Consider the following 60,948-nt stretch of genomic DNA (forward strand, 5'->3'; position numbering starts at 1 on the left):
GAGCTTGCAGAGAATAAAAGTACCAACTATTTATATACAGCAGAACATAATACCAACCTGAGACTGCAAGTAGTCCACACCTTTGGTCTCAGTGCCCTGACCATCATACATTGAGAAGGTCTGATTCATAGAGCGCTCAAGGTCTCCGCTGATCTGGACACACACAAGACATAATGAAAGAAATGATGTGTGCCAGAACAGATTTAAAGTAATAAAGATGAAATGTAGCAGCAGACATTGTGTGATAGAGAAAACGTTTGTGACTCACCTTGCCCTGGTAGATGAAGCTAAACACCAAGGCAGCAACCTCAGCCGCAAACATCATCATGATGACCAGAAAGAACTGGAGAGGAGGAAACAGAGGAAATAAGATGTCAAGAAAAAAAGGATGAACAGACGCTAAGGACAAATAAATAAGCACCAAAAAATGAAAGATAATAAACTGAGCTGACAAATGTGTATAGTTGCACTTTCACTTTCAGACTCTACAGTTGAGGAAACAGATGTCAAGCAAATTAGATGACCAGTAGAGCGTGAACTATCTCTCCTGTGTCACACATACTTACAAAGCTGAGGCCGAACTTGGACTCCCGTAGCGTGGAGCAGCATCCCAGCAGACCGAACACGAACATCACCACGCTGATGCCGATGGTGATGGCTGCTGGGACCAGCGCATACTTGTCCTGAATGAAATTGTCGAAGTTGTTGTAGCTGTGGATCACGTAGGACCCGATGTAGGCCAACGCCGCTCCTGCAGCCTGCAATAAACATGTGTTACACACATATATTACATTACATGTCATTTAGCAACTTAAATTTTTAGAACACTCATTTATGAGGGGCCATTTTTAGGGGTTCAGTATCTTGCCAATGACACTTAGGCATGCAGATGGGAAAGAGTGGGATTCAAACCGGCAACCTTCTTGTTGTAGAACACCCACTCTATCCACTTGGCCACGCCACAGATGAGAATGCTTGTATTGAAGGTACAACATATATAGAATATTACAAAAGCTGTGATTTCGAGGTAATAAAAGCAAATGATTTTGACGAGAAGACAGTTTTCAAATTTTTCTGTATGTTTGTCATATTTCTAATTCTGGAGATAAATAGCTCTTGTTATTTAACCTGTGCTAAAATGTGTCAATAATCCCAAATCATGGATCTTCAGCATTTCCAGAACCACTGAGTACTTAGATGCTGGATTTAACCAAGCAAACTTCTGCAGAAACACACACACATTGATAGAATTACAGGGATCTGTCACATGAGCTGTGCTTTTCTCTCTTTGCTCAAGAGGAAACAGGCCGTTTTTACCCTTTCGCTAATAAATACAAATAAATTAGTCTTTTGTTTCTAAACTTGACGTAGTTAAAACACTGAAAGTTGAATAGCTACACGGAAGAACGATGACATTTCTGCTTCTTTTTCCAAGGTACAGAGAGGAGAGAGCATCATGCAGTAGCATCATGAACACAATCAATATAAAGTGAAGCGCTTTAAGACCGAGCACAAAGGGGTTTGTTGTGATGTAGTTATCAGATGTGACCTCATGTGAGGCTGTAAAATCACTGATGGTCGGTCTCCATGGATCAAAATGCTGATCGGCCATCGAGTCACACCATCATCATGACTTCTCTAGAAATCATGCTTTAGGAGTGAACTCATCGGTCATAAGACTGCACGCACAAGCGGGTCATGTTTCAGACTGAAAGCTAATCACCTTCAAAATGCTGTATAGTAAAACGACGGCTTTGTTTATTCTGATTTCTATATCTGTTTGAGTAACGATCTGTTTGAGTAACGATCAATGTACAAGAGACTTACAGGTCAGACACAACTGTTAAGAAATCAATGGTAATTCTATGTGTATCTTATCATCAGCTCTCCTGACTTCCTTTTGCCCTTTGAGACTACCAGTATCAGACTTGAGTCAAACTCCACTCGCAGAATAGTGTGGGGCAAAAGCACAACACATGTGCTAACTGTTGAGAGCTGAGTAAATAATAAACCTGAATGAGATTTTACTCAAAAATCTCTCTCTGTGTCAATCCATATTCTGGCACTACAGTGGGATTATAAATATATTATCAGCTAAATTTGCCTTTGCTTCAAACACAAAAAGACATTTTAATTTTCAGGATGACTTCTCCTCTGATGACACGAGCTGAGCATTGTTTCGAATGCAAGAATGTGTGTTTTTGTGAGGCCTCCCAATCATTCATCCCTCAGTTGAGCCTCATGACTCACTCCTCCTAATCACTCCCCAGTCACGGGTTCCCTCTGGAGTACTAAGTCTACCTCCCTCCCCAACAAATCGCTCACCCCCTAATCTTTCTAGAAACTCTGATCTTGTGCCTAAGAAGCAGCACAAAGAGGCTTACACAATATACAGCGCCCCGTGTGCATGCAGGGCCACCTCTCAGGAATGTGAGAAGCCTCTGGGGCGATGTGTCTTGATCTCATGGGTATGATTTTAATGGGTCCATTCACGACAAATGTCCCAGTACTGTATCTCAGATCAGGCTTTTTTTGGAGGGGGGCAGGCATTATTTAAGAAGAGCCGACTGGGAAAGAAAGCAGCCGTGACGTGACGTTAGAGCTCATGTGATCCCATACGACCTTATATTTGAGTTTCACCTCAAATTGCACAATTTGTTCAAGAACACAACATTTATTACACAATTAGATGCAGATGTTGATAACATTTTATAAAAGAAAGAAATCACTTTTTATCACCAGACCACAACACGAGTTGTCCAGTGAATCATATTAGACACATTTACTTAACGCACAACAAAATATAACTTTTGTAATTCTCAAAAGATTTCAATAAACCTTTGAATTATATGATTCTCTACAGACCCAGCGGTGGGCCAGGCAGAGTTTAAAAATATAAGGTGATAAAAAATTACTTTAAACAAGTTTTTAATCTGTGCTTTTTCGTAGTTCCAGCTAGTCTTGGTCAAGATGCGGAAATTTGTCATGATCGAACTCACACAGCTGATGAATAACTGGAAAAATGTAAGACAGATGTTCATGTTATAATGAACAGACTACTTTTCCCACATTCTTGATTTATGGCCAACGAGCGTGACAAACTACACAACAGGTCTGTGTACAAAACAAACCTTGATGTTGGTCTTTAGCGTTATGAAGTTAATAAATGAGCATTGATCACATTGAATTGTTGCTGCTTCACAAACAGAAACCTGCAGTTTATATAAAATATGTTTGGAATATGGCAGGAATAGTGTAATTGCTGGTTGGATATAAAGTAAAGGTTTTAAAACATTTTGAAAAACACGGGATGCAATAACCCCTGAACATTGGAAATCCCTAAAGAGACTCTTTGCACAACCAAAGATGACAACAAGTTCAGTGTGAACTGCAAAGAGGATGAAAGCTAATTTAATTGGAGCAAACTGTGGATGTAGGAATGAAAAATGATAAACCACCATATCTGTGGTTTGTTTTTGGAAACAAACACAGGCCAATTTGATCTCTGAGTAATCGAATTAGACAAACATGAGCCACAGGCAGATAGAGGACTTCACTGGGTCCCTGAGGGAAAGAGAACCTACAACTGTTTTCTTGTGGAACTAAATGAAGGAGAGTCAAGGTGAATTCATCCACTTCATGGTAACAATATACATATCAGAAGTATTATGAATTGATACAAAGCTAAATATAAACTCCAGTCAGTCAGAGTGGCTGGGTGACAAATCACTGTTGCCCCTGAAGTCAGTTACATTTAAATTATTGAGAAAGGTAACTTGTGGCCTCTAACTTTTTATCACATTGTGCTTTTAAGCGCAGATATGTGATAAATTGCGCGACTGAGCAAAAAGTCAAAATGAGGAACTGCGGAGTAGAGACAAGAGCAGTAAGACACCGACGTATTTATCAGGTCACAGCTCTGATTTGCGTAATGCATCCGCGCACATCTGGCTTATAGATAACTAATACAGCTGTAAAAGAACACAACACATATCCGATTTACTCAAAAACAAATCTTAGGAGGTGGAGAAATGACTCATCGACTCACACAAAACACCAAGCTGAGGAAGAGGAGCACGGTCTTGGAGGTGAAGATGCCGCAGTCCATGTTGGGTGGCGGAGGTGCACAGATGGATGAAGGAGTGAGGAGACGTCCGGGTCCAGTTTTTATCTCTCGGAGAACTGAGCTGACGCCGCCAGCACCACAGCTGCTTCGGTCACAAGTTCTCCTCCGGTTGTCTGACTGTGCAGAGACTGTGTGATCACATGGTCACATGATTCGGGGAGGAAGGCCAAGAACAGAGGCAGAACAGGTCTGACAGCCAGCCCCTCTCTGGGAAGCTGCCACACACACAGACACACACGCACACACACACGCTTTCTCGCGCATAAACTCATGCACGTCTCTCTATAGTTGCGAGGACACTCCTTCCCTAACCCTTATCATCGCAACTAAACCTAAAACCAAGTCTTAACCCTCAAACAGCCCTTTGAATATCTGAGAACCATCCAAACTGTCCTTACAATTATAGCATTGAATCAAAATTGGCCCTCATAACTACAGATAGACACGCACACACACATGTTTGCTTCTGTTGTGAGGACACTCATTGAAATAAGACATTGCGTAGCCTCGTACCCTTACCTTAACCATCCAAACTAACCTAAACCTAATTCTAACCCTAAAACTAGATCGTAATCTTCAGACAGGCCTTTGAAGAAGTGAGGAACAGTTCAAATGTCCTCACTCTGTAGGGTCTATTCCAGGGGTGTCCAAACTTTAAATAAGGCCTAGATGTCTCGTCCAGTCAACGGAGCCGGACGTCCACACATGGCGGCCATCTTGCCACAGGCGGCTCACCCAACCATAACATTGTTTTGGTAGTGATACATTAACTTTTTAAATAAAAAAAATTGTTAAAATTCCTGATGTATATTTGTTAAGGGAAATCTTGTACCTATATAGAACATTATTCTATTTTTTGGAAAATAAAATAAATTATTCATAAGTATAAGCAGTGTCATACCTACATCTCTGACGTTTAAAAAACCGAGCCTTTTAAAAATCGGTTGAAAATGTAGCAAGTTATGGTTATTTAAAAAGTACGTACCACCAGGGGCGTTTCTAGGATTGAAAGAAAGGGGGGGCTTAGCCCCTGAGGATGCTGAATGTTTGCGCTCGCGATTTTTTTGGGGGGGCTCATTTGGGGCTGCGGATATCCATTGTTTCAGACAGTTCATAGATTGGTTCAATCAGAAAGAGTATGATGTTTTTCTGTATCTTTGCTTGCAGTCATTCAGGATAAGATAACAGAAGAGACAGAATTTCAGGGTCATTGTGAAATTTGACAACACAAATATGAACTTTTCTCAAATAGAGAGAAATTATTTTTCCTGCTTGTAAAGGAAAGACGGATATACTAGTTTTCATATCCACTCCCAAATCCTAATTCTTAAAGGGACCACACACAATGGATGGGGAATGGACCTGCCAGTGTCGACTTCTGAGTTGTTTATTTGTTGTAATTTGAGCAGAAGGGAATAATAGGCACTGATATTATTGTTTTAAAATACTAGACATAGATATTAATGCAAAGAATAGAGAGCTGTCGATATTTATTTCCTATATTTAAAATTTGCTCGTTCACACTCTTTCTCACTGGAGACATTTTCTAACAAAACAGCAAGCTAGCTAGCTTAGTGTTAACATAGATCATTACAATATTTCCTTTCATTTGCCTCAAGTAAACCTAAATTTAAGAAGGTAACAATCATTAACAACTACAGATTCTGTAACTACCTGTAATTACAATTTCACTCCGTGCATCATTTACTATGAGCTAAACTCCTTGGCTGTAATCCTGCTGTCTTGATGAGAGATGTTACTCGGCATGGTGGCAAGATGGCCGCAATGTGCCATATAGCCTTATATATATCTATAGGCGGGCGTGGCGGCGTTCTTAGGGACAGCTTGCAGGTCATGGGTGAGTTGGGCGTCACCTAGTGTCTAAACTTAGAAGTACAATAAAGTGGGCCATAGTCCATTACATTTCATTTAGCTGACGCTTTTATCCAAAGCGATTTACAATCATTGCATTCAAGGGTACTCGAGGGTACAAACCCAGAACAACAAGAATCAAGAAAGTAAAATTTTTCCAAAAATAGAGCAATACTACAAAGTGCTATGAGTAAGTCCCATTTAAGTGCTACTAAATTGTAAGTTTAAAAAAAATATAATTATAATTTTTTTTTTTTATTGAGGCGGGACAATTTAAAATGGATGGCGGTCCGCAGATGGCCCGCGGGCCGTAGTTTGGACATCCCTGGTCTATGCTTAAACTGTCGGCACAAAGGTATAAGTACAGGAAAACACACACAGAGATAAGAGGGAAGATCCCACAGAACAACACAAAAGACTCCAACTCCAATAACAAAGAAATCCCATTGATCTTGTTTTATAATGACCTATGACCATTTCGGAACTAAATATAACCAATATATTTTAAAAGTTTGAAAAAACTACAATTGCAGAACATCCAGCACTTCCCCCTCTTTTCTCTTTTTTACAAGTTGTTTTGACAGAATTGAGCCCAACCGATATGTATACAGTCTACATCGATATAATGTATATACACTCATAGGTATCAGGGATTTAAGTGGATATGTATCAACAAGACAACTTTAAGTTTATAGAAAAGATTTGCATTTTTCTTAACACATACTTAACACATACAATTTTAAACTTCGAGCTGCCTGTATTTGGTTGTGTTTCTCTTTTCTAGAAATTTCTATAAAATTGATGGTTAAACTTATAAATATCAAGTCTGCTAATGTCACCCTGGTTATGTCCTAGGGTTAGGGCTAGAGTTATGGATGAGAAGGATGTAGAGACTTGCAAGTAGGCTCTATCCCCACTAATGCGGGCACACCCGATCGTTTGGTCCCACCCTTGAGATTTTATGACCTTCGGAAAGGGTAAAACCCAATTTATGAATTGTTCTGGTTAGGGTTGCAATTAGGGTTAGGGCTAGGGTTAGGGTTATGGATAAGAAGGTAGTAGAGACTTGCGAGAAACACAAACAAATTAACAAAATATTGAATATATGATATTTATTCATAAATTCACTCAAAAAGGTTATGATAATAGATGAATATTGATAATGTCTGTCAATTATGGGTAAGGGTTAGGGTTAGGATTAGCGTTATGTAACATAAGAGATATTTCTGTGTTTGACTTTGATATCCTTGAGTTGCAGGATGCTCTTTGATCAGACCTTCAGTATACACACTATATACCCCATCCTTTGAAGGAAAGGATTCAGAAAAGGAATGCCGATGATCTCAATTGCTAATTACATATCAGATAGTGTTTAAGCTATTGTCTGCTGCATCTGAAACAGAATCTTAGCCTGGTAAATGCTGCTTAATTTCTTCGACTGCCTCATTAGATGAAATATTGCTTGAAAAGACAGAAAAGACTTGATAACTAAATAATTATTGTGATAGGTTTTCAGTTTCTCAGAAAACACAAAAAGACAAGCTCTTAAGGAGGTACAGAGAGGACCAAAATCTGAGCTGAAGAAAATGGACAGGCTGTTGATCATGAAGGAGGATGTTGAGAAGTAATCGCTACACTCAAAAGGCAAAAGACCGCTGGTCAATAAGAATGATGAGCTCATGGCCAAACAGAAGATCGCAGAGGCTCAGATCCACAATAAGTTTATAGGCAATCTCACTATCATGGATCTGAGTAAGCTATGGAGCGGGAATTCTGAGAATGTCGTCTGCTCTGAAAGAATCAAGAAGCTGGAGAGCCTGGTAGAAACCTTGAACCTTAAAGTCAACGCTCTGGAGGATCAGCTCAGGAGTGAGCAGGTGGAGAAAGAGACCTGCCTTCAAATAATAAAAGGGCTGAAGAGTCGGGTTAAAACCACAGAGAAAATGTGAAGCAGGAGAGCAAAGCCTCAGAGGAAGAAATCGGGCTTCACAGTGTCCAACCTGATAATGAAGGCTGTTTCCGCTTCCAAAGAGCGCCACGGCATGTTCACTTCAATTACACTTTCAGCGTCATTACAGATTGCTAAACTCTATGACACTAGAGTTTGTGACTTGTGAATATTGGTTATATTAATTAAATTCGATTTGTTAAACAGATTTTTCTTTTAAAATCAGATAAAGGTTTATCCAGCGAAACTGAAGATATATTTTTTATTCCATCTTCATCCTTGTCAAAACATGACATTATCCACAAAGAAAGTCAACCACTAATCGTTCACCAGACATTCAGATTTATTATTGTAATATTTAATAAATCATCCCCCCTTTCAATAAGAAACGATAAGATAAGATAGCCAAGATAAAAATTGGAAATTCCTCACAAAATCCTCTGCATTTTTTTTTGTGTTGTAACGTATCAGTAATTCAATCTGCAACAGCTCTTGTGATACTAACTTTACTGGGTTCTGTTATAGCAGCTGTGCAGTGGCAACAAGGCCCCTTCACAAATTGTCCCTCTGAATTTCTCTTCATATCGATTTGTTTGCTCTGTCTGTCTCTTTGTCTGTCTGTCTGTCTGTCTGTTGATCTGTCTGTTGATCTGTATGTCAGTCTGTCTGACTGTTGTGAATACTCAAGTAATTTGAGTATCCCCACTAATGCGGGTACGCCCAATCGATTGGTACCATCCCAGAGCTTCTACAATCTTCGGAAGGGAAAAACCCAATTTGTGAAGGGTAACAGTTTCAATTATGGTTAGGGTTAGGATTATGGGCTAGGGTTAGGGCTAGGGTTATGGATTAGAAGGTCTTGCGAGTATATTCTACCCCCACTAATGCGGGCACACCCTACCGATTGGTCTCATCCTTGACCTTCTACGACCTGCGGAAGTTGTGAAGTGTAAAGGCCGGCGCATGCTTCTGCGTTTTCACGGGCCCGCAAGCGCAAGAGCCCTTCCATGCCCCTTACGTGCTTATGTATCTCTTCTTACGTGCGTCGGACAACTTTTTTAACTATACGGCAAAGCTCTGCGAGCCTTACACAGCCCGCAAGGGATGTGATAGGTCTGCTAACTACATCCCGTCCGGAGTCTAGTTTCCGGTTTCATGCCCCATAATACCGGCAGAAATCACGGAAGATTTAGAAGAACGAATATGGACCAAATAGAGAGCACTTGGCAGAAGAGATCCGAAGTATAACCTGTCACTGACTGGCAGATTTGTCCGCCAGAAAAAGGCTACGAGGAGCCGCAGTGGTTATGTAAATTAACAATCGACGAAGAAGAAAGAAGGCGTCTCTAAGGTCGTCTTCGACAAAACACGTTACTCCACCTAGTGTTCTTGCGGGGAATTGCTTTGTAACACGTGCAACGGTTTGAGAAGCATGAATGACAACGAGTCCTTCGACACAGCTGCGTGAAAAGCCACAGACTCATTTGCAGAAGCATGCGCCGGACTTTAGGGTTGCAATTAGGGTTAGGGTTAGGGTTAGGCATTTCGTTTTGGTGATTAGAGCTAGGTTAAGGGGCTAGGGAATGCTTTATGCCAATGAGTGTCCTCAATAAAATAGGAATACAAACGTCTGTTTGTGTGTGTGTGTGTTTGTGTGTGTGTGTGTGTGTCTTTGTGTGTTTAGAGTTGGCACAGTCCTTGTCTACGCCTCCCATCTGTTTACATTGTCATCTGCTTGATGAGGCGAGACCACTCATTTGTCAAACATCATGTGGGGTAGTGGAGGTGGGGTCGGGGTAGAGGAGTGGGGGGTTAGCAGCTGAGATTTGTGTGTGTGTGTGTGTGTGTCTGTGTGTGTGGTAACAGGGGGATAATTAGATAATGGAACTGTGTAGCAGAGAGGATAATGACAGTAATGAATATATTAGAGTAGAGAGACAAAGTTCTCTGGTCTGTTTCACATCTGCAGTATCAGGAAAGGTAGAAGAGCACAAAACCTTCCTGTAAATTAAAATTCTTCGTTGTGTTGATACTCAGCAGACAAAAACATAGACATTTTCAAGCTGGTAAAGCTGAATTTGTAATGTTTTCTGGAACTAGAGGGTATTTGAATCCGATCAGGTTTAAGTTTAATTTAAAAAATAAAATGTGTGTTTGGTACAATATAATAATGATATAATATAGGGTTAGTTTGTTTTTGTCTTCTCCAAGGCTGTTTATAGGTTTATACTTTGACTCTGCTTTATGTTCGTGTTTTTATAAAGTGCATTACATTCAGTGTGTAGTGATACAGTCAACTTTTGATGTTTAAATTATTCTTGAATATAAGTTTAATAGTTGTAAAGCTCTATTGATTTGAAAGTGGAGAGAAAAAGATTTCCAAACATTTTGAAATTAGACAATTTAAGTGTAAGTTCTAATTAATTTAACACTTGTGGCACAAAATCCAAACCTCATCTGTCAGTTTTTAAAATTTAAACAGACCCATAAACACACACACACACACACACACACACACACACACACACACACACACAAACACACACAAACAGACACACACACACACAGTAGGAGGGGTGTATGATTGAGGGAGTGTGGAGGAGTAGGGTGTCACCATCTGGGAAGGTCAGAGGTCAGACAATGGGACCACTGGTCACTCTGATGACATCTGGGATGGCAGACTGTCTGTATTAATCCACCTCCATGTCAGACACACGCAAGTGCCAGGCCAAACAAACACACACACACACAGACAAACACACACAGTGTCTGGTGCACCCACAGGATAACTGTTTGTCAAGTCTGGTTTTGACAATGTCATCATATGCGTCCAGAAATGTCTGGTTTTCTGGCACATGCTATTTGCTGTGTGTGTGTGTGTGTGGGTGTGTGTGAGTGTGTGTCTGTGTGTTTGTATTGGGGTCATCGTTCCTAATCTTTTTGATGATATATAGCTCTTTAAGCACAGGGACCATTGCTGAACAATGAAAACATTAGTTTTACAGTCTCCGTGTTCATGTTATTACACATTATAACAACACTGCTGTTCCACTATTGCAGGCAAGAGGGCAGCAGCCTCCTATAATAAAATATTGGCTTGTTGTACCTTGTCTGTTATATGTAGTAATATGTAGTGCTATAGGATTTCAAAAAGGAGTTAATGCTGTTATTTAACTTTGACTCATTAAGGGTGTCACATGAATTGAAATTGCATTTATGTTAATTGTTTTATTGTTTAAATTGAATCCTGCCTAAACTCAACTTTAAATAGAATGCTCAAAAGTAACTGGAGATGGCAAAACTACAAGTTCAGCTTAGATTAGTTTTATTCCACATGTTGATGATATATCACATACAAAAATATACAAAGAGTATTTACTGTTGAATCAGCCAACATGTTTGAGGACTTATTCAGAGGGAAATTATAACATAAAATTATAGATGGACAAGTTTGCAGGCTTGAATCTGCCACAAAATTGTGACCAGTACATTTTACTTTAAATTTTTCTATGTCATGATTTTATAGAAAGAAAATTGTGAGAAATGCTTGTACGATGTTGCAGATGTCCAATACTTTCAAAATAAATCTATGTTAGGAGACGGCCCCATTTCTCTTCATGCTTAGGATCAATGTGCTACCCAACCAAAACATTGTTATAATATATAGACTTTATGTGCAGTAGACTGATGACAGAGGAGATCCTGCTCCTGTGTTTATCTCAGCGACGGCTCAGTTTGCTCAGTAGAAGGACGGACAGGGATTAGTGACCATTTTATAACGTGTGTTAATCTGACAGATTAGCCTGATTAGGTTAACCTGAGAACTCCTTTGCATGTGTGAGTGTGTATAAACTGAATCACCTTTAGAGACCATACATCAGTATTCCTCTCTGAGCCGACAATCCCCTCTGGAATTTAAACACAACTCTCTAACTGCTCAGAATCTGATTTAATGTGGATTATCTATGTCACAGCGTTAAAAAAAAACTGATTGTGTGCATTTACATTTATCTATTAAATCCACAGGCAGTCCTTTGACACGTGCATATGTGTGTGTGTGTGTGTGTGTGTATGTCTGCACATGATTCAGGCACCCACTGACATAATGACCTCTCCCTGCCCACACAAAAATATAGAGATCTCGTCTAGAAGCTGCATTGACATATTGATGAGCCTCATCACACTCGACAGCATCTGATATCGACATGTGGTTCACATAGCAACGTAACCTACATTTGGTTTGGAGCACCTGCCATCGAGTTTATCACAAACAACAAAGATACAGAGACATACAGTATGCTTTATGAACATATGTGTAAATACAGTTTCAACTCAAGTACAGTATTTACATTACGTATCATATTTTGTTGTATTCTTAAAATGATTTCCCAAGCAAAAAATAAAACAGACATTCTCTCTCTCTGTCTCTCACATACACACACACACACACACACACACACACACACACACAAACACACACGCACAAACAAACATACACACACTGTGTTACTGCAATCTTGTCTGGTGGTTTGGTGGCCTGCTGTTTTTCTGTACTCAATTACACCAAACAAGAAATATCTTACACACACACATCCATGCATGCATACAGACAGACACCCACACACACACAGAATGACTATACGCACGCACGCACACAGACGCACACACACTGGCACACATAGCACACTTATCAAGTGATTAACTGTCAAACTGCACAGCCAGAGTTCAGCAAAGGTCAGGATTGATTTACATAGACAGATGGAGATCCCTATTAGAGTGTGTGTGTGTGTGTCTGTGTGTGTGTCCAGTCCCTTCCCCCTCAACTTATTGAGCCGCATCCCACACACGAATGCACAAAAACAGACAGACACACACACACACACACACACACACACACACCCCTGTGACAGTGCTTTGTGCAACTAGTTCATGTTACCATGGAGATGATGAGCTTGCTGTACATCATCATGATGGGGTCGTGGCACAGTGAGAGGTCAGAGGTCATGGGTGGCGTGGTCTATGGTGTGGATGTGTGTTATCAGTGTGAGGACTGTCCTGAGGGGGAAATCTAACGATGTCAGAACGCTTTGTGAGCAATGGAGCAAGACCAGAAGCTGTTTGAGGCCATTCACACGCCCCAGATACAGTCGGAGGTTGTGGTTAAAGAATTACGACGTATTAAATTTAGTAGAAAAGTCTTGATCATGTCATCGTCATCATCATCGTTTCATCAGTGCATCTATATGCTGAGCTTGTAGTTATGAGCTTTTATATGATTGAGTGCAACATTTATTATACACTCATAAAAGTTTTGTCTGCACTGCAGATGTTCGGATTCAAAGTTATAGGAAGTTTCAAGTTACATTCTGAAACATTTGTCAATTCCGTCAAAAAAATTCCCCAAGATATTAGAGACGCAACTACAGTCCCTGATTCAAGAGATTTTAATATATCAATTATGACAAAATTTTACCAGCTAGTAGCTGCCAGTGGTGGAGGAAGTGTTCAGATGCTTAACTCAAATTATTATAGAAGAAAATACTAAAATACAGAGATTCAGCAGAAAAATTAAGTTTAAGTGTTGAGACTAAAAGTAATCATTCTGCAGAGTGAGGCCCCTTTTATGTTTATAAGTTTTGTTCAGGTTTTGTCAGACCTGGACCCTGGTGCAGACAGACAGAGGGTTGAGGGTGCGTTCTGTAATAAAGATGGATGATCACTGTGAGGACACGCTGGTAGCTGGTGTGTGGGGGAGCGGGTAGGTAGGTTGGGGGCACCAGTTATTTTAAAGCAATACCCATGTTGTTAAAGAAAAGGGTCACATGATAGGAGTTTGATGAAGGTGAAGGATCCGTCCTGCAGCCCTTTTCAAACTAAAACAGAGGCAGCATTTTTCGAAAAGTCTCTATTTGAGGGCTTGAAAATGTCAGAGTAGTGGAGACGTCAGGGGTAAATGTAACAAAAGTGATGCATTGTTAAGCTAAAATGTAAAAAGACTAGATTAAGATTAGGGTTCGGGGGGGGCAAGCAGTGTAAGTGTATGTATATGTGAGTGTATGTGAGTATTTGTGTGTGTCGCAGAGAGCGACAGAACAGAGAGCGGATGGGGGGGAGATAAATGCTGCTCTTGTGCTGTGCGGTGCGCTCTGTCACTTTGATAAATCTCGCAGCGAGTTGAAGACACCTGCTGACAGCACGCTTAAGCCTGATTGGTTGGAACAGCTCCAGATCCGGGGGACGCTAATGGATATGATGCGGACAACAAATTGCACACACGCACAAGCACACACACGCACACACACACACACGTATAGACAAGGACACACATGAACACACAGTTGGACCAACACACAGACACACACATACACACGTAGAGACAAGGACACACAGCAGGTCCAACACACACACAGAACGTCCTGCATACACACACACACACACACACACACACACACACACACACAGAGTACAGAGACAATCACCTCCTGACTTTGTGTGTATCATTAGCAGGACAATTATATCTAATGATTGAGTCACTGCTCGGACTCACCTGATAATTAATGAGCTCATTTGCAGTTATTTTACGTTCTACAGCGATTTTGACGTCAATTATTTCTAATAGACAATCAAGACCACGAGAACAACTGAGCCAGGGCATTTACATGTGCTTTGTATCAGGCAACTGACTTCGAACATCTGATTCCTTCTCGCCTGTTCACATACGTACACACACACACACACACACACACACACACACACACACACACACACACATTACACTCTCCTCTGATCTCTGGTTTGATTTGTTGCTCATCATGTAGGTTGAGGCCCTGCACCTCTCTCTCTCTATCTCTCTTTCTCTCTCTCTCTCCCTCCCTCTCTCTATCCCTCTCCCTCCCCCTCTCTCTCTCACTCCCTCTCTCTGTCCCTCACTCTGTCCCTCTCTCTCTCTCTCTCACTCTCTCTCTCTCTCTCATCTCTCCTAGGTTCTTTTGAGCAACACACACCGACACATTAAATCCAGTCGGTTTTGATTTTAGTCTGATTTCCACGATTCGATACAGGGGGGGAGCTAGAAACAGAGCCGGGCGCACAGAGAGAATACGACATGAGTGAAACATCAGCGAGAGGAGATGGAGGAAGTCGTTGCGTGTACGGGGGGGGGGGGGGGCGGCGGGATGATGAAACACGGTTGCAGTCTGACCTTTTGAAGAGCCGCTGGAAAATGCAGAGACAACTTCAAAAGAGCATCATGAAATATACAACACGCTGCTGCTGCTGCTGACGCTGGAAAGCCTCGTATACCTCCAGTTGTGCAGTTTCGCTCCGCGCGCTCACCTTTGATATTTTCCCTTCACAGGTTCGGACGAGCGCGGCCGCCTCGCGGGCCCCCTGTGACACGCGAGCGGTTGGAATACAGATTGTTGTCTTCTTCTTCTTCTTCTTCCTCTTTTTTTTTTCTTTTACCATCTCCTGAACTTTGGCTTTGTCAGATTCTCTTTATCTGTCGTTGGAGAGAAATATGACAGTGAATCAGATATCGGCTCTTCTCGTTTTGCCCTCCCCCCCTCCTCTTTTAAATCCATCTCTCCCTCCATCTCTCGCCACGCTTCACATCCTTCACTTGCCCTATCTGTGTCTCCGGCTCCCCACGCACTGCTGTGTGTGTGTGTGTGTGTCTTGATCCATCCATCTATATGTCTGTCTCTCTATGTGTGTGTGTGTGTGTGTGTGTGTGTGAGTAGCTGATGCAGATGAGACAGAGATACATGATTTGCTGCGAGTCTTTCTGTCAGAGGACATCAGATCATCAGAGACACACACACACACACTCTCATACTCACAAATGCAGGCAAACACACACGTCTAAACACACATCTGCACACACACACATATGTATACACACAGCGTCTGAGGAGATAAGGGAGTCTTTGAAGGTGGAAATTAGTTTTGGCGCCTGGTTGCTTCTGTCTTGCAGGCCATGTGACTAAATCCTCCAGTCACACCAACATAAACTGATAAGACAGCTACTCTGTGAGTGTGTGTGTGTGTGTCTGTGTCTGCATGTGTGTGTGTTTGTGTGTGTGTGTGTGAGAGAGAGAGGGGGAGAGAGAGAGAGAGACAGTGAGTGTGTTTGTGTGTGTGTGTGTGTGTTAGAAAGACAGGGAGTGTGTGTCTGTGTGTGTCCTGCTTACTTTATGACTGTGCACATTTGCCTGAGTACCTCCGTTTCTGTGCGTTTGTGTGTGTGTGAGTGAGTGTGTGCACATATATGTTTATAGATTCCATTTATTCACTGTGCATCTGTTGTTGCAGGGGCAAGGTAATTGGTGGCAGATAAACAACGCTTAACACACACACACACACACACACACACGGTAATCAGGGGGGATTTACAATGTGTAGTTTGGAGCCTAATTGCTCTTCAGGTCCCTGTGAGAGTGCTGCCAAAGCCATTAGCCACTGCTATTCTGAGAGCATTCAGTGTGTGTCACTTGAGTGTGTGAGTCTGTGCGTGAGTGTGGTCTCCTGAACATTAGTGTGCACATCACATCAGTGTATTTATGCATGTGTGTGTTTTGTTTCAAGCAAGTGTGTGTATGGTGCGTGTTCTTGTGTGAGTATGGCCTTGTTTGCCTCTCATTGGTTCGCGCGTGCCCGTAGCTTCAGTATTTTTCTCAGGGACTTGGCTCGGCTCCAGGCCTGGAGAGCTAATTGGAATTAGAATAACATTCCTCAAAGGCCGCTCGTTTAGTGCCCGCGCTGAGTGCTAACGACGAGTAGCGGGTGAGGGGGAGGCGGGAGAGAGCGCCCTAACGATCTGCGCTAACAATGTTTTATTCTGATTTTTAATGAGGGGTAATCACTCAGCTGGAGAGGAAGAGTAGTGGAGGGAAAAAAAGGAAGAGTGGAGGGAGGGAGGAAAGGAAGGAGGAGGTGGAGAGGAGAGAGGAAGCGGGGCGAGGAGGAAACAGTAATTATCTCCTCGCCGAGCTGTGATTCACAGCACATCTCGCGGGCCTCTCCGGAGGAAATTAGAGATGCACGCAAACCACCTTCAATCAGAGGCAGTGCTAACCTGACAGCAGCACCAGAACAAAACTAAAGCTCAAATAGTCGTATCATCATGAATGTTTGTAGACATGAATTCCAAAACTCCTGCTTAACCGATGAAATGTAGAGACACAATCTTTGCCCAAGCAGCTACAGTTCACTGTTGAGAATCAGCATCAGTGTTTTTAACAAATGGCTTCAAGCAACATGTGTAACAGTCTGGCAATGCCGTTATATTTTTCAGGCTGAATTCTGGAAGTGTTCTCTGTTTATCTGTTAGATCTCTGTTGTTTATGTTTGAGTTGTTTTCATGATTGCACTCTGTGTTTCTGTTTCCTGCTTTATTTAGTAGTCTCTGTTCCTTGCGTGTGGTTTCTGTCTCACTTCCTGTTGTTGATTGTCCCGCATCCTCATGTGTTACACCTGTGTTTAATTGCCCCTGCCCTCCCTCTGTGTATATAAGCCTCTGTTCTTCCCTTTGTCCTTATCGGATTGTTGTTGCTATTGTTGTTGTTCTCGCTGTGTTGCGCTTCTTGCTGTGTTTCTTGGTGCTGTCCTATCCTGCGTTCCTGCCCTGTCCTGATCTCCTGAGCCTCGTGTAAGCTTCCTTGTGTTTTGGTCCTCCTGTTCTTGTCTGTCCAGTTTGTCAACTCCTTTAGTGTTTATGTTTTGTGTTTGTCTAGTTAAAGCCTCTTTCTATATTAAATACTCATTTGGTTATCTAACTCTGCTCCTTTGTCCATCTACTTCCATAATCCATGGAATGTTTACATTGAAGTGGTGAATTCCTGTGGTTTCTTTAGGGTATCAGACGTTTATTACAGAGACACTAAAGCAACATCCCAACTGCCATGTTTTCGCATCAACTCTGCTACAGATGCACCAGGCGTCCACACTACTTTACAGCTGCTAAAACAGAAGTTTGGAAACGCTGCTGACTCCGTTTTAGGTGGCAAACACCGATGGAAGCATTTTAGCCTGGATGGGGACAAATGGAGATGTTTGGAAACGATGACGGCATCAGCCTCGGCCAACGGTGTAGAATGCAACATGGATAATCAATCACAAACAACAATACAACTGGCTCATGTGTACCAACAACCAAATGCTTCTTGTGTTCAGGTTTACACGTTATATGTGTTTTCAGGTGTGTGAGTATGGACGAGGATTAAAAGTGACACAGAGCCAAAACCCTCATGTGGCCTAAGATGGTTTTAGTCGGAGGAGGTCAGGGTGGTTAAATAGGTCGGCAAAAGAATGGCCTTTAACTCATTAGACTTGCATTCATTCCCCATCTCCAACCAGAAGTCAATAACTTTTTCATTTAAGCTTAACCACATAAATTATTATCACCATAACATCAAATTCCTCACAGAGGCAAACAAAAAAGTATCATTGGGCCAACTTAAAAATAATTTCACTGGAAACACAGAAAATAATTAACTCATACTAATACAATGTATAGGTTGAGCATGAAATACCTAATTAATTTGTGTTGCCAAATTAAAATAATTTTATTTTAAATGGTAAATAGCTTTCTTTTTCAGTTAGGGTTTTTTAATTTATTGTGGCATATCTAAAAAAGTTGTCTTAATCAATAACATATCTACCAAGTTGATGTACTTTTCTTTCGCATACTGGATATGTTAAATGTTTCTCTCCCTTATCCACATTTTTCAACTAATATCTGCTAATCCTGCAGAACAGTGGTCATTTATTCACAGCACCTGATTAAGGCTTGTCAAAGACTGTGGTCTGATTCAGTACTTTAAAAGAAATCAGTAATATAAAGTAGCCAAACATGACATGTTTACTTATTAACATTTAATGGAAACCACAGCTTCCCTCCAACAGGCCATTCGACTGGATGAGGCAGGACCGAACTCTTCGGTGGAACAATTAGGCTTTTTAAAATCCAGGATCCCCAGGGAAGCCATAAACCCACAGCTAAGCCCCCTGTTATCAATATTCCCTAAACTCTTACGATTTTCAATTAACCCAACGGAGCATTAATCAATACTGAGGAGAGAAAGACGAGTGAGAATCAGTGAGAATAAAGGAAAAAACTGAAAGAGTAAAAGAGAGCAAGGGCAAAGGCAAGGAGAGAGAGAGAGACGTGTGAGGCCTCAGAGAAAGAGAGAGTGAGAACGAGGGAGAGAGAGATGGAGTGATAAGGTATACATCAGTAGTGGAGTGTGAAACAGATTCTGCTCAGTAGAGAGTGAGAGGCCAATGGAGCTTGTACAATGCTTAGAAAGGGCAGAGGCTGAATCAATTCACACTCACACACACACACACACACACACACACACACACGCATAAATATACACTATCTGTACATGTGTGTGTGCCTGTGTGTGCGAAGTGAGACAAGAGTGAAAAATGGAGGTGCGAACAGGGGGCTGGGGGGGGGGTGGGGGGTGAGTGAGTGATGGTGGCAGGGGAGAGATAGATGCGGAGATGGATCAGGAGAGAGATGGGGGCTGATTATCGCTGAGCACTGACAGAGTAAAGGCCCCGTGGGTGTGATAGTAACGCACACACACACACACATTTTCCTTACACACATGCACAGTCTTCAAGTAAACACATGAGCTTACACACTCACACGCAAAGTGATGGAGATGGAGCTGCCAGAGAGTAATACAGTTAAACCCCCATTTCCACCGCTGCTGTCTGCACTCCTCCCTTCTCCTTCCTTCCTTCCTCCTCTCGTCCTCCTCCTCCCTCCATTTGCTTCTTTTGTCTTTGCTCCCTTGATCATATTCAACTCCCAGCCTGATTCTCACTCTGTCTCGGCCTCCAGTGTCCTCACCTCCTCTCTCCTCTTCCCCCAAAGCACCCCTCCTTATCCTCTCCCCTCTCTTCTCCTTCTCCCCGTCCCCCCACCCTCCCTCCCTACTCCTCCTCTGCTTACTTTATCATAGCTTCTCTCCCCATGAGGGGATTCTCCGGACCCTCGGAGCAGAAAATGGAGGCTAGTGGAGAGAGACAGCAAGAGATAAAAAAAAGAAAATCACACTGGCAAATGTGTTGCACAGACCCACATGTGCACATACAGAGCAAACATTCAAAACACTTTGGTTTAAAGGGCACAAAATGGACAAATTCTTGTTTTACCAAAGAAAACTACTGATTTAAACAAATTGTTGCTTAATATTTAGGTCAAAAGATTTATATACATTTCATCTTCGACTTGTGTTTTCCAATGTGACTATGAGACGCTGCATTTGTCCTCCTCTGTAGACTCACGTCTTTACAGTAACGCAAACCCTAAAAAATAAATGAAATAAATGCTGATGTTTCGCCGTCTGACAAAAGGACAGGATGAGGGACAAACCGACTTTTTATCAGAAGAGAAGGATTATGGAAATCAGGTTGTGATCTGTGGTGCGTTAATCCTCGCCGCAGCGAGCAATCCCATAAAAAGTGTTAGTCAGATTAACCAACAGATTAGCCACGTAGCCACGCACATATTTAACTGATTAAAACCCTTGAAAATCCGGACACTGGGGAGGACCCGCGCTGTTTAGGATCTGAATCCGCTGTTAGCTGCTTCCTCCGGCATAATTATGGAAATTTGGTTCTGTGTTTCTCTCAGTGTGTGTGTGTGTGTCTGTGTGTAGCCTCAGAGCCAAGGCTGAAAGAATAAACACTGGGGCTTAGCGAGGCCCAGAGGGTGACAAAGGAGTTCTCATTTCCTTCCTCTCCTGACGACTGATGAGAAAGTTTCCTTTTCCTTTCGTTTTTTATCAATCTGAGGTCGGCTACAAATGCAGCATGTGGGATTTATAGCGAGATAGTTTGTGTGTGCACGTGTTACAGTTGGCATGATTCGACAATCAATGTTGCTGATCAGCAGACCATAGTTTATAGCTATCAATTGGGTGATCGATAGTTCATTTCAGTCCTGAGGGGAAACAGTCCCGCAGCTGTGTTTCTGAAAACCGCTCATCAATTTTCTGATCAATTCCACCACAACTGGCTGTTATGTCGCCCTGCTCACAAAACGTGAGTCATAAATCACAATCCTGTGGCTTGGGTGCTACAGCAGATGAAGTTAATGCACGAGATGGAAAGAAAACAAATGGGATTTCACCGCACACACACGCAATTTAGAAAAATCGCGCAAGTGTATTTAAACAATCTTCCGAAGGTGACAGAGATTTATGAAGATATAGGGTGCAGCAAAGCCAAGGGTCTTACCTTGTCGACATGCGTGTCCCGACAAATGTAACGCAAACTGCAACAAACGTGATTGGTCCACTTTGTAACGTCCTGTGTCTTTGTCTCTCAGTGGCCAGACAGTGGTTTGGTCTTTGTGGTCCACGTGGCCTATGAAGAGGACAAACCCCCTGAAGTGGGACTTAACTTGTGGTTTAGAAACCCCCACCAATACAGACACACAAGTGTAAAGGCTCATGCAACGGTACAGGCCACCTGTGTAGGCTACAGTTTAGCCTTTGATCCTTTGTCTTTGATTCTAAAATCTACTATGGATAACAGCAGATCTGTATGGCAGCAGACAGTTCAAATCAAACATAACCAAACTAGTACATAGCCGGATATGTTTTGTTTCTCTTTTTTACATGTACACAGAAATACACAGACACCAAATATTTTTGAAAATCTGCTCTTTGGAAGGATTAAAAAATCTCAATCTCAAAGTTTCTTTGATAAGTATCTGCATTAACATTATCACCTCATGTTATTATCGATGGCTTTCATTTCATGGATTTCCTTATTTACACCTCGGATTTTCCTACTGTGACATTTGAAAATGTCTCCTGTGAAAATGACCTGTGGGAACTTCTTCAAAAAAGCTGTTTATAGATAATCACAAACACAGACAGACACAAACACACACACACACACACACACACACACACACACACACACACACACAAACACCTCCCAGTATATTGTATTGTATTGAATTACAGAACATCTCATTATGGTTTATAGTATACTATACTGTATATAGCCTGCAGTACAGTACATACAGTAAATTAGGATTAGGAGTTAGGATAGCAGGAAGTGATTATGAGATGATGAATCATCCAGTGCAGTTTCATAAGAATCCTCCTGCATCTTTACTGTATTCACGATGAACTGAATAATACACAGAGGGAGAAAAGGATTATTTTTCAGAAAGGCAGCTCTGCAGAAAGAAGCTTCTTCTACTGACAGGCCTGTGGAAAGGCTTTATGAACAATGACATTATATTAAAAACCTCTTTCACCTAGAGTTAAATACGTTTTCCTTCTGTAAACCTCTAATCAAAATCTGCCAATGTACTTATTTGCAGATTAAATGGGCACAACAGGCAGATTTCCTTTAGGATGAATCTTAATTTGAGTGCAACACTGTGACGCTGCTTGAATGAAGATGTGAGCTGCAGGTCTTTGCCTCCTGACAGATAAATGTGACGCAGTGTTCTTTGGTGTTCTTCGGACTAAATGAGGCTTGTTCAGGATGTAATTCTTAATTAAAACTAAATTGTTCTGGCAGTGAACGTTTCTGCAGCAGCAGCTTCTCGTGGAGGAAGCTTAGCTGATGTGTAGCTGCCGGCAGAGACTGACAGTTTGTGTGTGTGTGTGTGTGTGTGTGGGTGTGGGTGTGTGTGTGTGTGCGTGCGTGTGAGCGTGTGCGTGTTTGTGTGTATGTGTGTTTTCAATAACTCAGACTGACAGTCAGCTTCAGGTGAAGATACATATTAAAGCTGGAAAAACCTCAACCACTCACACATACACGCGCACGCACATATACACACACACACGTGCACACACCTTTATCTCTGTCCTATTGAATAACTCTCTGATGCTTTCCATATTCCATGCGAGGGATTATTACAGCTTACCCACAATCCCCAGCAGCTGATTATCCTGCATGTTGACAGGACACAGTTGTGCTATCGGCCTTGTGCAGCAGTCAGTTCTGTGTAGGTGTGTGTGTGTTTGTGTGTGTGTGTTTGTGAGAGAGAGAGAGGGATGAATACTGTATTTAATGTGTGTGTGTGTGTTTGTAAACTGTTTGTGTGTGAGAGAAAAGCAAAGATTTATTCTGCATATATATGTGTATGAAAGGAGAGGATATTATTTTCTTCTTATGTGTGAGTGTGCATGTGCATATGAGAGGAAATTACTTTGTGTGTTTGTACGCATGTATGTGTGTGTGTGAGTATGCTGGTGTGTGGTGCTCAACCAAGCAGGTGTTTGTGGTTGATACCTGCGGCTCCAGCAGTGCTGATCACCCCAGCGTGGCACCTCACCTTGGGAGGGAGACAGCTCTAAGCTCATTAGAGCAAACACACGCACACACACACACACACACACACACAGGTGCAAAATAGGGTGGACTACCTGGGGAGGCTAGGAGAAAAAAATGTGTGTGTGGGGGGGGGGGGGTGAAGAGGAGAAAGGCAAATAAGCTCAAGGGAGATAGATAGAGGAGAGAAGAGGAGAGGAAAGTTTACCACATGAGAGATAACTGACTTGTGAAAAACAAAGCGTAAGATGAGGGAAGGAGGGAGTTCGGGGCCTGGAGGGACAAAAGGAAAAGGAAAAAAGCCATCTTAGTAGACAAAGGCTTTGGAGGAAGGTGGAACAGAGGGAGGAGGGCAACATAAATGAGACAGGGAGGAGGATGAGAGGAAGGAGAGAGAGGAAAAGAGGAGGAGGAAGGAGGAGTGAAGACAGCGTAACAGGATGTAATGGTTTTAAAGGGCTGGTTTTATTCACGATGGGAGCAGCTGCACTCTCGTTATCCCCGTCTCGTATTTCTGTGAATTCAATTTAATCGGGGGGTATTGTAGCTTGTCTTCCTTCCACTGTTCTGCTCCATTGAAGTGATGTCTTCAAACTCAGTGAAGAAAATTTAACCACTTTCATTCTGACTGATGAACAGCCATTTGACATAATGGGGTAAATACAGCTGCACATTCAAATCAACCAGTTAATAAAAGCGATAATATGTCTCTATGTGTTTCAGCAGGATCGGTTATTTTGATTTTACAGCCCATAAATTACTATTTTGGTTCAGTCTTAATTCTCTTTCTGCCACTGCAAAGAGGAATTTTTTATTTTAGCCCAAAAAAGCTCCAACAAAAACAAATGACACCACGAAGCTCACAAAGTTTGAGAGCTGTTGAAAAAGAGAAAAGAAAAGAATGAATACAGGACTTCAAATCAACTCTTCTGTTCCTTCATGTCGGCTTCTACTGTAAATAACCAAGCAATTCATATTCCTCAGTAATCCTTTATAACAGGTGCATTTAGTAGGTATTTTGTGATTATCGGTTCAAAATTCTAATTTGATGTCATTCCTACGAATGTTTCCTATGAATCTGTATCTGTGACCATGGCAGTACTGGAACACGACCAATCATTTCCTTGAGAAAGAAGAGCGAATGAAGTGATCGGCTTGTGTACCTGTCTGTCACTACCCGCCTGCCTTCACACACCCTGCTTGAGTCTTAACAAGCTGGGGAGACATACACCTCAGAGACGACCGCCAGGAGTCGCTGCCAAGATTCACATTTCATACACAAAACCACTTCCACTGCAGAACAAAACTAGAAAAGTGTGTATTCACGAGTTTTGGTGGACTTGGTTCGAGAGGGGGTGGGAGGTATCAGTTGTATATTTTCAGTGTAGTCGGCTCCTTCTTGCTTTTCCAGGATTACAAACCCTTAGCTTTATGTCAATTTTTACAGTGTATATTTTTCTTATTTTTATGCCAGTCTTTAATATTTAGTTTGTCTCAAACACAGGCAGAAAAAGAACACTTCGAACAAATTATCATTAAATAAACAAAAATAACAATATACCATAAATATACACTTAATCACACACTCATTTTTATTTTTGTGTTTGTTTGGATCTATAATCCGTACGGATGAATATTATGCCTCTACGGTGAAATCTGAATCCTCAAACCAAAACTGCATAGAGTGAGAACAACCTGAAATGTCCCTCACGCCCTCACAAATGTAGAAATGCACGTGGGCTAACATCCATCCTGTACATAAGCTGAGCAGTGGGAAGAGAGCACCTTTTTTGTGTGGCATTGAGATAAATAGGATTAGGGATTTGGGAGATTTAGCGGGAGTAATCCATCTGTGTATCAGAGAGAGACAGCAGCAGCAGCGATGATCAGAGGAGAACGCTCTGATGCGGAGCTCAGAAATCTCTGGTTAGACGCAAAACTTGGAGTGACATTTTGTAAAAAAATAAATTTCTCCCAGGATCAGCTTTCATTTTGTCACTGTGGCTGCTGTAATTGCTATATAATCACCTCATACAGTACAACACTGTGTGTATGAGCCCCGTGGATCGACAGAACATTCACAGTAGGCTAATTAATCAGATTTACAGTTTACATCAGGGGAGAGCGAGTGTGTTTGTTGTGGGTGTTAGTATTAAGCAGGGGATTGGACTTGGTTATTTAACACACAGACGATTTGAACAGCTGCTCTGTTCTGTTACTATCTATACCTCCATATCAATACCGCAAAACAAAACAAAAAATCCACCTAACTCTACACAGCTGTACCTTCACTTTCCTGCCGACTGAAGCCCCCCCGGTTGGTTGGGTGGACCGCTCAGCTCCTTCACCTCTCACCTTTAGATTTTCTAATCCATCTTGCCAGACGCTTGTGGCCGAACCACAGTGGTTTGGGCCTGCAAGTGCCCAAAGAGGAAGGAAGAACTGTCATAAAACAGGAATATTAACTTTTTGTTTTTGTGCATGGAAAAACTCCCAATTCAATGTTGTTTTTTTTGACTGAGTAGCATCATCATCACCACCATTAGACGCCTCTCAAAAGAAGAGCAGTTCCAACCATCACTGCCATATATCTGTTTGATCATTTAATTTGTAGATCTCGGTATGATAATCTCTTGGTATGAAAAAGGTTCCCAACCTCTGAAGTAAATAATGTCGGAACCTTTTAGTCTGATGCTGAGGTTTGTGCCGATGCCCCGCACTCACTCTCATGAACGTGATGAAAGTTGTGAAGAGGAAAGCAAAGCGGATTCAGGGCTGAGCTCTGCAGGCAACTTAGATAAATATGAAAGTATTCAGAATAAACTGAGTTGAGAATGAATGTTGCTTGATAAAGATATCACAACGTATGCAAGGTTTCATTTCTCTTGAATCCATTAGAATAACTCAACCCTTTTGAAGACTCTAGACCCCACGGTCGCCTATATGTGTTTTCTCTGTTGGCTTTAATTGAAAGTATCCATAATGTATAACAGATGTAGGTAAAGAAGACTGATAGTGATGTATTTGGATTTTCCAAAGTAATACGAATTGTTTATTTCAAACATCCCAACAAAGCCAAGCACTGTCCTCCTGGACACTGAGGTGTTCAGTTTCAGTGACCATCTTCCCCCATTAGATTTTATTTCATAACTGGGATCTAAATCATCTGTTTATGATGCTGATTCTCAAAACTTGGAGCTCCCATTACAATTATCTGTAATGGATCCAAACAATTGTGTCAGTTAGGTCCCTGATGTGTTCTAGTTCCAACCCAGAAAGTCCAGGAAAACAACTCCAGTTACAAATCAAAACATTTATTGTCTAGACATTTCAATCATTATAGATTAGCTAGCATTAAGACCGTTTAGTATTTCTCCTGATTAGATGTTTCTTCTCCATGTAAAAGACGTACAAAAAAAGATTGTTATTCCTAAAGCATGTCCTGTAGGAAAAAAAAACGTATATACATTTTTACAAACATTAAACAGACAGAAATAGAAAAACAATCATGAAATAATGAGATTAAAATGGCTGAGATTGGTTCCTTCCTGAAGCTGAAAAACAACCTGTGCAACCCTCCTCGATTTAATGATCCCGACAAATTTATTTAATCCTGTTTGCAAATCCCACAAACTTCTCTGTAGAGAGAAAACAAACTTTTTTACTCTTTAATACAATTAAGCCAGTTTCAATAATGCGTATACCAGAGGATTCTTTACTTCTTCACATAGGATTTCCACTAAACAAAGTGAAATCACATTGAGTTGGTCCCGGTTCACATAGCATGATTAACCTTCCACACAGTAAGACATCACGTGTTTCATAGTGACAAAGGCAGGGTCAGGGTGAATTTACAACAGTAAGACATTTTCTAAAGGGTTGTTTTTAATTCTTAAATATAGTGGGGAAATCGTCTATTTGAGATCACCATCCTAATTATCATGACCTCAACCAGTGATCTTATTGTAAAAGAGAGCAGAGGCAAATGAAACTGCACTCAAATGAACAGCAGGGTTGTGTTTACACTGCAACAAAGAAAATCAATATGTAAATCTGAAGCAATCTCCAGCTTATCAATAATCAATAAGGAGCCTCCGAAATATTGATTGATTAGTCGATGAAAGAGCTGTTCAACAACAAGGAGGAGGGGCCAAGACATTAAAACAGACGAAGGCTCATTTTGCAGTTTCCTTATATGTACTCACAAGCTGGGAATTAAACCTGGGTCTTTCTTGCTGTGAGGCGACAGTGCTAACCACCGAACCACAGTGTCAGGCTCTTTAATTAGAGTCATAAAGAAAGGACGAGAAAATAAAGAGGAAAACAAGTGGGCTTTTTCAGAACAACATTTACAGTATTTTGTCCTGTTTTAGAAGATTTTTTTGGTTTGGTAAATATTTATTCTGTTTTAAAAAGGATCTTAAATTCTCCTGGATTGCATTAGAAGGATGTACAGTCCCTGGTGTGTGAAATAGCATGATGAGGATGGACAAGTCAACAAGGCCTTCCGTATGTTTAGGTTCTGTCGGAGTATTTCCTAAGTACAGTTCATACCGAGTGTGTGGGTGGACAGTTACAGCTACAGTGCAGTTAGTGAGGTTTGGACTTAGTGTTAAGACTGAAAAAAAGGTACTCTTCAGACAGTGTAGGCGTTTCAGAACAGCGAGCTGACGTTTTTAAGGGCAAAGAGTCAAAGCTGAGAGACAAACAGGTTCTGAATGATATCTGTCAAGAACAGACAAAAACATGTTCTGCATTCTCCGTCTATAAAATGTTATTCTGCTGTTGCTTCTCCTCCCTTGTCTCTCAAGAGTTATGTCCACATCCTGCTTCGTCTTTCTGCCGTTTGTTCTCATATTCAACCCGCTAGAGTTTTTCTTCCGGGGTCTCCGCCCCTGGTCGTCGCACTGAATCAAGTGTCTTAGTATCTGATGTTCAGTACAGTATTTTCCAGAAGAGCTGGTCCCAGTCCAACCGATGCACTTCAGTCCACTCATCTCTTGGTCCCTGTATCTGATACCAGTGCAGTCCACAGCATAAAGCAGCAGAGGCAAGAACATCCAAACAGTTCCTCTCTATCCATTAACATCAATCTTCTCCAGTGTAAAGCTCCCAGCTGATTTAGAGTCATGTTTACTGGCACACACACGTGCGTGTTCTCTCCTTTCCTTGTGTCTTCGGCAGATGTAACAGAAAAAAACGGAACGTGATCATCACCGTTGTCTTCGATTTCTGGCTCCATGTGAACATTTCTAGAAACAAATCAGTGTGTGTGGGAAATGAGCAGATGTCATTGATTTCCTTTCAGATTTTTAGTAGATGACCTCGTAAACAGTGGCCTTCTTGTCCCCTGAACCGGTGACAATGTACTTGTCGTCCACAGATATGTCACAGCTCAGCACTGAGGAGGATTCTTTAGACTGCAGAGAAACACAGAGAAAACCACGTCTTTAGAAAATAGAATTATGTCTGCTGCTCTCATTCTAATCAGTGATGGGTAATCAGATACAGTGGCTGTCACATTAGATCATCATGTCACAGACATGCTGATGCACCACATGAGGCAGGAAGTGTTACCACACTGATGCAATATTTCACTGCATGATCCAACAGCAGGCGTGATGAACTCTGCAACTTTAATGTGTCTTGAAAACTGTAAGTTACATAAAAAAAATGCTGCTTTGGAAGAAAATGATGTAACAATGACAGTTTCCACCAAATCAGTGCACTGGTGAAGTGCAGCGCTGGTGGAAAGGTGGCTTTTTGAAGCTGCAAAAGAAACATCAGAGACAGCAACTTATATTTAATCTAAGGCTGAGAGTAGATTACATATCCTCCAATTATGTTCTGCTTTGTTCTTCCTCAGACCAAACAAAACTAAATCTAAAATTAAAACTGCAGAATTTAATATTGTAGATAGTGCAGCGTGTGTTTGACTTCAGTGGCTTGTGTATTTGGCTGCTGGAGGTTGGTTACACAGACTGAAAGTGTAACATAAATTGAAATCAACAGCTTTTAGTTTTAGAGGTCTTCTTTATACACAGAAATATTGAGATATTTATATATATATTTTTCTGCTGTTTTTATATATATATATATATACAGTTTATATTTTATTGTACTATCCACTCTAGCAGCACAAGAACACTTTCCTACTGGACACTGACACAATCACATCATTGCATTCCATTCCTGTATCTGTAAATATGTTCTCCGTATGTGATTTATGTGATTTATGTATGCGTATCAGTGATGTGTTAAGTGTACAAGTTACTGGATGATCAAAATTTCCCACGGGATTAATAAAGTATCCATCTATCCATCGTAAATCGATATATTCTGAAAGCTGTTATCTGTTGTTCCAACCTGGAATATGCTGGCTCCATAGGGTGTTCTCCATGCATTCAGTAAGTTATCCTTCCCTGTGCTCACAAACCATTTACCTGTTAGAAAAACACAAACAAACACAAAAAGCAATTCCTGGTTAAAAGGTTGACATTGACATAATCAAAAAGAAATGATTAATCAGCGAAAACCCCTTTGTAGCCTTGGCTCTACTGACCTTTCGATAAAAGTTAAATAACCAAAGACCACCGAGATACTGTTACATCATAGAACTTTCACGACACGTTAAAGAACTGATTCTAAAGAGGAAGGATTTATGGTAGACCACGAAATGAGAAGACGTGAAATGGAGGCAGTTTCTTACCACAGTAGGCAAACTGCAGAGAAAGCACACAGCTCTCGTGTAGATGAAGCTGGTATTTGTCAGGTTTGGTGACATGAAGGACCTCGACATTGCTGCTCTCCATTCCCACAGCGAGCCACTCTCCCGTCGGACAGTAGCCGAGAGAGAAGATCTGGGCAGGAGAGCGAGGAAAATTCAAAAATTAACTCAGGCTCAAGGGGGAAATTCTACTTTTAGCCCTGAGGCATCGGTGTTGAAACACTCTCTGCCAGTACGAGTGTGCACCTGTGATGTGAAGTCGTGCTGCTGCAGCTGCCGCCCCTCTCTCAGATCCCAGGAGCGAACTGTGTTATCGAGGCCTCCGGTCCACAGCTTGGTGCCATCATTGGAGATGTCAATACAGCTGGCTCCATCTGTGTGGCCCTGGAACTGCCTGCAGGATACACGGATACATTCACAGTTAAATAAAGAGAGAAATGTTTACACAAAGACACTGGGAATCAGGTTGCCTGGGCACTTGGTATGCATCACAGACAATCAAGAGGGAAGAGTGTACGGTATTTCTCATCAGCAGCCACTCTTTGGCTCAAAATTCTAATTCTTTATGACACAACTTGTAATCAGAGAAGGTCAAACAAGACTCAGCTGAGTTGAATAAATCACGTAGTTCAATATTGAGCTTAGCATGTGGTCGGAGGGGAAATCCTAAATGTTTCAAATTTAAATTCGCCAAATATCTAGTTATATTTAAACTTCTTCCAACATTCTTTCTGTCTGCAATCAAATTGTAGGCACAAGGTCTCTCTTACCTAACAAGAGTCTGATTGTGTAAATCCCAGACTGCGATGTTGCCATCACTGCAGCAGGAGAAGCAGACCTTAGAGTCCGGACTGATGGCCAGAGCGTAGCACGCCGGTGCTGATGACGTTAACTCTGCCTTGATCCTGGGCGTGGGTGTGGCCAGATCCCAGATTGACAAAGTGCTCGCCTCACCACCCACTATCAGCGTTCGCCCATCGGGGAGCAGGCGACAGGAGCGGATGTAGTTGTCTCGGTTCTGGTGTGGTACGCACATAAAAAAGATTTGTAAATACAGCATTTTTCTAAATGCATAAAATAAATGATTATAAGGGACCAAATATCTGTCTAGTCTCTTCTCTCTTTGAATTTAATGGAATAGAATCAAAATCTTAAGACATACAGAAACCACCGCTTACAAACCCTATGCAAATAACTTACTATAAATATTAAGACGGGGAGTTTGGCCACCCCTTACTCATATGTTAGGAATTGGGCTGGAAATATTCAGTTTTCTTGTTGTGTGAGTGTTTTAAAAACTGAACAGAAGCTACATTTTATTGAGATGTAGAAAACTCCAGGAACAGGAACTACTAACGGAAATGCGGGCAGTCAAAGGAGGCGATGACTGTGTATTGAATACCCAAACTTTGGCACATGCCCCGATAAACGTTCTCAATATACAAAGTTATTGAAATTCAGCAGCCCACGTACCAGACAGTCGAGCTGTGACACAGGGCTCTTGTTCCCTGGGTGACTAATGTCCCAGACCTTGACACAACCCTTCCCTCCTGTGTATACGTGTCTTGTGGGATTACTGATGGTGACAGCGCACACCACCTCTCCGTGGTTCAGTGTGTTGATTTGACGGGCGTGGCGAGGGATTCCCGGGCCGACCAAAGCATCCGGGGGGAATGGCACTGGCTGCATCTGTCCATCAGCGGCCACGTGAAAAGAGTAGGCACTGATGGTAGAGAGGAGGAGTGTTGGTTGGCCATGATGAGAGACAAAGTCAACAAAAGGTGGAAAATAGTTGTTCAACAGGACGATGTGGGGAAATAGGTCCTCAAAACACACTCACGGTTTGCCGCCAGGGATTCCGGTCAGACTGGGAGGGATTCTCATGTGAGAATGAGGATCAAACCCAACCTGGAGGAGAGAACACAGACATGTTGTGATCGCAGTGCAAACACATGCCCATCGACTAAAAACACACACAGGTCAATAATAACCTGGGGGACCAAGAAAAAACACTCGTGAGCACAAAGCAAACAGACACTCATGAGCAAAGACACACAGTCTGGATGACAAGTTTAAGAGTCAGCAAACACACAACGGTGGTGAGGGGACACACACACACAGCTGCTGAGTACACAACCTGAGTTTCTATTAAGTGTTGCCCAGACACAGCAGTGAGTATACTAAACCTATTTAAACAGTGTAATGAACACTATGCAAATACAAACAAGAGTGATGAGGTGACTCAATGCAACACCAACAGCTTACACACTAGATAAATGTATATCACACACACACACACACAGTAAATTGTTATTACTGTTAAATACAGTAATAACTTTTGACAATTTCCACCCTTTAAAATATGAATATAGTGCTCATTGACTTCTGAAGGTTATATCATTTTAAAACTTTTATATATAAGTGGATGTACTTGTGATTTTTTTTCCCCAACTGCTCAACATATAAAACAAAGGTAAAATATATGTAGAACAAAATTAAAACAAAGATTAAAACACAATTTACTTTATGAGAATGCCCTGTGACAGCAAAGTTGGATGGAGATCACGTGAGTGAAATCAAGGCATTACGGGATTACGGGATTCATTTACATTTCTGGTTGGTACAACTGGTGCAGCCATTGCTCAATTTCCTGCCAACAGCGACATTATGAAGAGAAAATAAGAATCCATCTTCTGCGAAGTCACCGAAAAAATTCCAATCAGGGGGATGGACACAACATTATCTCAGACTCTGACACTGAATGTTTCCTCAGCGCAGCGCAAGGTCATGAAAATGGAAAGAGCAAAGTTTGGCTGTAAATCTGCCTGGAGCAGGTTGTAGGGTTTGCGTGGCTGAGTTGTGAGCGCTGTGCATACAACTGATGCCCGGGCACTTCAGGGAGAACGGCAAAGAGGAAGTCCCAGTTGAAATAAAAAACTCATATGAAGGCAACAAGTAGAAGGTGTGACTTGAAAATTCACTCTGTTCTATTTCCCTCACATTTATTATGAAACTTCAAAGAGTCTGAGAACTTTCACCGAAAAAAGAGCAGGATAAAAACAGAGGAATCTGACTGATCGCATCTACACAGAGTACAGTCTTGAACTCCTCTGAAAGGAGAACGTACTTCATATTGTAATAAGTGTGGTGAGAACTTACATAATGAACACTGTTGTGCTGTATTTTTTATTGAATTTGGATGTATTAGTTTCACTTCAATATTATTAACTATCGGGGCCTTTTCTACTCACCATGGGTGAACGGCCATATGCAGCCACAGCGGCGGCGGCGGCAGCGCTCATCTGAGGTGACATGTTGTGCAGGCCAGCAGCATAGGCGGCAGCCCCTGCCAGGTCCCCATTCATCCCTGCTGCATGGGGCAACATACCGAAAGCACCCGGGTAGGGGCCTGGTACAGCGAGGGGTGTCCGCAAACCTGAAGCTGAGGAGCAGAGGGAAGGAAAGATTAATACATAAAACTAATTATAACCAAAGCAGCATCAACTTCAACATCTCTTAAGTTGAGGTTACATTCTCCTGGAGGCAGTTTATAAAACAGAACTTAAGGCCCTCTGGCAAACATAAGCATATTAAAATAACACAACCAATCGTATCATTCAATTACAAATGTTTATACTGGACTTACGGGGTGGATGTGGTATCTCCATGGACGGGGGTTTGGACAGACTGGGCCTGATTCCGGGTGTGGTGCTCGGACCAGGAGTGGAGTCACTTCTGGGCGTGGGTGTGCTTGACTTTAGCCCAGGTGTGCCTGCTTTATCTCGCTGGAGAGAGAGAGAGACTTCAGACATACACAAGAAATATCTAACTAGGGATTGAAGAATGACCTATACTGGATATTTGAGGTCAATGCCATAAAAAATTTAATTTAAGAGATTAAATACTGATATTGATATAGATATATATCTCTCATCTCATTTTCATCCGCTTATCCGGGGTCGGGTCGCGGGGGGAGCAGCTCAAGCAGGGGGCCCCAGACTTCCCTTTCCCGGGCCACATTGACCAACTCTGACGGGGGGATCCCGAGGCGTTCCCAGGCCAGTGTTGAGATATAATCTCTCCACCTAGTCCTGGGTCTTCCCCGAGGTCTCCTCCCCACTGGACGTGCCTGAAACACCTCCCAAGGAAGGCGCCCAGTGGGCATCCTTACCAGATGCCCGAACCACCTCAGCTGACTCCTTTCTAAGTGAAGGAGCAGCGGCTCTAATCCGAGTTCCTCACGGATGGCTGAGCTTCTCACCCTATCCCTAAGGGAGACGCCAGCCACCCTTCTGAGAAAACTCATCTCGGCCGCTTGTACCCGTGATCTCGTCCTTTCGGTCATCACCCAGCCCTCATGACCATAGGTGAGGATAGGAACGAAGATCGACCGGTAGATCGAGAGCTTTGCCTTGCGGCTCAGCTCTCTTTTCGTTACAACGGTGCGGTAAAGCGAACGCAATACCGCCCCCGCTGCTCCGATTCTCCGGCCAATCTCACGCTCCATAGTACCCTCACTCGCGAACAAGACCCCAAGGTACTTGAACTCCTTCACTTGGGCTAAGGACTCATTTCCTACCCGGAGTAAGCTATCCATCGGTTTCCTGCTAAGAGTCATGGCCTCAGATTTAGAGGTGCTGATCCTCATCCCAGCCGCTTCACACTCGGCCACCAGCCGATCCAGTGAGTGCTGAAGGTCACAGGCCGATGATCCAATGAGGACCACGTCATCTGCAAAAAGCAGTGACGAGATCCTCAGACCACCGAACTGCAACCCCTCCCCACCCCGACTACGCCTCGATATCCTGTCCATGTATATCACAAACAGGATTGGTGACAAGGCGCAGCCCTGGCGGAGACCAGCATCCACTGAGAACGAAACTGACTGGCTGCCGAGGACGCGAACACAGCTCTCGCTTTGGGAGTACAGGGATTGGATGGATAGATATATATATATTGGTCTATTTGTAGATTGAATGAAATTAGTTTGTCGCCAAATTTGGTACAAAGTGTTTGCTTTTGGAGATTAATCTCTCTATGTATTTTCACATCTTCAAAAATCACACCATCTATCTACCTTTTACTGAAATTAAAATGTTGTCAAATGGGCATATATCAGAAATCATATATGTAGATACCAATATATCTGTGCAAGGGACAAAACACAATACAGTACTACTTCAACTGCAACAGAATAGTAATAAAATCAAAAGTAATTCATGTCTTACATTTAAATACATTTGTGCCCATGGGTAACACAGAAACGAGAACGATTGTTTATCCGAATCGAAACAACTTAATTTGTTTATCTTATTCATCCTTACCATTGCCATCTCTTTGGACTTGAGGGAGGAGGAGCTTGCTGATGAAGCAGAAGAGGCCGGACTACAGGGGTCTTTCTTGAGAAGACGTGCCTTATCCACGCCGTTCTCTCGGGGTGAGGGGAGAGGAGTGCCGCGGGGGGAGGCTGGATCCTGGTGGAGGGACAAGGAGTCAGTGGACTACCAGACTAAAGTTACAACCTTCCCACAAATGTCTGTAAATTGAATTCATGCATCACACTCATCAAAACCATTAACGAACAATAGAAACATTACGACATACTGACCTCATTTGAAACATCCACCACTAAGTTATCATCACTTTTGTCACCATCGCTATCCTGCAAGACAGTGAGACAATCAGTTCATTATTTAATATTCTCAGTTAATAATACTTTTTTACTACTATACTGTACTTTTTTATACATTTAATAATACATTTACACAAATATCCTTGTCCTAATTACCTGAATGCGTTCATTGTCAAGTATAAGTACCAAGTGACACAAAGCTCTCAACATTCCACGTGTAATTATAGCTAATTTTAGACATGAAACTTGGCCACAGATATTTGTTTTCTTTTTGTTGTTTTTTATTAGATTAAGATTAAGATTAAGATTTGTTTATTTATACCAAACACATGCACAGACATGCACAACACACTCATGCAATGGTAGGCAAATTTATCCTCTGTATTTAACCCATCTGGTGCAGGACACACAGAGCAGTGAGCAGCCATGTACGGCGCCCGGGGAGCAGATGTTGGGGGAGTAAGGTGCCTTGCTCAAGGGCACTAGACAGGGTAGGGAGAATTCTTTTGGATTTTTGGACAGATCAATCCAGGTTCGTCTTTTGTTGTCTCTAAGTGGAGTCGAACCAGAGCGGAACCAGAGAACTTTTCTGCCCATAGTCCAAGTTTCTACCACTAGACCATCAACCCCATCCCATCCAGTGAAGGATCCCCTGCTGTGCTCACACATCGACTTCTCCTGCATTTCCATGGACTTTAAACTAGGAAGCCAGTAACTGCATAGTCTCACACCTCCAAAGAAAATACAGAGGAACTGTCTGAAAGCAGCTTTAGATACAAACACTTAATATGCATGCCTCCTCACAGCAGAACAGTTTCTTACATAGTGGCTGGAGTCCTTGTCTTCCACCTTGCGTTTCTTGGTGTCGTTTGAAAAATCGGGTCCGTTGCGTCGCTTATCTGAGTTCCGGAGACTTTCTGGCAGCAGCGAGTTACTCTGCAGATGAAAGCAGCAATGAGGAGTAGAACAAGAGAACACAGTGGAACAGGAGAGCAGGAAGGGAGATTACAGAAAAAAAGATAGGTAGGGTAGAAAGAAAATAGAATAAAGAGGGAGAGGGAGTTTGAAGGACAAAGACGAAAACACAGAGAAAAGGGGATTTGCAGAGATGAGCCAATTTTGTCATTTCCAGTTCAGGTTTGTTGTTGTTTGTGTTTATTCTCCATGAGCTCACTAGACTGTCTAATCCATCTACCACTAATTACACAAGCTATTCAGCTATGTTCAGAGCAGGTTAGAAAAACAGACTCTTACTTGCAAACAGGTTAATAGTTCACAGACTCATGAATTAAGTAGCGCTAACACTCAAACAGCAACCTCCTTTCTCACTTGACCAGAGCCAGTCACAGCCACACACAAACCAACACCTCTGAAGTTGATGATTACATTAAGTGGCACTCAAAATCTATCAGTGCTCCCTCTCTTGGCTCTGACAAGCTGCACTGGCTATGTGTGCGCGAGTGTGTGTGTGTGTGTGTGTGTGTGTGTGCGTGCGTGTGCATGTGTGTGTGTGTGTGTGTGTGTACAATGTGTAATTGACTGTGAAAGCCTGTGTGTACGACCAAGTGTGTATCAGACTGTGTGTGTATATTACTTGCATAACACTCATGTGTCCCAAGACTACACACACACTCACACACACACAAACACACAGACAGAGCTGCCCCCCCCCCCCGGCCTCCTGACCAACGGAACCTATTGTTAATGGATTAAAGCTTCATGTTGAGTCCATTATAGTCTCAGCCTGTCAATGAAATGTGCATGAAACATACACAAACACACATGCGCGTGCACACCATCTACCACGGGAGTGGGCTTTGAGGGGGGAAAGGGTAAATGAAGGAGGAATAGCTACGAGAGGAGGAGCTTGGGAGGGTGAGAAAAAATGGGGTAAGGGAGGGGATGAGATTATAGGACAGGGGATGAGGGGAGGGTGTGAGAGTGTGGAGGAGAAGAAAGGGCAATGGGAGATGATAGAGGGAAAGAGAGGAGTGTGGAGGGGGGGTGAAAATCTGTATTCTGCCAATGGCCCCCTTCCTTCACGCCCTCCCCCTTTCCTCCCTCTCACCCTCCCTCCCACCTCCTCTTTTACTGAAAGGTTTTAGTGAGCTGAGCACAGGAGCACTGACCCGCAAAACATAAGCAATTTCCCCCACCATGCCTCCCCTGTTCGCATAGTCTTTCTCTCAAACACACACACACACACAAGCTCAGTGTCATATGACTGCTGCTCCCTCACCCCCCACCCCTTTCCCAAGCCCTCCCCTCTCAGTGGTGCTGATATTAAACACAATGAGAGTCTTTAAGCGCGGGATCAGGGGCGGTGGGAAGAGGGTGGAGAGGGGGGTAATCTGCTCACTGAGGTGTTAAATAGGCACAACAATGCAGGCCGGGCCTGAGGAGCATGCGCGTGCAAGTCTGTGTATGTGAATATATGTGTGCGTGTGCATGTGTGTGCGAGTGTGCATGTGTGTGACCACGCTAAAAAGCTCATTTGGAGAAGAAAGGAAACCTAACAGTCAGGAGCAGATCTGGGGCAGGACTAAACAGGCAGGCCAAAGCTCTCCCCGAGAGATCCCTAAGCACACAAACACACACATGCACACACACTGACACTGAAAATACACATTTAACCATGAAAGCTATTTGAGTGTGAAACAGTGGAAGAAAACTGCTGATTAAAATAAAACACGGCGACTTGAACTTCATTGATCTGGGGGGGAAATTATGTCGCTGTAGCAGCAAAGAATTTGAAAACAAATGCGATCAAAATATTTGGTTTAAATGAGTTCCCCTCTACAAAGTATATACCTGTAATTTTGAGATGTGCTTTTTCTAGAAACTGTATTTTATATATAATGCTGTAGAAAATACTCAATGTTTGTCCAGAGACCGCTTCGTCTATGTTTTGCTCCATAGTGGGGATTTAAGGGGCCGTTTCTTTTATAGTATTTGTTTTATCCTAATCATAATAAAAAAGTCATCGATCAAAAATATCGAGAGTAAATGAAAATGTATTTATTTCCAGTCATATCTGTTGGCATGGCGATGGTAATGTTTTACATTTCTAGCCAAATTTTCAGGTTCTCAAATAGTTGTTATTTCATGTTTCTATCCGCTACAGGTTTGGGATATTGTGAAGTTTTTCTGAAGTTTTAGCAGGTTGCTTTCAGATGTCGTTCAGTTTTTAATAATGCTTTTCAGGCGCACCAAAGGTCTTAATGGATTAAAGTTAGTTTAAATTTGTTTTTCCTTGGAATTGGAAGGGAGCTTAATGATCCTGCAGATGTCCATCAACGGAGGTAAGACAGACTAATCTCATTGGTGAGCTTAAGTAAACTGCAGCAGAGTACATATAAGAACAAAATTAAATACCCCCAAACCAAATGATCTCCATTGAGAATATGTGCAAGTAAACTGAGCAGTTTGTGAGAACAGTAAACATTGCCACAGAAACAGGGAGTACTTACAGTTCCAGGCTCTCTCTCTAATGCCGTTGGAAACACATTCATGTGGTTGAGGTGACATGATTTGGTGTTCAGCAGAGAAGAAGACAAAAAAGAGAAAGAAGGGAAGGAGAATAAATTAGCAATCTGTAATCTTGTGTATTAAATCAAATTTATAACAAAAAAAACCTTAATTCCAATCACTTTTGTACCATAACTGAATAAAATTAATGATTTCTCATCAAAACACAGAGCAAGTTGAATGACATGATAATCTATTCAAAGGGGTGTTCTTGTGTGGCTATGTGTGTGTTCACCTCTCAGGTGCTCAGGTCCTCCGGGGTGGGAATCTGGTCCAGCCATGTGAGGCTTTTTATCATTGTCTTTTCCAGCCAGATGTGGAGGAAGACCACCAAGTGCTCCTGACAGAGCCAGGAGGCCAGCCGAGCCACCCAGCTGAGAGGGGTGGAGGCCGGCCGGGTGAGGGGCCATGGGCACAGGGGCGCCACCATGGTTATGAGATAGATGCTGCTGCTTTGACAAAGAGAGAAGAAGAACAGAAAGAGGTGGTTAGTTAAGAATAAGGGTTCAATGACACTGAGGGATTGCTGTTATACACAGCTCTGCCTTTTTTAGGATCTTTTAGTCTAAAGTTGGAAATGTACTGCAAACACAATATAAATGGGTAAATTCTCCCTGAAATGGGGCACGGCATTTTTACAGGCTGACCAGTGATGACCAGTTAATATTCACAAACAGGTTAGCTTTGGAACAAGAATTGAAATGTGCTGCCAACCTAATTCATCATTGTCATCAAACTAGGTAGTTGGTTTGGTCAGTTGTAGGGTCGGTGAAATGAATCGCTTTTCGATGCATCGATGCAGAGACAGAACATAATCGAGTCAGAGTCTCCTCCCTCCATTCTCCCCCCGAACTTCGCTCACTTTACACTTAACAATAAATGCCGACACTAATCATACATTATAAGGACCTGAACAGTACTGACGTTTACTTTGTGTTTGTTGATTCGCTTAAGAGTTTATGAGGCACGTATTTAACCGTGCGTAATTCTACAGAATGCCAACCCAAGCTTTAAGAAATCCCATGTGCCCTATGGATCGGGTATTGTCCTGCTGGAGGAGACCCCTCCCATTAGGATAGAAATGTTTCTTTCCAGGATTAGAGTGATCACTCAGGACGAGACAATTCTGTCCACAATATGGTGAAGAATTGCTTGTCTAACTGTATCATCTTTTCCACCTATATAGACCAGTGTCTGTGGTTTTTGCACCACTCAACTCTCAAATGTGTATTCATATTAGTAATGGAGAGGGGGGGTTATGCACTGCAACCCTACTATAAACATCCCTCTCTATGTGATTGTCAATAGACTGCTCTTGCTGCCAGAGGCTGATCACGCCTTACATCAACCTCGGTCACCTGAGAAAGAGTTGACCTTCTGTCTCTCCGTAGACATTGCACAAATGCGTGAACATCACGGTCATTATGTGTGTGCTGTTCACCGCAGTTTCCAACCCTCTAGCCGCCTGAAATGTGCAAAGCCATGACACCTGACTCCCAAAACCCAAGTGGCAGAGAATGGACCCGAGTGATCAATAGTTAAAAAACAATCAATAGCACTCTGTAACCCAATCAAAAGGGGTTACTGGCCCCATTGAAGTCTTCAACAGATGGGCCAGTTTCTTCAGTGTCTGAGTTTACACCATCTCAACAAGCTGCTGCAGTCTACAAGGCAGTGAACACATCCTCTCCCCCCTGCACGCTGCCTCACACACACCCTCCTCCTTCTGAGGTCAAACACTGAACAATACTGACAGCTGGGATCACAGCCCAGAGCTCCGAGGATGTGGTGGGAGAAGAAAAGAAGGAATGACAGAGGAGTGGGGGGAGAGAGCCGAGAGCCCCAGCTGCTGCGTGCACTGTCAGGTCTTGTGAGAGAGTGAGGCGGTTTAAGGAGAGAAGGGGAGGAGAGAAGGGGAGAAGAGGGTGAGGGAGGGAGAGAGAGTTTGGCTGGCAGCCCTGCTCTCTCTTTCACACCAAATCAGGCGCTCGTCTGAGCGTGAAATGCCTTTGTGTTTCAAAACATCATTATTGCCTCCTCAGACAGTAGCCGCGGGAATCCAAGCTCACTGATTCGCCGTGGGGAGGGGAGGAGGAAGGAGGGAGAGGAGAGGAGAAGGAGGGGCACAGGAGGCGACTCGGCGGGGGTGGAAGGAGTGCTGAAGGTCAAACCGACTTTTATCTCACCTAATTGACTAACCCACTCCCCCTCTCTCAGCCCCCACCTTCTCTTCTCCTCTCTATCCGTCCTTCGCTCTGAGTCCTGCCCCAATGAATGAAAGCAACACAACAAAATAGTCTTTTGGCGTCAGCCCCCATGACTGCCTGCGCATGCACACGTACACACACACAATTTCCCGAAATGGCTTGTCTGCCAAACAATCAAACACAAACACACCCACATGTCACACTTGATCACACAAACACGCACACATAGTCTAGATAAACAAGGAAGACATGCAACCACACTCAACCATCCTAAACCTGACTGTTGTTTTTTGGGAAAAAACACAAATGCATGCTCCGCTACACACAGACGCGGGCAATCACACACACAAACGGAAACACAAACAGGACCCCTGATGGGAGTAAATGGAGGGGAAGCATTGGTGGAGGCAAGGAGAGTCTGGTTTGTCATGGGATGTTAGTGTGAGATGGTGTGTGTGTGTGTGTGTGTGTGTGTGTGTGTGTGTGTGTGTGTGTGTGGCAGTAAGGGCAACATGCTTCATTACACTCATTTAACTCACAAACATGGTGAATGACAGGCTGGCGTGGGAGACAGGAGGAGAGGGGAAGAGGGTAGTGTAAGGGCAACGCCATGACCCCCCCCCTTTTTACAAACACTGAAGTCCTGCAATTAAGACTCAAACCGCAACTGCCAAATCCCCCCCCCCCCCTTTAAGTCTACACCAACTAACAAGCCCTCCTCAAATCTAACCACACCATCCTCCAGTGCCACTCTTAGCAAGGCATAAGCTCAGCAGAACGCCCCCCCCCCCCCAAAAAAGCATCACATTTCTCTTAAACTCTACCCCCCAGCCTCCTGTATGGTAAATTTAACGCCAAGTATTCTCAACCAGCCTCCAACATCCAAACCGTTACCACCAAAAGCTCAAGTGTTTTTGTTTTTCGAACTTCTTTTCACTCTTACGGTGCCAATCACTTGTCAGCTCAGGTCTGAATAACTGGTCACGCCCCATCCTTCATCACACGCTGAATCCTATGCTTTGTTCTCTGCTCAGTCACCGTGACACGGATCATTTCTATCAATCAATCAAACTTTTTTTTTCAAGACCGTTGGTCCATAAAGGGAGAGACTGATATGTGTCCTTTGGTTTTGTTGGATTAACATGATTGGCACTATATTTCAAATTATATGCCTCAGTTTAAATTTATTTGTACTACCGCAAAGTTTTAGGAATGATTCTGACGTTATCAAGTGAAATCTGAACATTGCCTTAGGGTTAGGGTTAGGCTTCTCATGTCTCCATTACTTGAAATGGTTTTCGAAACCCGGTTTTAAAAGGGCCCCCTGAGTTAAATAGTTCAAGACCATTTAATCAATTCACTCCAATGTTACTGTTTCCATTTTCAGTACTGGAGCATTAAGGATAATAAGTTCCCTCTATCTCATTGCTACTTAAACGTAAGAAGAGGAGATACTACAGTGTGAGAGGAGTGGATGAAACTGTCTCACACTCTGCAGCACATACATACTTCACTAGAGTTGATGTTGACAATGCTCATTGCCACAAGTACCTCTTATGCATGCAAGAGAGGAAATGAGAAATCTGTTGAAATACCTAGTAACAGCGTGTTGCATGCAGGCAGAGAAATTAACATTTTTCAATTGCCTAGCTTGTAGCTCATCTGTTGTGGCCCCAGGTATGTTATCTATGCTAGCAGCCTGGAGTCCACACACAATTAAAAATGGTACAAACAGGGGTAAAGGATTACAAGTCACCATTAGCTGGCTGATTGTTACGGGTCCCTCCATAAATCCAAATGGAAGTGAAATTAGCATAATCTGAACTGCGGTTACGAAAACTAAATTTCTAATTCCAATAAATTAGGCCACAATTATTTGTCCAAACACAACCAAGACAGAGAGGAATATAAACCAAGCACAATCAGAACCCGACATTCTGCTTTATACGTCCGAACCCGACTCAGACCCGATCACTATCTTGATTACTGGCATGTACGGCAGAAAATCGAATAGATAACCCAGGCCACGTGACCCAAGCCTGTTGACTGCCTCTTTTATGTCATAAATGAAGGAGATATATTTCATATGAAATAAACAGACATACAGAGACAGTCAATATAAGTAAAGATGAAATAGAGGTATACACACTGTAGGTGGAAGACCTGGCAGTCCACGTACCCCGATGACAGCATTGAGCTCTGCCATAGTCACCTGTTTTGCTCGCTCTACAGCCTGGACGACCTGCTGCTGATGCTGCAAAACACACAAACACAAAACATGAATGAAAAGTACGAAGTGTAAAAGGCCTTTTTATCAGTGAAGCTAGCAGCAAGTGTGTTTGCATGAAAAAAGTCTGTAGCTCAAAATCACACGTACTTACCTCCTGTGAGAGGAAGGGAATGACTTGTGCACAGATGGTGTTTAGTCTCTTGGCAATCTCAGTCTGGTGAAGGAACAGACACCCAGAGACAGAAAGCGACTTAATTTTTAATAACATAATTACATTCATTTAGAAAAGACAGCTGTGCAGTAACACCAATAAAGTCATACAGGCAGACACACACGCACACACACACTGGAAACTGCAGCAAACCTACCATTGTATGATATAACGACACACATCCACCTCTCTTTACACAGCGTTGTGTACCTCTTTCAGCATCCCTAACAGACACACACGGTACGACAAGATTTCCCTTTCTCATCATCAGTGTGAGCTCAAGTTTCTCTATGGCCTGTCGTATTTCTTTTTGCTCTCTCTGGGCTCTTGTCCCTCTTCCCATCAGCACTTCAGCATAATCTCATCAGCTACTAACTTCATTTAGTCTCACCCAGTATCCATGCCAACACATCCGCCTGCCCCCCAAACCCCCGGAGGTGGCTACAATTGGCTGAAACCAGATACCCCCACGGTGGCATTAAATCAGATAAGGGACCTCATATTACATAGCATCCAATCAAATTGATACAAAGGGGCCAGGGTGAAGAGGGAACTGGAGGAGCCATGAAACGTAGTAATGGCTCATCAGATGCACACATTACCCATAAATAGCAGACCTTAAACTTTTGCTACTCAACAATAAATTCTATGATGGGAATGTGGGTATTTGATGACGACGCCAGGTGAGAAGTCATGGATCAATGTGTTAACAATTCTCTGTGTGTGTCTGCCCCATATTTCATATCAACCCATACATAGTTGTCAAGATATGCCACCAAAAACTACAAATGTCAACCTCATTGGGGGAAAGGTCAGGGTGACAGGTCCTCTGGAGACCATGAATGTCAGACCAAATTTGAGTTTTCAGTCCGTCCTTGACCAAAGGAAGCATTGTCATCCCGAAAGCCAACTAAACTTAAATATAACCCTGACATAAAAATCAAGGGTCCTCATCCTCCAGCCATGAAGATGTGAGGTCCGGCCCAGATGTCGTTGGTGGACTGGATTCTAAGTTGGTCCTCACAACCATAGAATGACAACAAACCCAATCAACTGACCCTTCTACAGCTCAACCAATTATGTACTTGGATACCTGGATAAGCTCAATTAGGTACTAGTCGACTCAAAAGAAGCCCTGGACTAAATAAGTAACTGCTTCAGTTATAAAATAAGTGAGACTAAAAAAAGAAAATACATGCAAGGACACAAATTATTCACACCCCAGAAGAATTTAAAAAAAGGTGGTTAAGTAAATATGCTATGTAAATGTTAGTAAAGATAGAAGTAACAAATAGGTTTAAGTAAAGATGGGATAGCTTCTAGCTGAACAAACTAAACATTATAAATAATTGACTCTACAAGAATCAAAGAGAATATGGAATCAAAGGGAGTTATAAGCCTTCAGAGCGGTTTGTGTGTGTGTGTGTGAGATAGACTCTACAAGACATGCAATACAACGTGTCTAATAAAGATTTAATCATACTTATTTACACATGTGGATACACTGGGACGATAACAGCTGCATAATGTAAAGCACTATCTATAGACCAGTGTACATCTGTTTCACAGTGCTTTACCATTTCTCTGATGTTTTATTTAACCGCTTTGACTTCTGTGCAGTGTTTATGTGATATGTAATGCCAGTATTTTAAGCCAGTACTATTTCCACACATGTGCTCCTGATGTACCCGTTGCTTCACTATTTGTACAATACATCACCTCATTTTCAGCCTCATAAAAACCTGCACCCTGACCAGCTCACAAGTTGCTGACTTCTGCAAACTGTAACTCAATCTCAGAACAGAACACGCAACTTAAACCATGCCTAGAAAGCTCAAAATACAAGTCTATTTCAGGCAGACTATACCGGCACTTCCATTCTCAGAAGCCTGATTTGTAAGCCTACAATTAGCCTTGTATAAAGGCTAACTGATTAGGCCGTCTGAGAATAGTCTGACTTACTACTATCAGGTCAGCTGAGCTAATCTAACTAAGCTGACTGACAAAACTAACAAGGATCAAACAAATGAGGCTGCAGTCCCCGAGAGAGGCACCTTTACAGATAGTGGACAAGGACATTTGGAGGAGGTGAAATAAAGATAAAAGCAAACTTTATCTGAGTTCTGAGAGGAACTTCTATCATACACAATCTATTTGATATATAATTCAGAGCAGGTAAACAAAAGTTGAGGATACAGAGGGAGGATCCATGTATGCCGACACAAAGTGCTACCAGAAAACAGGCTTCCCGTTCCACATATAATTGGAGTATTACTGTCACACTACAAGCACACACACACACACATACTTCCAGCAGCAGGAGGTAGGTTGTTAGTCTGTATCCCCTGTACCCCCCGCACACAGAAGCTTGTTGCTCTGACAACTGCAGCCCCAAGCTAATGACCTCCCCTGGAGCTTTAGTGCATAAGTGTTTGTGTGTGTTTGTGTGTGGACAATGGGAAAAAGATGCAGCTCCCTCATAATGAAAGAACAGTAGCTCGGCACAGACATAAAATGAAAGAAGAGCCAAGAAGACCAAAAAGACACAAGGGAGTGGGGGAAGTAGCTGAAGAAAGAAGAGATCCCATGATTGTAAATGGAGAGTGAGAAAGGCGTAAAGAATGGTTGAGAATTTGGGGTATAACAGGGGAAAAAAATAATAAGTTGAGAAGGAGAGGACTAGAAAAAACCTAAGGAAAGGGAGTGTGAATGAGTCGGAGGCGCATCCCCGCTCTCCAGTGAAGCGGCCGGGCTAATCCACCTCCAATTTCCTCTGGTCTGACTGGTCGATAGCTGTGGTAATTACTGGTAAACGCTCTGAGCCCTGCACCACTCCTGTGGGGAACGCGTGGCTGTGTGCATTGGAGTGTGTGCTAGTTTTTCCTCTTTATCCCTACGTACTGTACTTAAACGTGTGAGTATGTTTGTCTTTAAACATGTGCTTATGCAGAAGCATGTTTGACTCTTTGTGTTTGTGTGTACATTACCATGTGTACTGTATGTGTCAAATGTTCTTATGTCCTTAAGCAAACATGTCTTCTGATTCTTTGCTTTACCCGCGTGCGTGTTGGAATTACATCAAAGTGCCCTTATCGCCCTGTGTTTTGTGTTTCCACACTTGTGCGTCTGGGCGACTAAAGTGTGCGTTGTTGCATTTTGCCTCTGACAGGGGGAAACTCCATGGCTTCTCCTCCGCCTGCTACACGGTGATCGATTCCTCTGCCCTCCCCAGCCCTGCCCCTCTAATGTAATAAAGCAGGTCGCTCTCCTAGACAGCACCAATCAATCTACAGAGCCATTCCTCCTGCCTCTGGGCTCAGCCGGCCGGCCCTAACTGGGGAAACGGAGACAGAGCCCCATCGATCACAAATAAACACACACACGCGCGCACACACACACAAGAACAAATCAACACGCGTGCACTCCAAATACATCAAAAACCTTGCCATGAGAGAGAGAGAGAGGGATGAAAAGAGAGGGGAGGAAAGACAACAGGAAGATGCAGAGAGTGGACGAGAGGCAACCATACCTGCTTGTGCATTTCGATGTTGAGGCCATAGGACATCTCATAGTACTAAGAGGGCAGAGAGTAAGAGGGTTAGATCATTGAAGGAGAATATGTGTGATCTTATATGTGTTTTACACACCACAACTTTCCTTTTGATTAGGTGCATCTAATCATTGTTTTATTATATCTCCTGTGGCTCATTATGTGACAAATTAAATTCAAATTGTCAATCTCTTTTGACAATTTGATAAACTTAGAACCCATGACATCCCTGACTAGCGTTGCGCAAATCTGTCACATCCTAAACTCAACAGTACACCGCTGTTGTACTTGCCATGTGAACTAGTTCTCCTGGTGTCTGTTACATCATTTAATTGTTTAGTTGACTAATCGTGCACATGCCTCCCACCGACGCACAGTTCAAACAAAGTCTAATCTCACACTTTAATCATCTTCATTAGCCTGTCTGAGTAATGAAGCTGCACAGAGAGCAGGGGTTACTGTCGGCTAGTTGTGAGGCACGGCAAGCTGCAGTGCTTCGAGTTATGTTGTGGGGCAAATGAAATGAATGTAGGGTTCTCACCATGACATAATGTCTCTGCATCTCCGTCTTCTCACTGGCCAGCTTCTCACACTCCAGCTTGAGACTGAAAAACATGATTCGCCATTAACTTTAAGAGGAACCTCTCATGCAAAGCTAATATAGCCTAGTACAACGCCAACCAACACATCGATGGCGGATTTACATCACACATGTTATGGCAGATGGGTCTTCTTCTCTGATCTCGCTTATTTTTTTTTCACTGACTGATCAAAGCAACGACAATGGCAAACACTATCCGAAACAGTTTGGCACACAGAGCGGCTCTTCGAGAGATTAAAAGTTAAGCACGACGACTCATTCAGTTTAAATATGACAAACATGTTGACTGTGCGCTGTTGGGTTCAACCCCGCTGTCTGCATGTGTGAATCAAGATGTGAATGAGAAATTGGTTGTCAGTCGGCAGCTTACACCTGTGTAAAGATGAATACACACAGAGCAGAGGGGGAAAAAAACAACTGCACACACACATTCAATTCTCTTTTCCTAACGCACAACCACAGATGCACACACACAGACGGAAATAAGGACTGATTTATGAAAGCCTGAGCCCACACGCCACCCTCTGGCTCCCACCCATCACCGAGACTTAGACCTACCGCAGCGCAGAGCAGTAACACTGACGCATGTGTGCACACTGTGGTGTGTGTATATGAACCTAATCCAGGTTTATGGGTTAGCATGGGGACAGAGCTGGGGTTTTGTCCATTTTGTTTAGGGGATGATTGTGGTTAGGGGTGAGGTTTGGTGTAAGAGGGCAGATGACAATGAGGAAAAACTGGCCACAATGGCGCCCCATAAACACAGGAGCCTGCCATGTGAACGTGTGTTTGTTTTATCCACCTGTGGTACTGTGCCTGAAGGAACTGGAACTCCTCCTTGATGCGGTCCAGTGACTCTGGGATGGTGAACTTGAAGGGCTGGCCTGGAGCCTGGTGGGGCGTCTGACACACAAACACACAGGAGAGATTATTAACATCATGGTGCCTCATTACGTGGCCTGCGACATGCATTTCATCCTCTTCAGCCTGGCATGTAAATGTCATATTTGAATTATGGGAAGTTGTTAAAAACAAACAATAGCATTAATCTCACTCTGCGGATCTGTGCAGGTGCAGAGACCAACTACACAGAAGAAGAGGGAGCTTGGTGTGAACATGTACTTAGAAGCCTGGGGGCTGTTCGAACTAAAACAACAGGGAGCCGGGGTGAAAGACAAAAGAGGCAGTGTTATCTCCCGGGCTGCGGACAGACAGGTAACTAGTGCTGGAGCAGGAAGAGCCTTACCGGGTGCCGCCCCTGGGGAAACATGGTTATCTCCGGGAGGATACAACCGCTTCCTTCTTAACTACACCACGATGCTGGGGGAATCAAGCAGGGTCCGGGGGGGATGTGTGTGTGTGGGGAGGGAAGAGGGGGTGGGGGGTAGCTCCCAATCACGGACAAGGATCCATCCGCCGTAGTTGGGAGCAAGTGTAGATGATTTCAAATAAAAGCGAGCTCCCCCTCCTCCGGCTCCGGAGCGTTTAATGTGAATCCACCTCCTCGGTCCGTCCTCCGCTCCACCGGCCGCAAATCAACCGGAAAAACACTGGAAACGGCTCATTAGCCGGAGGCAGTTAAAAGAAGCTCAGCCGCGTCCAACGAGCGTCTCTGTCCCGCTTCAGCGGCACGGGCCAGGTGAGGAGAGAAGCCCTCCGCCGCCCCCGGGGCTTCGAGTCGGTGTATTCCGAAGTAGAATGAAACGAGGTGGCGGGTGGTGGTGGCGGGAGTTCACTCCGCCGGGCCGTCAGCACACATCCGCAGACTGGCCGCCTCTCCGCCGGAGCATCAGCAACATCCACGCGGGGTTAACGGCCGGTGAAGAGTTCCCACTTGACTCGCTGGCGGGAGGACGCGTCCACAACAACACGAGTGGCTTCACTTCCCCGGTGCGTGGAGGCGAAGCGAGGCGGCAGGCGGGAGAGAAGCGGGATAAAAGCCGGAGTTTGATCACAACAACAACAATAGGCAGCAGCGGCCGATCAGCGTCTTCCTCCTCAATGGAAACTTTCTCACGCGGTTTCACGCTCCCCTGCCAACCGGGGCTGCGGGGCCCGCCCACAAAGCGGCCGCCCGGCCTATCGGAGCCGCGGCTCCACGTGGGGGGACAGAATGCGGAGCGCCGAGCGGACCAATGGCCGCTCAGAGCCACGCCCCCCGCAGTCCGTTGACCCGCTTGAGCTACGCAGGCTCTGGCCAATCAGCGAGCAGCTGAGGGAGTCTGCCACTCAGGAGGCGCGCGGGGCGGAGTGAGGGATGGGGGGGAGGCGAGTCTCAGCTGTCAGTCAAAGTAACGTGGGTTCGGCTGAGGTGGAGGACACACACACACACACAGAAGGGAACACACACAAAAATACACGCGCACACAAAGAGGAACACGAACACGCGCACTGAGCAACGACGCACGCGAACACACATACACAGAGAGAAATACACACGCACACATAGAAAAAACACACACACAGAAAGCCAAACACACAGAAACAAACACACACACAGAGAAACATATGCACACAAAGGGACACTCACACAGGAGCACGCGCACACACAGAAACACACGCACACAAATGGACACACTGTCTTCCTTAGTAGCTGCTGTGATACCTCCTCACAAGTGTCAGTGCAAATCAAGTCAAACCTCTCTCTCCCTCTCCTTCCATGTAATAATATACAGTGGGCTCATGTCTTTAGCAGAACCTGAACTCACTTGTGCTCCACTTCTTCTAAAAGACCCCCCAAAAAAGACAAAACTAATGATGCTGCTCATTTGTTGTTCACTATATACACTATTACATTATTACATTACATGTCATTTAGCTGACGCTTTTATCCAAAGCGACTTACATTTTTAGAACATTCATCATTTTATGAGGGGCCATCTAGGGGTTCAGTATCTTGCCAAGGACACTTAGGCATGCAGATGGGATAGAGTGGGATTCGAACCTTCTTGTTGCAGAGCACCCACTCTATCCCCTAGGCCACGCTCTCCCCGAGCATGTGTCAACATGTGGCGAGCGTATGTCATACGCTCGCCACATGTTAGAGCAGTTGTTCCTATAATTTCAGTCGAAAAGGTAAGGAATTAATCAGCAATGTTTTCACCAAAGATGTAATTATGTCACGTCAACTTCTTTTATTGTTTACAGTTTGAACGCTGTCTCCAAACAAGGAAAAGGAATCCGCTCCAACCGGATTTCTCTATTATCCCAACAGATAAAAGTTGATGGGTACATTTTTAATGCTCATATTAAGCAAGTTCCTGGTTCATACTAGCAAACTACTATTTTTTCTTGACATTGCTTATTTACAAATAATTCATCAATCCCATTTAAATCAACAATCAAACTACTTTGAATGGATACTCTCAGTTGAGATTCAGTTGAGAGTTTAATATTAGTGTGTTTGTTCTGGTCAAAGTGCAAAGTAAACATTTATTGTCACACAGATCTGAACAAAATGATGCTTGACATAGTGAGACAAGCCAGTGCATTCAAAATGATATATTTTTTTATAACTGATTAAATTAATTTTGTCCCCATGTGACAATAAGGATCTGACTACTACGGATGGAAATACATTTGACTCTAATTTCCATAATTCACCCTGACACAACCAAATCAGATAGAGTCTGTATGTTTGTTTTCATGGGCGTGGGCATCAGGTCTGTACGGAAACCCCAAACTTCTTCTAAAGTTAAGGCCGAACACTTTTAAATCATATGAATTATGAATCATGTAATGCTATATTATAAGATATAAAGGCGTTTGCATTTAATACTCTACTTTCAATTCTTTACATCTGGACGACTCAAGTCTAACTTATTGTCAGAATAATGAAAATTAAGTTTTCCCGATTCTTCGGTCATGTATTTTTTGGTGAGATCTAACGAATCTAGGCGGCGAATAACCTGATGCGATACCAAGTAACCGACAAGCAACAGATGTGATAAAGTGACCATGCCATGATTGGCGAGGTGCTTGAAACCGGGTCGTAAATCAGGCCTCTCTGTGCTCCACTTATCCCGTCTAAGCGCCGCTCACTTCACATAGAAAGCCCCTCAGTTCCACGCTGACCCGCGAGTTGCATAGAAAGCTCGACCCCTGACCCGGCGACCTCTGACCTCTGCAGCGGCTGATCCCGTCCATATGAGAGACTTCTGACTGTGACCAGCCATGACCTCTTTCCAAGGTCTCACACACACATACACACACAAGGACACAGGTGCTATTCAGTGGGTGGTAATGTTAGTCAAAGTGGCATTCACATGAAACCACCGTGTGTGTATGTGTGTGTGTGTGTGTGTGTATGTGATCCCATTTTGTCTTTCTCTGTGTTTGTTAACACTTGTCTTGACCTTCCCCCTCTGTCACCCAATCAGATTGTCCTGTAGTATAAGCACGTCACAATATTTATTATATTCACAGATGTGTGAATATATATAATTTTTGTATATATATTAGGTTTCCACTCAAAGAAGAACCCACAGTTTGAGACTTTCACAACCTGAACCTTTGAGAAGTGGTGGGGCTCATAGGCACAAGTTACTTCTCACACTTAATTTTACAATTTCAGTTGTGGAAATCCAAGGCCGATGGTGTTCTATGAGTGACATTTATCCACTTAGTTGATTTATAGTTTGCTCAGCTGCCTGAATTATGGGTCTTCATTGTCTATAATCTTGATTTGATTGATAATTTCTCTGTGTGGCATTATGTAATATAAATCATGAATGATACCAAATGCTCCAACATCCTTTGCTGCATCTTTTCTCTGTACTTCCAGGTGATTTATCTCTTGTTACATGAGTTCAGTCAAAGTCCTGTGTGTGTAAATAGAAATAAATACAGAACATAAGGCCTTAAACTAGTCTGATGGGACTACAATGGGATTCTTTAAATTCCTCTAAAATTAACAACACTTTGGAACTGCAAAACATCAAAGTGAAAAACTATTTATCTCCTCCTCGCCCACACAGAGAAGCCGTTGCTATCCACCATCTCAAAATTGCTCATTTTGTTATATTTCCCTCAATTGAACTCCACCCACCATCTTTTCCTCACCTTGGCACACATTAGTCTTCTCACCTGCAAAATCTGTTCTTTAAAACAAAGTTGTATATGATATAAAGATACACTATTAGTTGGAACAATCACACACGTCACTTTCTTAAAATGGCTACCAGTCCGGGAATGAAACACCAAAAATCCTTGCAACAAAAAAACAGCAAGGTAAGCTTTCCACCAAGGAGACACTGCAAAACTGTGTAACAGCTATGACAAGTCCATGAAGGTAGGCGCGGTGGTGCGGTGGTTCGCACTGTCACTATCACCTTGCCAGTTTGAATCCGAGTTCTTTGTGAGTGGAGTTTATCGCCGTGTACTCTGGTTTCCTCCCACAGTCCATACACATGCAGATTGGGTTGAGGTTAACTGGAAACTCTAAATTGACCGTAGAAGTGAATAGTTGTTTGTCTCTGAATGTTTGCTGTGTGATCCGCTGGCAACCTGTCCCTGTCATCTGGGATTGGCTGCAGCTCCCAGTTTGACCAACAAAAGATGAGCAGAGTAGATAATGAATGGATGGGGAAGTCCATGAGTAGTGTGTAATATTCACACCCTTTGAAAAGGTGTTCGTTTTATTGTGGAAATCAGCCTTTGTTGATATGATTGTCATTCATACCACAATCAGCCACGGACCACATGATGACGATTATAGGATTAAAACTTCAACATAACCATTAGTGGCTTACACACACACACACACACACACACACACACACACACACACACACAATGGACATATATATATAGGCCCACTTTATGAAAGTATTCCAGGAGGTCTTCAGGTGTGTGTTTCCACGCTGTGTGTCATACACAACTCTCAAATCTGATAATAGAGAAGCAAACGTTATATATCTCGTGTTTCTGTTCTGAGCAGTGATAGTGTTCTGCTTTAGTGATCAGATAGCCTCGTTCACCCCGGAAGGCTCTCCCTCGGTCTCCCTCAGTCTCCCCCCTTCTCTCTGCCAGTCATTTGTTTAGAGTGGTGAAGCACACAATTAGCCTCTGCTCTGGACAGGCTACAAGAACCTGCCATATAAGCCTCATTTGGTTTGCAAATGTCCCATTTCATTCTGATTTTAGTGGCTAAAACAAATGGTACAGCTTTTGTTTACAAAAGAGTTGGGGGGGGGGGGGAGTATTTTAGCTGTGACCAGGTCAGCTCGCCTGGAGAGGGGAGAAGAGGCTCTCCCAGATAATGATTTAACAAGCAGCTTTGTGTGGGACAACAAATAGAGTGATCCCGCTCTCATCCCACTTACCACAAGAAGAACGTTGGTGCGGTGTGTGTGTGTGTGTGTGTGTCTTTGTGCGTGAGCTCATATGCAAACACGTGTGTTTTGTAAGGCTGCATGCTATTTGAATGTCTATATATGCGCATTTGGATACTTTAGTTACTCTCTCTCTCTCTCTCTTTCTCCCTCTCTCCCTCTCCCTCTCTCTCTCTCTGTTTCTCTCTCTCTCTGTGCGTGTATGTGTGTCAGGAGAGGGGTGTTAAAGAGTGTATTCATTGTCACGAGGTGGTGTGTGTCAACAGCAGATGATTTGCGTGAGGCCGAGCTGTCCCATGGAGCCTTTTTTTGTTTTTTGTTATGGCTCTTATATTTTAAATGGACAAACACGGACATCATTTGAATACCATCAGCCCCGCCTGTCTGACACTCTCTCTCTGCTTAGGTTGAGGGAGATTGGGCCACTGGTCGGTTTCCTTTGTGTGCCCGGTCCTAGGACAGATGTAGGTCTGGACTTGTTACCTACACGTACGTCACATGTCACCATTTGGCAGCATCCCCTAACAACTAAGGGCCAAAACCATGCAGAGGACAAACGCGCAAATCTATAGTGTCCACATAAACTGTTGCCAGTGAGGACAAATGGACCAGGTGTATTGACTTTGCTCTTTCCAGACTTTTGAGGCCACTGCAGTTGACGTGTCCTTGGATGAAGCTCATCAGTTATGTATCTTAACTGTCGGCTGCATGTAGAGATGGACGAAGCATCTCAACCTCATCCCATTGTACAAAAAGAAGCTAAAATATCCAAAACACAAGTTCGGCCAACTTATGCTTTTGCTATCGTTAGCTACTGTAATGACATCCTGCATGTAGTCTGTCATTCTGAGCTGTCATTCATGATCATGTTTACAGCATTAGAAAATAACTTACAATCAAGCTTAGTGGAAACATTTGCATTTGGATATGCATCAGTGTGATAACTATTACCTAAAATGATAGAAACGTGTACTTTGGCCTGTTGGTTGGGTCCATGTCCCATCTGTGGACAAAGGGGGCGGGATTAATAACCTTTAGTACAGCCAGCCACAAGAGGGCAATCAAAATAATTTAGCTTGAGTTTTTATAAGCTGATGTTTTCCATCTTTACATGGACATATACGATTTGGACTTTTTTCAGATGTAGACTACAATTTGTAAGGGTCCCTCTCCTCTGCAAAAAAGTGCTGTTGACTTGTATGTTTGAACTCCACTTTCTCAAATTTGATTGGAAATTTCGTAATATATAAAAAAAAAAAAAATAGGGAAATCAATATTTCCTTCGGCTGGTGTCAAGTGAATTAACGTGGCTGCAGGGGATCATGTCTTCCTTCCCTTGTGGGCAATGATATTTATCCTTTATTTGAATGTGACAGTACCTCGACAATGAAGTTAACGTTGCCTTTTTCAACACCTGAGGCTTATCAGATCACGTCATTCAAATTTCGCCCTGGGTGTGTTTATTACCAACGTTCACTGAATTCATGTGCATAACAGCCGACTTCTCTCTACTTCAGTTTGAGAATTGTCAAATACTGTATCACGTGCGGCCATTTTTATAGTGGCTGTCCAACAAACTGTTCCCTTCATGAAACTATTTATGAATTTCAAGTCCAGTGACTCGGGTCCAACCGCCACATTGTACTATTTTCCTTCTCAGCCTACAGGTATGAACCCTCTCCTCCCCACAGTAAATCGCAGCTGTCACATTTCCACTGAGTCTCCCATGCTCTGCGTTGTTCTGCACATAACCTCATCCCCACAGTCTCTGGTTTCAGGCCTTCAGAGGGCGTTGTTGTGATCGCCGCCCAAAACCGAGCCATCACACATGATTGCAGTAACATCTGTGAACAGATTCCCTACAAACATTTTTACAGGTAAATTGTCAAACTTGGAAAAGATGGTCAGTATTAGATGTAAATAGGTAACAACTGGCTCTGCTGAATGTCAGGGATATCTTTTCTTATCTTTTAGGTCCTGTGTTGACCTGGTTTAGGTCAAGATTATGTACAAATCACACTCCTTTTCAGTTTTCATGATCTCTAGGTTTATATGCTAAAGTAAAAAAGCTAGCCACATGAGGTGTGTTCCGACAAAAGCTTAATTTCTATGAAGTAAAAGGAGATACTTTCTGATTACAGTGCAATAAAGGAAATAATCAACTACATTTGGCGTATTTATAACTACATAATATATAGGAACTGTTTATTCACTGTTATTGTAAGAGTTCTTTGGTTAATAAGGAGCCAAGAATCCAGTTATTCTTTAGTTCGAAGCTATGAGAAACAGTTCTTTGGCATTTGTGTAAGCTGCAGTATGGTGTTCATTCCCAGTTTGCAGAGTTTGTGTATAATTTATGACCGTGCATTAAACAGCCTAGCACCAGGCAGCCTATCATGTAAACAGATCAGGGCTTTTACGGGCGGCTTGCCGGCTGTTTAAACAGACGAAAAGGAAAAGGGGAGAAGGAGGGAAATTAAAACCTAAAGTGAAAACATGTGCTGCCATGGGGGCTGCAGCTAGACGATGTGGAAGTGACACAGTGTGAGGCAAAAACGCACACATAAAAACTTGCAAACACATATAAACACGCACTAACAGACAAGCATGCATGCACATACACACACGTGAACCCACGTACCACAAAGCCTCGAGTTTTATCAAGTCCAGCTGTGAGTGGAGTCGAATCAAAGGCAGCATGTGGAGCAGAGCTGTGGTGCTGCAGAGAAGATCAAGTCCAGATGGGTTTCAGTCTGTCGGACGGACCTGCTCTTCCTCCTCTGTTTTATTCGGCTTTGTAATGTTGTGCATGACTGATCTTTTCTCTTCTGCCCCATCCCTTTGTTTTATTTTACGGCTTTCCTGTTTAAGTGTAAGTCAAATAGGAACAGCAGGGGTGACTTGTAACTCAAGTGATGGGCCAGTTGCGAACCCATATTGTGTGTGTGCCCGTCTGTGTGTGTATGACTAGTGTACCTTGGCTCAGAGCCACAATGTTGTCTGTCTGTGTTTCTGATCACAAAGACACCAACTGAACCAGCACTAGATACTGTCAGAGGAGAATAAAGACTGGGTGGATCATGTGGTTGTTTTTTTAAAGAGGGTTTGGCGGTTACTCTGTGTGTCCTAACATGTGTAGTGGCAGTCAGAGCCATGATCTACAGCAGATGGTAATCAAGTCACAAACACACACACACACACACACACACACACACACAGTTCGAAGCATTGTGTGGGAAGAGCGTGGCTTATGGTATACATCAAAGTGGATAAAACCTTACAAATCACTTTAAACACTGAATTTTTTTTTCTAACAGAGACATCATGTAACTCTGTAGCCATTATACAGCGATTAGCACAGACCACACGTGGTAACATTCTGGGCTCGATTCTGAGCGAAGGAGGAGGCCCTGAGGTCACCATTACGGTGACAATCTGTCTGACTGCACGCCACAATGACAGTGAAATGGACAAATTTGTAATGGAGACAAAATTGTGCTGCAGGAACAAGAACCATGAATCAGGGATTTATCTTAAGAATATGATTTGCAACAGGTCTATTTTAATTCATCTTTCCCCAAACTTGTAAAAGAGGTGTCTTGTTCTTCAGCCGGAGTGGTCTAAGTGTAAATAAAAGGTTGCGTGAATGAATTAAATGATGAGAGGTGCGTTTGTTAACTGACCTTAACCAAACTACGACATGTTCCCTCATCAGATCAAAACAATGCAGAGGTTCTGTTGGTGGGGCCATGTTATGTCAGGTGCGCGTGCGGCGATGAAATATGACGTAAGTCTTCATCAGTTGGTCGGTCAGTCTCCAGGATCCTGCGCTTGGGACAAGATTTGCTTTAAAGTCTGGTTGTAACCACAGCTGCAAAATATACATTTCAGCACCATGCTACAACTGCTTAGCGGCAGAAAACGTAAGAGAAACGGTCAAGGATTTCTTTGCATTGGTCAGCGACAAGGTGGAACTGTAACTAAAAGTAAAGTGTTAGCAACGCTTGTGATTCATTATCCACGTTGCAGTCACCACTGGCAATTGAGGCCGACTCGTATAGTTACTTATGAAAAAAGGTTCTTGTGATAGGAACATGACAAATCAGGGAAGAATACGTCATTACTGATGAGACCTAATGTGTGTTTCTGTTTGTGTCTTTCCAAAACTAAAACACAACCCTTGAGTTGTCCAGGTAAAATAGGGCCTAGAGTTTCTAAAAGTTTCCATTTTGAAGGGAGGACACCAAGCATAAACCAAAAAAAAGTGATTCATTAAAAAAAACTCAAAGGTTTAAGTCTGCATGTAACCTGAGATGCATTGGCAGATTTGAAGGAGAGAATGTGATCATAATCCTGAAGTAAGAAAGCACGAGGAAGAGACTAAGCATGTGTTGGGTTTAAAGGAATTAAAACTTAATGCAAACAGAGTCTCCTCAGGCTCGGCAGCCTTCATCTTAGAAATACTTGTTTTTGATTTGAGTGGAAATATTCATCTTGTTCCCCTCTTTCGTGAGAAGCATTTGGATAAATATTTCATTCTCTTTGAGTCTGTTGTGACAACTTTAAAATGGCCTCAAATATGTAGACACTCTTGCAGCAGTGCACAATCCCTGCATGGTGGAGCTCAGGAGGTTTACGTTGCGTTGTCTCCTGAAAAGAGCCGGGAAGAGGTCAAAACTGGTGTATTGAGGGGAAAATGAGCTCAAAATTTGTCAAGTTTGCTCATGACCAGACGTTGGCCATAAACATCTGGAGGCTTAAGAAAGCTGTAAAGAAGATATACTCCTGCCTCCCCCGCAATCCAAATGGGCCATGCCGCTGCCGCAGTATATTTGGTACAGTAAATCCTGTCAGCAGTGAGAGATGTATTCTGTCAGAGGCGGGAATTAAGATGATTGCCAGAGTCTAGTTCAGAGTTCGACTGACAGTAATGGCAAGTTAAGATGTTAATTGTGTTGAGGTTACTTCCCCATTATCAGACATGACCTCCGGAGAATATCCGAACAAGTAAAGAGGAGGAAATACCTCTGTCAAATGTGTCCTGAACAACACACAAATCTCCAGGTCCAGTTAGAGGTGGCGCGGCATGTATAGACAGGACATAAGAATTCCGCATGGGCTCATTTGGACATCCTCCACAGTTTTTACTAGGGGACAGGCCGGAGACACTCCACAAAAGTCCAGGGCCTCACAATCGGACATCTGCGTTCTCACACACAGCCCCTCCTGGAGAACGTCCAGAGATTATCCGCAGCTCAGTGCATGTCTGAAATAAGCTTTAAACACCTACTGACACTAATGGTAAAATAAGAAGTTAATTGGGTGAAGTTATATCTCCAATATAGGTTTATATGTGCGATCATAAATACAGCCTGTGTCCCAGATAATAATGCAGGCTGTTATAAAACATTACCCGCTTTTTTTACATAACATTTTTTCTAAAGTGCAGCCACACAAAACCAGTCAGGAGGATATAAAAGGCAACAGTAGGTCGACAAGGATAAATCAGACCGATCCGGTTGTAAAGACAGTAATAGACATGGAGAATAGCTTACAGATGAGCGAGACGCCCCAGTCCTGTCGGCAGATGAAAGAGAGACCACTGTGTGACCCTTAGCTGCAGCGTCAGGTGAGGGAGAATTCCCAAAGCACTAGCCTCAGTCAGCATCAAACTGCTAAACACAAATATTGGCTAATAAGATCAAATGTAGCACTCAATTGCAACACAACACCTCGTCCATATAGATTCCTATCTGAACGACTCAGGGACAACTGCAGCCAGTGGGGACTAAGGATGGAGTGAATGTGGTGCACAGACACACTCATTGAGGGTTAGTGAAAGATGTGACCCCCTGTAGTCCAGTCATGTAGCATGAACTCCAAATTATTGTATGACTTCCACTAACGAGGCGGTAAGTTGTTTTCAGCGGATGCAAGACGGCTCATGGCCTTTCTGTCTGGAGTTTTAATTTTCTCCTAGTGGGTTTTCTGCAAGTACAGTACTCCATCCAAAGAAATGCAGCTCAGGTGAACAGGAGACTCTAAAATGCCTGTAGACACGAATGTGAGCGGTAATTGTTGTTTGCTTTTGGCAAGCTGTCCAGGGTGTATCCCAGTCTCCCTCCATGTCAGTTGGGATTTGTTCCGGGACCTTCAGGATAAGCAATAGATGGAATGAACAAACAAATTTGCACAAACACTTCACACCCGGAGGTCTTGACCTTATATGGTTTATTGACATTTTGGTCCGTTGGTCTGGACTGTGGTCCGAGACACCTTATACAATTTATTTATACATATAGTATAGTTAAAGCTGGAGGGAAATAGAACAGGAGATGACCCTGTTTACTGCTTTACACGTACTTACATCTGTCTGTATCGTTATAAATCAGAAGTACTTTGTCGTACTCTTCAGCTAATATGCTCTATTAGTGCAGAAGTGGGCATGGGTATCTGTGCAGCTAATTTTCAGTTAAAACGATTTCCTGTGAAGCTCAGAAATAAGTCTGATGATCACACAGGAACTGTTCATTTTCATTATCATTCATTGGCTTCGGAGAGCGTCCTTCACCAAAGCGCCCTACGTTGTGTAAGATCTTGAGAACATGTGAGATCAAAAGTCAGGGCTCTCCTTCTGTTTGGAAACGTCCTCTGACGGCTTTGTGA

General features: G+C 43.0%; 2 protein-coding genes across 3 annotated transcripts in view; both read right to left on the reverse strand.

Moving 5' to 3' along the window:
- The window catches only part of tspan36 (tetraspanin 36), a 7,018-nt gene extending 2,749 nt beyond the window's left edge, over positions 1–4,269 (reverse strand). The window contains exons 1-4 of the mRNA XM_062381861.1: positions 4,049–4,269; positions 567–758; positions 269–343; positions 58–153 (exon numbers count right to left, since the gene is read on the reverse strand). Coding sequence (XP_062237845.1) covers positions 58–153; positions 269–343; positions 567–758; positions 4,049–4,108 — 423 coding nt within the window. The 5' untranslated portion in view covers positions 4,109–4,269. The remainder of the gene's footprint in view (positions 1–57; positions 154–268; positions 344–566; positions 759–4,048) is intronic.
- A 22,293-nt stretch (positions 4,270–26,562) lies between these two features.
- Positions 26,563–49,939, reverse strand: LOC133942325 (transducin-like enhancer protein 1). Of its 2 annotated transcripts, none has more exons than XM_062381792.1 (20): positions 49,197–49,939; positions 48,753–48,853; positions 47,891–47,954; positions 47,329–47,373; positions 43,740–43,802; positions 43,571–43,612; positions 39,387–39,600; positions 39,094–39,110; positions 36,446–36,559; positions 35,600–35,653; positions 35,316–35,465; positions 33,638–33,776; positions 33,243–33,433; positions 31,832–31,899; positions 31,465–31,714; positions 30,762–31,009; positions 30,238–30,385; positions 29,974–30,124; positions 29,631–29,707; positions 26,563–28,684 (listed from the first exon to the last, which is right to left on the reverse strand). In XM_062381792.1, exons 1-20 carry the CDS (start codon positions 49,218–49,220, stop codon positions 28,577–28,579), a joined length of 2,268 nt encoding a protein of 755 aa, XP_062237776.1. In that variant the 5' UTR covers positions 49,221–49,939; the 3' UTR covers positions 26,563–28,576. The 2 variants fall into 2 exon arrangements, with proteins under 2 accessions (XP_062237776.1, XP_062237775.1); XM_062381791.1 differs by having other exon boundaries at positions 43,508–43,612.
- Between the last annotated feature and the right edge of the window lie 11,009 nt (positions 49,940–60,948).

Source organism: Platichthys flesus, chromosome 3, assembly GCF_949316205.1.
Source record: "Platichthys flesus chromosome 3, fPlaFle2.1, whole genome shotgun sequence".
Lineage (NCBI taxonomy): Eukaryota > Metazoa > Chordata > Actinopteri > Pleuronectiformes > Pleuronectidae > Platichthys > Platichthys flesus.

What these genes read in the sequence shown, in the direction of transcription:
- LOC133942325 (XM_062381791.1), bottom strand. Translation starts at nt 49,220, where the DNA reads ATGTTTCCCCAGGGGCGGCACCCG. An exon ending in TGGTGGATGTTTCAAATGAG is followed by an intron (nt 35,466 to 35,599) that starts GTCAGTATGTCG and finishes TCCCTCCACCAG; the next exon opens with GATCCAGCCTCCCCCCGCGG. An exon ending in TGTCACAGCTCGACTGTCTG is followed by an intron (nt 31,010 to 31,464) that starts GTACGTGGGCTG and finishes GTACCACACCAG; the next exon opens with AACCGAGACAACTACATCCG.